The sequence below is a fragment of the Scyliorhinus canicula genome, chromosome 2 (genome assembly GCF_902713615.1).
Source record: "Scyliorhinus canicula chromosome 2, sScyCan1.1, whole genome shotgun sequence".
NCBI lineage: Eukaryota > Metazoa > Chordata > Chondrichthyes > Carcharhiniformes > Scyliorhinidae > Scyliorhinus > Scyliorhinus canicula.
This window is the reverse complement of record NC_052147.1, coordinates 279852617-279924705: the sequence shown is the minus strand read 5'-3', so window position 1 is coordinate 279924705 and position 72089 is coordinate 279852617.

Here is a 72089-nt window from a genome sequence, read left to right as displayed (position 1 = left end):
AATTGGGTCCCATCTCCTGTACCAGTGCTCCTACAAAAGAAAGAAAAAAATCAAGAAGGATTTCCATGAGTTAGCAATAATCTTTTATTGTCACAAGTAGGCTGACATTAACACTTCAAAAGCCCCTAGTCACCACATTCCGGCTCCTGTTCGGGTACACAGAGGGGGAATTCAGAATTCTCAGCTGGTACGGGAATTGAACCTGCGCTGCTGGCCTTGTTCTGCATCACAAGCCAGCTGTCTAGCCCACTGAGCTAAACCTTCCCCGAGTTAAAGCAGCATCAAAGAGCCACAACAAAAGAATGCTTTTCACAAGAGCATGCTGCATTTTATAATGCCGGGAGCATGACGGTTTGTACATACAGCAACATCTTCCATTTATGTAGCACCTGTAATATAATACTGTACTGTATCCCTGGCTATTCAGGAGCAATTATCCCACAGAATTTGATGCATGAGATTTTAGGACGGGCGACAAACGTTAGGCCAGAGTGGGGGTGAGGTCTGGATGGAGAGTGGGGGTGGGGTCTGGATGGAGAGTGGGGGTGGGGTCTGGATGGGGAGTGGGGGTGGTGTCCGGGTGGAGAGTGGGGGTGGGGTCTGGATGGAGAGTGGGGGTGGGGTCTGGATGGAGAGTGGGGGTTGGGTCTGGATGGGGAGTGGGGGTGGGGTCTGGGTGGAGAGTGGGGGTGAGGTCAGGATGGGGAGTGGGGGTGGGGTCAGGATGGGGAGTGGGGGTGAGGTCTGGAGGGAGAGTGGGGATGGGGTCTGGATGGGGAGTGGGGGTGGGGTCTGGATGGAGAGTGGGGGTGGGGTCTGGATGGAGAGTGGGGTGAGGTCTGGATGGAGAGTGGGGGTGGTGTCTGGATGGAGAGTGGGGGTGGGGTCTGGAGGGAGAGTGGGGATGGGGTCTGGATGGGGAGTGGGGGTGGGGTCTGGATGGAGAGTGGGGATGGGGTCTGGATGGAGAGTGGGGGTGGGGTCTGGATGGAGAGTGGGGGTGGGGTCTGGATGGAGAGTGGGGGTGGGGTCTGGATGGAGAGTGGGGGTGGGGTCTGGATGGAGAGTGGGGGTGGGGTCAGGATGGAAAGTGGGGGTGGGGTCTGGATGGAGAGTGGGGGTGGGGTCTGGATGGGGAGTGGGGTGGGGCCTGGATGGAGAGTGGGGGTGGGGTCTGGATGGAGAGTGGGGATGGGGTCTGGATGGAGAGTGGGGGTGGGGTCTGCCTGGGGAGTGAGGGAGGGGTCAGGATGGAGAGTGGGGTCAGGATGGAGAGTGGGGGTGGGATCTGGATGGAGAGTGAGGTCAGGATGGAGAGTGGGGTCAGGATGGAGAGTGGGGGTGGGGTCAGGATGGAGAGTGGGGGTGGGGTCTGCATGGGGAGTGAGGGTGGGGTCCGGGTGGAGAGTGGGGTCAGGGTGGTGAGTGGGGGTGGGGTCTGGATGGGGAGTGAGGGTGTGGTGTGGATGGAGAGTGGGGGTGGGGTCTGGGTGGAGAGTGGGGGTGGGGCCAGGATGGAGAGTGAGGATGGGGTCTGCATGGGGAGTGAGGGTGGGGTCTGGGTGGAGAGTGAGGGTGGGGTCTGCATGGGGAGTGAGGGTGGGGTCTGGGTGGAGAGTGGGGTCAGGGTGGAGAGTGGGGGTGGGGTCTGGATGGAGAGTGGGAATGAGGTCTGGATGGAGAGTGGGGGTGGGGTCTGCATGGGGAGTGAGGGAGGGGTCCGGGTGGAGTGTGGGGTCAGGATGGAGAGTGGGGGTGGGGTCTGGATGGAGAGTGAGGGTGCGGTCAGGATGGAGAGTGGCTGTGGGGTCTGGATGGGGAGTGAGGGTGTGGTGTGGATGGAGAGTGGGGGTGGGGTCTTTACATCAGTATTCGCCAAAGAGGAGGAATTGGTGGATGTTGAGTCTGGAGAAGGGTGTGTAGATAGCCTGGGTCACATTGAGATCCAAAAAGACGAGTTGTTGGGCGTCTTGAAAAATATTAAGGTGGATAAGTCCCCCAGGGCCTGATGGAATCTACCCCAGAATACCGAAGGAGGCTAGAGAGGAAATTGCTGAGGCCTTGACAGAAATCTTTGGATCCTCACTGTCTTCAGGTGATGTCCCGGAGGACTGGAGAATAGCCAATGTTGTTCCTTTGTTTAAGAAGGGTAGCAAGGATAATCCAGGGAACTACAGGCCGGTGAGCCTTACGTCAGTGGTAGGGAAATTACTGGATAGAGTTTTTCGAGACAGGATCTACTCCCATTTGGAAGCAAATGGACGTATTATTGAGAGGCAGCATGGTTTTGTGAAGGGGAGGTCGTGTCTCACTAACTTGATAGAGTTTTTCAAAGAGGTCACAAAAATGATTGATGCAGGGAGGGCAGTGGATGTTGTCTATAAGGACTTCAGTAAGGCCTTTGACAAGGTCCCTCATAGCAGACTGATACAAAAGGTGTAGTCACATGGGATCAGGGGTGAGCTGGCAAGGTGGATACAGAACTGGCTAGGTCATAGAAGGCAGAGAGCAGCAATGGAAGGGTGCTTTTCTGAATGGAGAGCTGTGATGAGTGGCATTCCGCAGGGATCAGTGCTGGGACCTTTGCTGTTCGTAGTATATATAAATGATTTGGAGGAAAATGTAACTGGTCTGATTAGTAAGTTTGCAGACGACACAAAGGTTGGTGGAATTGCGGATAGTGATGAGGACTGTCAGAGGATACAGCAGGATTTAGATCGTTTGGAGACTTGGGCGGAGAGATGGCAGATGCAGTTTAATACGGACGAATGTGAGGTAATGCATTTTGGAAGGTCTAATGCAGGTAGAGAACATACAGTGAATGGTAGAACCCTCAAGAATATTAAAAGTCAGACAGATCTAGGTGTACAGGTCCACAGCTCACTGAAAGGGGCAACACAGGTGGAGAAGGTAGTCAAGAAGGCATATGGCATGCTTGCATTCATTTGCCGGGGCATTGAGTATAAGAATTGGCAAGTCATGTTGCAGCTGTATAGAACCTTAGTTAGGCCACACTTGGAGTATAGTGTTCAGTTCTGGTCGCCACACTGCCAGAAGGATGTGGAGGCTTTAGAGAGGGTGCAGAAGAGATTTACCAGGATGTTGCCTGGTATGGAGGGCATTAGCTATGAGGAGAGGTTGAATAAACTCGGTTTGTTCTCACTGGAACAACGGAGGTTGAAGGGCGACCTGATGGAGGTCTACAAAATTATGAGGGGCATAGACAGAGTGGATAGTCAAAGGGTAGAGGTAGATAGTCCCAGGGTTGAGGGGTCAATTACTAGGGGGCATAGATTTGAAGTGCGAGGGGCAAGGTTTAGAGTGGATGTACGAAGTGGTTTGCGCCCCGCCGGTTGGCGTGGAAGGACTTTGGCGCCACGCCAGCCGGGGCCGCTGACGTCACTGCCGACGCATGCGCGATGTGGGATTCTCTTCCGCTTCCGCCATGGCGGAGGCCGTGGCGGCCGCGGAAGAACATAGTGCACCCAGGGCACTGGCCCGGACTCTGAGCGGGGGGCCCCGATCGTGGGCCAGGCCACCGTGGGGGCACCCCCCGGGGTTCGATCGCCCCCCCGCCCCCCCAGGACCCCGGGGCCCGCTCACGCCGCTGAGCCCGCCGTTCCAGAGGTGGTTTAAACCTCGGCGGCGGGAGAGGCCTCCCAGCGGCGGGACTTCGGACCATCCGGGCCGGAGAATCACCGCAGGGGCCTCTCCGATCGGAGTGGCGAGATTCCGCCGCCGCCACTTCCCGGGTGGCAGAGAATCTCTGCCATGGCGGGGCGGGATTTTAGGCGCCCCAGGCAATTCTCCGACCCTGCTGGGGGTCGGAGAATTTCGCCCCTTTTACGGCAGGAAAACTGCCGTCAAAAGGCCACAGATTCCCTGTTTTGCAGGGGGCTAGCAGGCAGCTGTCATAGAGCTCACAGCTCCAGCTGCCGATACGGCCCCCCCCACACTTCCGGGTCAGAGGCTGCGCACGCACACGGCAGCTGCCTCCAGTGGCCACGCCGTGCTCCATGGCGGACTCAGCCCGCGGACTCGGACCGGCAAAATAGTGCCCCATGTCGGCCGCTCGCCTGACCTGGACCGCCCGCACACATTGCCCCCAGCCCCGAGTGAAGCCCCCCTGCCCTGCCCTCCGATCGGTCCTCCCCCGACTGTGGCAGCCTTGGACTGAGTCCGTAGCCGCCACGCGAGGTTCCCGAACGGCGGGACCAGGTTAGAACCACGCCGTTGAGGATTCGGCTGGTCGGGGACGGAGAATAGCGCGGCGGGATCAGTCCGGGGGACGGAGAAGAGTGGAACTGGCGCCGGTCCCGATTTCCATCGGGGAAACGGATTCTCCGCCCCGTCGCCAAACTCGTTTTCAGCGTCGGGGTGCGGAGAATCCAGCCCCTGATGTGAACTGAGGCTGGCGTTATTGGGGTGGTGATGTGTTGGTGAGAGATGGGGTTAAGGCCAGCTTTGGAGAGTAAACATTCTCAGCGATCTTTCTGATGAAATCAAACTGCTGCTCACAATTGCTGCAGACAATTCCGCAAAACGTTTCTGTAAGAAAGTGTTTGTCCGATACATTGACGGCCAGAATTGGAAAACATTGATGAAAGCAAAAGACTGCAAGGTTTCACACTGATTGGTGGTAGATGCAGATGTACGGCCACATGACTGCTATTACAGTTAGTGAATGTGGCTAAAGGTGTGTATATAGGTGTGACAGGTTGGAACAGTGGTTAGCACTGCTGCCTCACAGCACCAGGGACCTGGGTTCAATTCCCGCCTCGGGTGACTGTGTGGAGTTTCCACGTTCTCCCCGTGTCGGCGTGGGTTTCCTCTAGGAACCCCTCCCCACTCTCCACCCAGACCCCACTCTCACTCTCCATCCAGACCCCACCCTCACTCTCCATCCAGACCCCACCCCCACTCTCCATCCAGACCCCACCCCCAAACTCCATCCAGACCCAACTCCCACTCTGCATTCAGACCCCACCCCCACTCCCCATCCAGACCCCACCCCCACTCCCCATCCAGACCCCACCCCCACTCTCCATCCAGACCTCACCCCCACTCTCCATCCAGACCTCACCCCCAAACTCCATCCAGACCCCACCCCCAAACTCCATCCAGACCCCACCCCCACTCTCCACCCAGACCCCCCTCACACCCCATCCAGAACCCACCCCCACTCTCCATCCAGACCTCACCCCCAAACTCCATCCAGACCCCACTCCCACCCTCACACGCCATGCAGACCCCACCCCCGCTCTCCATCCAGACCTTACCCCCACTCCCCATCCAGACCCCACCCCCACTCTCCATCCAGACCTCACCCCCACTCTCCATCCAGACCCCACCCCCAAACTCCATCCAGACCCCACCCCCAAACTCCATCCAGACCCAACCCCCACTCTCCATCCAGACCCCACCCCCAAACTCCATCCAGACCCCACCCCCACTCTCCACCCAGACCCCCCTCACACCCCATCCAGACCCCACCCCCACTCTCCATCCAGACCTCACCCCCAAACTCCATCCAGACCCCACTCCCACCCTCACACCCCATGCAGACCCCACCCCCGCTCTCCATCCAGACCTCACCCCCACTCCCCATCCAGACCCCACCCCTAAACTCCATCCAGACCCCACCCCCATTCTCCATCCAGACCCCACCCCCACTCTCCATCCAGACTCCACCCTACTCTCCATCCAGACCCCACCCCCACTCCCCATCAGGACCCCACTCCCACCCTCCATCCAGACCCCACTCCCCACCCAGACCCCACTCTCACCCTCACACCCCATCCAGACCTCACCCCCACTCTCCATCCAGACCTCACCCCCACTCTCCATCCAGACCCCACCCCCACTCCCCATCAGGACCCCACTCCCACTCTCCATCCAGACCCCACCCCCACTCTCCATCCGGACCCCACCCCCCTCTACACCCTGACCCCACCCCACTCTCCATCCAGTCCTCACCCCCACTCTCCATCCAGACCCCACCCACACTCTCCATCCAGACCTCACCCCCACTCTCCATCCAGACCCCACCTCACTCCCCATCCGGACCCCACCCCCACTCTCCATCCAGACCTCACCCCCTCACTCCCCATCCGGACCCCACCCTCACTCCCCATCCAGACCCCACCCACACTCTCCATCCAGAACCGCCAACCTTTACCACCTACAGGAACATGGGCAGCAGAAGACACATGGTCTTGGCTTCGGACAAAGCTCGGCACAACATCGAAGGCCGAAGGGCCTGTTCTGTGCTGTCCTGTTCTATATTCTGTGGTGCCACCACCATATGAAGGTTCCCCTCCAACCCACACAACATCCAGGGGCTGGTTTAGCACAGTCGGCTCAATAGCTGGCTTTTAAAGCAGACCAAGCAGGCCAGCAGCATGGGTTCAATTCCTGTACTAGCCTCCCCGGACAGGCGCCGGAATGTGACGCAGTAACTTCATTTGAAGCCTACTCGTGACAATAAGCGATTATTATTTTCATCCTGGAAAAATATCAGCCGTTTCTTCACTGCCGCTGGGTCAAAAACCTGGAACTCCCTCCCTAGCAGCACTGTGGGTGTACCTACACCTCAGGGACTGCGGCGGCTCAAGGTGGCAACTCATCACCACCTTCTCAAGGACAATTAGAGATGGGCAACAAATTCTGGCCCAGTCAACGATATCCCAAGGGCGAAGAGAGAAAAGAGTTCTCAGAGGGTTGTAGGGCTGGACAATATCTGAGAGGTCGGTAGATAGGGAGTGGCAGGCCACGGAAGGATATGAACGTGAGGATGAGAATTTTAATTATGAGGTTGGAGTGGGGAGCCAGTGTTTTTGAAATTTCCAAGGGAAATAAATTGTTAATTGCCGATGACGAATGTGGAGCCTGTTGAGTGGGAGGACAGCAAAGCGCTGTCCTTGTGGAGATAATCCTAGCTGATTAGCAAGTTTATGCTCGTAGTAAAGGGCTGAAGATGAGCTATGGGTTGTCCTGATCAGGCTCCTAAATTGAAAAGATTAATCAGTAGATTGGTTTCACAAGACGCACCAGAGCAAAGCTTGTGAGAGACAAGCACATCATTGGCGTATTCATGTAATGAAAACTGCGGAATGTAATGTTTATTTAGAAGATATCGCACGGTGGCCTTCATCACAGACAAGGTCATTGTTAATGCCAATGGAAATTCAACATCTCAAGCTGATGAATCTTTAATTGTAACATGAGCTTTAATTGTAAGTGTAAGATGGCCCACTTGGGAGAATGAAATTGTCTATTTCAGGAGCCAATGTCTTGGGCAACATTTGTGCTAACTTACCTGGGCATCGCAGAGGTTGGACTGAAGAAGCAATTGCAGAGTTTGGTTTCGTTTACACATAAGGAATCATTTTTTAAAAAGTTTATTTATAAATTTAGAGTACCCAATTCATTTTTTTTCCAATTAAGGGGCAATTTAGAATGTTCAATCCACCTATCCTGCACATCTTTGAGTTGTGGGGGTGAAACCCACGTAAACACGGGGAGAATGTGCAAACTCCACACAGACAGTGACCCAGAGCTGGGATCGAACCCGGGACCTCGGCACCGTGGCTAACCCACTGCGCCACCGTGCTGCCTCACATAAGGAATAATAAGGACCACTTGGAAAGTGTCTTTGGGATAATATAGTAATGATCTTTATTGTCACAAGTAGGCTTACATTAACACTGCAACGAAGCTATTGTGAAAATCCCCTAGTCACCACATTTCGGTGCCTGTTCGGGTACACAGAGGGAGAATTCAAAATGTCCAAATTATTTAACAGCACGTCTTTCAGGTTTTGTGGGAGGAAACTGGAGCATCCGGAGGAAACCCACTCAGACACAGGGAGAACGTGCAGACTCCGCACAGGCGGTGACCCAAGCCTGGAATCGAACCTGGGACCCTGGAGGTGTGAAACAACAGTGCTAACCACTGTGCTACCATGCAGCTTTGAATCTGACTGAATTATAGACACTATACACCTGCGAGTGAGTTGCAGGTTGGAATCTAATCAAAGGGTTTTGGATGGCTTAGAGAATAATGGAATCCAGTTACAGGCTGAGATTTAATCAAGGGGTTTGTGCGGTTTATATATAGGATAATGCATGCACAGAGTGAGTTACAGGTTGGAATCTACAGAGGGATTCAGATGTCTTATATATAGAGTAATGGATGTGCAGGAGTGATTACAGGTTGGAATCTCATCAATGCTTTCCGATGGCTTATGTATAGAAAAACATACGTGCGAGTGAATATAATCGAGAGATTTGGATTCATACTTAGAAAAGTGATTTTGAGGGCAGCACGGTGGCCTAGTGGTTAGCACAACCGCCTCACGGCGCTGAGGTCCCAGGTTCGATCACGGCTCTGGGTCACTGTCCGTGTGGAGTTTACACATTCTCCCCTTGTCTGCGTGGGTTTCGCCCCCACAACCCAAAAATGTGCAGAGTAGGTGGATTGGCCATGCTAAATTGCCCCTTAATAGAAAAAATAATTGGGTAATCTAAATTTATTAAAAAAAAAGAAAAGTGATTTTCCTACTTATGGTGAGTTAGGAAAATACTCAGGCGGAATTCTCCGGTGCCCAAATCGCATTCAGCGATCGGCCGTAGAATCCCCATTTGCGCTGAAATCGGGGGCGATGCTCTGCCCCCCCCCCCAAGATGGTGTACTCGCTGAGCACAGCGCACGCCATATGGACGGCCCCAAGACGTCACCTGAAGCCCTCCCCCGATGCTCTGCCCCCCCCCCCCCCCCCCATTGGGCCGAGCTCCCGACGGCGTGGGCTACTCATTCTATTATTATTCGGGAACCTGGCGTGGCGGCTGCGGACTCAGTCCAGTGCCCCCACAGACGGGGCTTTGGTGGGGGGTGGTCCAGGGGGTGGCGAGCCTGGCCAAAGGGGGGTCACTATTTGGCAGGCCGGGTCCGCGGGTGGCTGGCGCCAAGTTGCACAGCGCGGCTGCTGCTGGCTGCCGCCATGCGCTTCCACGGCCGCCATGCGCTCCCTCAGCCGCAGACCCGGCACTTCTCTTGCCGTATTCGCAGCGAAGACTGGGGGCTTTATGCTGCGTGCCTGCTAGGCCCCCCCCCCCCCCACCAGACAGAGGATCGGTGCAACTTTTTACCGGGTGTAAAACGTCACTAGCCCCACACCGGCGTCAGCACTTAGTCTTCAAATCGGAGACTCCAGCCCCTTGTTTTTTGGTATTGTTTAAAAAATCAGACATGGGCTTTGCTGCCTGTGGCAGCATTCATTATCCATTCCTAATTACCCTGGAATTGGGTGGCTTGTGTGAGGCAATTCAGAGGTTCGTGGAATGGAATCAAAGAATCCCTACAGTGCAGAAGGAGGCCATTCGGCCCATCAGGTCTGCACCGACCCTCTGAAAGAGCACTGTACCTAGGCCCACTCCCCCGCACACCCGCTCTATCCCCATAACACCACCTAACCTGCACATTTTTAGACACTAAGGGGCAATTTATCACGGCCAATCCACCTAACCCGCACATCTTTAGACTGTGGGAGGAAACCGGAGCATCCGGAGTAAACCCACTCAGGGACAGGGAGAAAGTTCAGACTCCACGCAGTCAGCCGAGGCTGGAATCGAACCCTGGTGTTGTGAGGCAGCAGTGCTAACCACTGTGCCATCATGCCCATTTAGGAGTCAACCACATTGCTGTGGATCTGGAGTCACATGTAGGCCAGACCAGGTAAGGACGGCAGATTTCCCTCCCGAAAGGACTTTCGTGAACCAGATGGGGTTTTACAACAATCGACAATGGTTTCAAGGTCATCATTAGACTTTCAATTCCCGAGGTGGGAGTCTCGGTCCTGCCACACCGGTTTTCTGGTGCACGTCCCTCTGTAAATATCTGGCAACACCCTCACCATAACACCAGCGGAGTCATCCATTCGAAAGTAATCATGTGACCAATTATGGAGTCAATTTGACAGCAAATTTGGGCAGTTTATCAAAGATCAAGTGGAAGGCTCAGATTGTTTTATTGCGAGGGCATTGCCAGATGTTTACACTTGGGAAAATGCTACCAACTCCACATCGAGACCCGACGTCTTCTAAAACCTAGAAAAGTGTTCTCAAGGTTAAGTTGTGAAGAGTTGGGGCTGTTTAGCACACTGGGCTAAATCGCTGGCTTTGAAAGCAGACCAAGGCAGGCCAGCAGCACGGTTCAATTCCCTGAACAGGCGCCGGAATGTGGCGACTAGGGGCTTTTCTCAGTAACTTCATTTGAAGCCTACTTGTGACAACAAGTGATTTTCATTTCATTTCAGTTGCTAATGTCAGCTTTGTTTCTGAGATTAAAGGACCCTTACGGCAGCGAGAGCTGATTTGCAATTGTACTTAAATTTTTGAAAATTCATTCAAGGAATGTGGCCTTTGTTGGCAAAGCCAACATCTATTACCCATCCTTAATCTCCCAAAGCTAATGTGTTGCCATTGCCATGGGAAAGGGGGTCGAGGAAGCCATTTCGAAAAATGCTTATTGTCACGAGTAGGCTTCAATGAAGTTACTGTGAAAAGATCCTAGTCACCACATTCCAGTGCCTGTTCGGGGAGGCTGGTATGGAATTGAACCGTGCTGCTGGCCTGCCTTGGTCTGCTTTAAAAGCCAGCGATTTAGCCCAGTGTGCTAAACCAGATCAGGTTACAGGTTTCACCATAAATCCAATTGTGTGGTCTCCCGCTGACTGGGAAGTGGGGGTCGGTGGGGGTCGGGGGGGGGGGTGAACAAGATTGATTCTAGACAGGGCGGCACCTTCGGCAGAGAAAATGCTGATTCTCCCATTCACCAAAGTGGAATACGAGTGGACAGTTTGAAAACCAAGGTCGCGAGGAGTTAAAACAAGGCTGGAGGATTTACCTAGCTGGAGCAAAAGGGAAAAATCCCAGGGAAATTCTCATGGTGGAAAATACTATGGGGAAAGGAAAATAGCAGAAATAAACCCTTGGGAGCTGCAAAACACTTTGGATTGATCCAGGGGAATGGACGTGTACATAAGAGAATGTATAAATTGACAAAATTGGGTTTTTCTGTTCTCATTAAAAGTGGAAAGAGACAAACTCTGTTCGGTGGTTTTGAGTACAAGTTTCCCATGAGACGTTATTTAGTTAATATCATTTGTCTTTGATACAATAAAGGTACTCTTAAAGCGTGAAACCCTCCCTAGGCCCACTCCCCAACCTTATCTCAGTAACCGCACCTAACCTGCACATCTTTGGACACTAAGAGGCAATTGATTATGGCCAATCCACCTAACCTGCACATCTTTGGACTGTGGGAGGACACCGGAGCACCGGGCGGAAACCCACACAGACAAGGAGAAAGTTCAAACTCCACACAGTCCCCCGAGGTCAGAATTGAACCCGGGTCCCTGGCGACGGGAGGCAGCAGTGTATTTACTTGCTGACCTGTGGGACTGTTCAATTTTAATCCTGGTATCTGTCCAGTTCAACACTCAGTGGGAAATAAGTGTTTCTGAATTAGTTCTCGTTTCCATTTCATACAGCACCAGCAGCAACTTTGCCCGAAATCACGTAGTCGAGGTCTCAGAGAGGGGAAGGGAGACATTCAGTCTGACATTTTGGACAAATTGGTTACAGGTAAACCTTTCTGCCGTGCGTAGAATTGAAAGAAAGAAACTATCACCTCTCCGAACCTCAGCATGCGCCAAGTGCTGCAGAATAAATGAAGCATATTTGAAGTGTTGTCCATCGCGGTATCGTCACTGGGCTAGTAATTCCAAAACCCAGGCTAATGCTCTGGGGACTGAGTTCAAATCCCGCCACATCAAAGAGAAAAATCTGAACTCAACAAACATCTGGAAGGTCTAATAATAACCATCTGGCAGGAGCCCATCTGGTTCAGGATTGCCCCTTTGGGAAGGGAATCTGCTGTCCTTACCTGGTCTGGCCTACCTGTGACTGCAGACCCACAGCAATGTGGTCAACTTTCAAATGGCCCAACAAGCCATTCAGTTGACGGGAGTGCTGGCCTTTGCCAGTGACGGCCACATCCCATGAGTGATTTTTTTAAAAACTTGGGACCCATGACAAATAGCAACGCGACAATAACCAGATCACCTTTTCTTAAAGTTGAAGCTGGCCTGGACACCAGGGAGAAGAACCCTTGAACTCTTTATTTGAAGTACCGGCCATGGAATCTTCCACACCCACCCTGTGAGAACAGGCATCCCATCTGACAAAACAGCATCTGCAACAGATGTGTGAGAAGGGGTCTGGATCAGCTAGACTTTAAATCTCTGGAATGGGGCTTGACCCTCTGACCCTCTGGTACAGGAGCAGGAGAGAGCGACCCCGCTCAGCTGCGACTGACAGCTCCAGTCAGTGTAGTTTTCCTTGGGCCAAGTTCACCCAACTTAAATCCGGCACCTGGGACGGTTGAGCAGGCTGCGCAGTGGGGGGGGGGGGGGGGGGGGGGGGCTTGTCAAACCTAAACACAATCACAGTGGCTGGTGACAGCTCAGCTATTGTGTCTCCTCGGGGAATGGGGTGGGGGGAGGGGGGGTGAGGGGAGAGTGGTGGACAGGGATTCGGGCAGTCGGGGGGTCAATAAGGGTTGCCAATGAATTACTTCTGTTGAATGAATTCGCTGAATTGAATGCTTCCTAAACAGTTAAGGGTGACGACATATGGAAGTGCCTGTTTAATTAAACTGATGAAATGAAGACATTAGCACAAAGAGGGCAACGAGGGCCTTTGAAAGACTCCCATCTGAACAGGTCAGCTCACAACAATAGGAGCATCAGTGTTAGATTAATGTCGGGGAGTGTTCAGTCATGTTTAGGGTTAGTTTGCGCTTTCATTGTATCCAACAATTTTATTATACTGACACTCTCTGAAAGACCAATGGGGGGCTGTTAGCTCCTCTTTATTCCTTCCCTAACAACAGAGGACCCGTTGTTCTCAACAACAAGAATAGACCAGAAGAACCATCTGTAAAATCTGGGACAGAACTGAAACATAAACCAACCTGGCCTTTTCAGCGTGAATCCAGCGTTTTCCAAATCTTTTTGTTTCGAATTTCTGGCACCCTTACAGAAATCAGGCAGCACGGCAGCACAGTGGTTAGCGCTGTGGCGCTAACACAGCGCCAGGGTCCCAGGTTCGATTCCCAGCTTGGGTGACTGTGCGGAGTCTGCACGTTCTCCCCGTGGCTGCGTGGGCTTCCTCCCATAGTCCAAAGACGTGCAGGTTAGGTGGATTGACTGTGCTAAATTGCCCTGAGTGTCCAAAAAGGTTAGGAGGGGTTATTGGGTTAAGGGGATAGGGTTGAAGTGAGGGCTTAAGTGGGTCATGCAGACTCGATGGGCCGAATGGCCTCCTTCTGCACTGTGTTTCGGCTGGTTTAGCACACTGGGCTAAATCGCTGGCTTTTAAAGCGGACCAAGGCAGGCCAGCAGCACGGTTCAATTCCCGTACCAGCCTCCCCGAACAGGCGCCGGAATGTGGCGACTAGGGGCTTTTCACAGTAACTTTGTTGAAGCCTACTCGTGACAATAAGCGATTTTCATTTCATTTAATTACATTCATGTTCTATGTTCTAATGCAGACGGACACCGTTCACCCCAGAATACCCGTGCCTGTCCTTTGAAAGAATTATCCAATTAAAACATGCTTCACAGCGAAGGAAGTCGTTTTGAAGTGTCGCCATTATGTTGTACGGCTGCCTGTTTGGGTGGGTTTCGCCTCCACAACCCAAAAGATGTGCAGGGTAGGTGAGCTGGCCACGCTAAATTGCCCCTTCATTGGAAAAAACGAATTGGGTGCTCTAAATTTTTTTTCACAAATAAAAAGAAAATGTTGTACGAATGCCAACGGGTAAAGTGGACACCGCAGGTTGCTACAAACTGCAGCGTGATAATGACCAGCGTCGTAAACCCCCCCCCCCCCTCCACAAGGACCACGGGGAAACAATCATTGATCTCGCCGTGAGGCCCGTGGAGAACGAGCTCCCCAGTTTGGGGCCCGAGGCCTACCTGCCTGGGGCTCATTATGACCCAAGAGCCTGACTCAGGGCCTGGTGTACAAATCCTCCCAGCTCGCATTGCGCTGGGAGCGGGATGCTGCATTACGCAGACTATTGTAAATATGGAAATAAATCCTTCTTCGCTTACAACAGCTTTCCTCTGAGTTATTAGAATCACGTTTTAACCTATTCTTTTCCAGTAATTCACTGAGGGATAAACATTGATGATAACACCAGGGATAACTCGCCTGTGCTTTTCTCAAAAGAACTCCGTCGTACTGTGAGATCGTCCACATTCACCTGGGAGAGAACTCACTTTAACATCGGCACCCAATAGGCAGCACCACAAACAGTGCAGCACCCTTTCAATGCTGGCCCCGGGAGTGTTTATCTAGCTTTTTGTACTCTAGACGTGGTGAAACGCCCCCAGCTAAGAGGAGGCCCCATGGCGGGGGAAGGGACAGGGGGTGTTTCCCAATGTGGAGGATCCCCCCCCCCCCCAGCCTTCTAAGCTCCAACAAGTACAGGCCCAGAGTCCTCAACCGTTCCTCATACGACAAGCTCTTCATTCCAGGGATCATTCTTGTGAATCTCCTCTGGACCCTTTCCAAGGCCAGCACATCCTTACATAGATACGGGGCCCAAAACTGCTCACAATACTCCAAATGGGGTCTAACCAGAACTTCATACTGCCTCAGAATAGTTAGGCCACACTTGGAGTATAGTGTTCAGAGTATAGCACAGTGGTTAGCACTGTTGCTTCACAGATCCAGGGTCCCAAGTTCGATTCCCGCCTCGGGTCACTGTGTGTGCGGAGTCTGCACTTTCTCCCTGCGTCTGCGTGGGTTTCCTCCGGGTGCTCTGGTTTCCTCCCACAAGTCCCGAAAGACGTGTGTGGTGGTATGGATGTGAGCACGGCCATTGGCGCAGAGCATGGGTTTCCCATTGGCTTTGGCTGGTCATGTGCCTCTCATCCGATTGGCTGGGACTAGTCATGTGACTGCTCTCCAATTGGCCTCCGAGGCGGGGTATAAGTACCCAGAGTTCCCGGCGGTCGGCCTTTCTCTGCAGTCGACCACCGGACTAACAACTAGCTGATTAAAGCTACAGTTTGGATCTTAATCGTGTCTCGAGTCAAATTGATGGTATATCAACGTGCTGTCAGGTAATTTGGACATTCTGATGTATTCCATCTGCCATGTCTTTGCCCACTCACCTAGCTTGTCCAAGTTTTTCTGTAGCCCCCTTGCTTTCTCAATACTACCTGTCCCTCTACAGATCTTTGTATCATCTGCAAATTTAGCAACAGTGCCTTCAGTACCTTCTTCCAGATTATTAACCAGGACAGATTGTTGATGATGTGCCCACCTAGGAATTTGAAGCTTTCAACCATCTCCACCTCGGCACCATTGATACAGACAGGAGTGTGTACAACACTTCGCTTCCTGAAGTCAATGACCAGCTCCTTAGTTTTGCTACGAGAGATTGCTGTCACAGGAACACAGAATTTAGGACACAGAATAATGGGTTAATGAGTCATTAATGGTTTGACAAGATGTAACGAGTGGTGAGCCATAGGGATCTGTGTTTACAATCTACATCAATGATTTGGGCGATGGGATTGTATGGTTGTTAAATTTGCTGATGAAACAAATATAGGTAGAACAGTCAATTTTGTTTAATATTCATTCATTGGATTATGGACTTTGCTGACTAGGTCAGCATTTATTGCCCATCCCTATGCCTTGAAAAATGAAATGAAAATGAAATGAAAATCGCTTATTGTCACGAGTAGGCTTCAAATGAAGTTACTGTGAAAAGCCCCTAGTCGCCACATTCCGGCGCCTGTTCGGGGAGGCTGTTACGAGAAGGTGGTGGTGAGCTGTCTTCTTCCCGTAACAGCCTCCCCGAACAGGCGCCGGAATGTGGCGACTAGGGGCTTTTCACAGTAACTTCATTTGAAGCCTACTCATGACAATAAGCAATTTTCATTTCATTTCTTGAACCGCTGCAGTCCACGTGGTGTAGGTACTCCCACAGTGCTGTTAGGGAGAGGGAGTTCCAAGTTGTGATGAGGACAGAAGGAATCTGCAAAGAGATATGGATAGATTGAGCGAGTGGACAAAAATTTGGCGGATGGATTATAATGAGGAAAAAAATGTGAACGTGTCCACTTTGGCAGGAAGAATAAAGAAACAGCGAATCATTGAAATGGAAAGAGTTTTCAAAACTCTGAGGGACAGAAGGATCTGGGTGTCCAGGCGCATGAATCACAAAACGGTGCAGCAAGTGAAGGGAAGGCAAATGGAATGTCTGGGGGGGTGGGGGCTCCCTATTAAGGGGATCCGGGAGGTGGGGGCTCAGTGTTCGGCAGGTGCCTGGTTTATGAGGGGTGGGCAGGTAGGGGAGGGTGGCCGTCAGATGGACTTTGGGGGCATCTCGGATGGGAATAGAGGGATACGGACCCCGGAAGTGTGGAAGATTTTAGTTTAGACGGGCAGCATGGTCGACACAGGCTTGGTGGGCCGAAGGGCCTGTTCCTGTGCTGTACTTTCTTTGTTCTTTATTTCCCAATCTGATGGAACGTTTCTAGAAACTAGAGAATTTTGGAAAAACAAATCCAATACAGCCCACATGCAAAAAGCATCTTCTGTAATTTCCCTTCCAAGCCAATCCACACTTGGGCATATATCGCTGTTCCTTCAATGCTAATAATCTTTATTAGTGTCACAAGTAGGCTTACATTAACACTGCAATGAAGTTACTGTGAAAAGCCCAGAGTCGCCACATTCCGGCGCCTGTTCAGGTACACTGAGGGAGAATTCAGAATGTCCAATTCACCTAACAGGCACGTCTTTCAGGATTTGTGGGAGGAAAACCGGAGGAAACCCACACAGACACGGGAAGAATGTGCAGACTCCGCACAGACAGTGGCCCAAGCCGGGAATCGAACCTGGGTCCCTGGCGTAGTGAAGCAACAGTGTTAACCACTGTGCGACCGCGCCACCCAAGACTGTCGCTGGGTCAAAATCCTGGAATACCCTCCCTAACAGCACTGTGGGTGTACCTACACCACATGGACTGCAGCCGTTCACGAAGGCAGCTCACCACCACCTTCTCAAGGGCAGTTCGGGATGGGCAACAAATGTTGGTTTAACGAATGATGCCATGAACAAATTTTTGAAAAAAAGCAGCAATCAAAATGCACCCAGAACGCGGGCAGGATTCCGGGCCACCTGATTTTTGAAGCTGTTTTGAATTGCAGGAATTTCTGGAGCCTCCACTCTTCCTCTTCCCACTCACCCAAACCCCAAAATTCCAATAAAAGATTTTTAAAAGTACAGGTTGGATTCTCCCCACCCTGACGACGAAATCGCGTCCGGCACCGGGGCGGAGAATCCAGTTTCGCGTACGGAATCGGGATCGCCGCTGGTTCCTCGATTCTCTGGGCGCCAAAAAGCAGCGTACCCGGGAAGTACGCCGCGCCACGTATCACCCACCTGCGCCTATTGCCAGAGGCCCACCCTGCTATCCTCCGTCCCCGACCGATCGAAGTCCCAATAGCGTGTTTTTTCTTTTAAAAATAAATTTGGAGTACCCAAATACCTTTTTTCTAATGAAGGGGCAATTTAGCGTGGCCAATCCACCTACCCGGCGTATCTTTGGGTTGTGCGGGCGAAACCCACGCAGACACGGGGAGAATGTGCAAACTCCACACGGACAGTGACCCAGAGCCGGGATCGAACCTGGGACCTCAGCGCCGTGAGGCAGCAGGGCTAACCCACTGCGTAACGTGCTGCCCTCTGATAGCGTATTTCTAACGTGGTCCTGCCGTTCCGGATACTCGCGTGGGCGGCTGTGGACTCAGTACGCTGCCGCCATGGTCGGGGGGCGGGGTGATCGGAGGGCAGGGTGGGCCTCATACGGGACTGGGGTATTTTCAAGCGGGGGGTCCAGATAGGGCGTGCGGCCGATCGGAGGGCACTATCTAGGAGATCCAGCTCCGCGGTCTGAGTCCGCCATGGAGCACGGCACGGCCGCTGGAGGCCACCGCCATGCGCGGCCTCTGACCCGGAAGTGCGGGGGACCGTATCTGTAGCTAAAGCTGCGGGATTCACGACGGTTCCCTGCTAGCCCCCTGCAGGGCTGTGATTATGGGGCCTTTTGATGCCAGCTTTTCTGGCGTGAAAGGCCACTGGTTTTACGACGGCGTGGGGACAGAGGCCTTGAAATGGAGAATCCAGCCCCAAGTCTTTGTTTTTTTGAATGATATAAGTATGTGAGGAATGTCCCATCCCCAACTTAGTGTCTGCCACCCTCATGTCAGTCACCCGTTGTGCACAGGCGATGATCCTTATTGATGATGAGCATTTGGAAAATATAGGCCCTTCTTCGGTTTCTGTGTCCCAGCCCCTGCTTCACTCCCATCCCAAAGCATTTAAGTTTCCACGGTGATTGAATGACTAGGTTAAAGCAGATGCAGCCCTGAGTCAGCCTGTTAGGGTGAATGTGCAATGGAAGGAGGTGGAAGTCTCCTGGGTGGCCTCCAGAGTGTGTGTGAGTGTGTGTGTGAGTGTGTGTGTGGGCATATGGAGGTCACTTTTGACGTGGTGCAGCGAAGCAGATGTGGGGTGAGAAGCACTGAATAACAAGCTGACAGAGTGGCCCCGGGTCAGGCAAAGTCGGCTGAATACATCTTTACTGGCCCTCTGTTAGAGCAGACGTTTGCAGAAACTTCTATATGATCACAAAGGAGATACAGCTCCTGTCTAATTGTTGCCGCATCCACTTATAGGGGCTGCAAGTGGGCGACAAAGCTCCAAGAACTAAGCAAGAGAGAGTTGGCCGATGAGTTAGCGACCAGCCACATCTGGCTACTTGGCAATCCCGACGTGGCTACAGTAATTGTATTTTATGACTGAAATGTGTCATTGCTATTGAATCTGTGATCTCAATACTCATTTATACACAGTGAGCATTGTAAACTTCAATCTTTCTGTGCATTCGTTGATAAAGTGGTAAGACCCAGAATAGAGGGTGTCACCGCTCTTTAATAATTGGCAAATCAACATCATAGAATTTACAGTGCAGAAGGAGGCCATTCGGCCCATCGAGTCTGCACCGGCTCTTGGAACGAGCACCCTACCCAAGGTCAACACCTCCACCCTATCCCCGTAACCCAGTAACCCCACTCAACACTAAGGGCAATTTTGGACACTAAGGGCAATTTAGCATGGCCAATCCACCTAACCTGCACATCTTTGGGCTGTGGGAGGAAACCGGAGCACCCGGGGGAAACCCACGCACACACGGGGAGGATGTGCAGACTCCGCACAGACAGTGACCCAAGCCGGGAATCGAACCTGGGAGCCTGGAGCTGTGAAGCAATTGTGCTGTCCACAATGCTACCGTGCTGTCCCTGAACATGGTAAGAATTCACTGAAGAACAGCAACAACCTAGATTTATGATTGCCTTTAAGGTTATGAACTGTCTAGGAGCTCCACAGAAGCATTATAAAACAGAAACAGAAAATACTGGACAATCTCAATAGGTCTGACAGCATCTATGGAGAGAGAAGGGAGCGAACGGTTTGGGTCTGGAAACTCCATGTTACTGGTCGCGGGTCCTGTGGGTTCTTGCAGGGCCGATGAGCCGGATCATGGAGCCACATCTTTGACCACACATTTGGCAGGTGTTTCGGGAGGTGGGATCGGTCCTTGGACTCAAGTTCGCTGGCATGCTTTTCCCAGGCTCCTTTTCCGGGCCTCCTCTTGCCGTCGGGTGTCCTCGAAGAATTATGTCCCTTCAATCAAGAGGTTCCTCCAAGTAGATCTGTCTCTTTTGAGAAAGGTTCCGCCAGGCATTGACATTACATTTGAAATATCTCACAGGCTCTGGCTCATAACGTTACCTTACATAATTACCGATATCTCAAGAGTTGTGGGGCTGGAGGAGATCACAGAGGCTGGGAGAGGTCAGGCCTTGGAGGAATTTGAATACAAGGATGAGAACCTGAAAGTGAAGACGCTGTTTGAGTGGGAGACTGAGTCAGTGAGCACTGGGGCAATTGCAGAATAGGATTTGTTGTTAGTTAAGACATGGGCAGATGACCTCAAGTGGGGAGAATGTGGGAGACTCCATCCAAGTCCCACCAGCCTTTTGGACAGATTCACTGGACAGGTGTTGACAGCCAGTACCCTGGCTACACCCCTTCCCCCCCATCTCTGCCACTCTGAAGCCCCTCTCCTTTTTTTTTTATTTTTTTATTTTTTTTTTTTTTTTTATTTTATTTTTTTTTAAATTTAGATTAGCCAATTATTTTTTCCAATTAAGGGGCAATTTTAGCGTGGCCAATCCACCTACTCTGCACATTTTTGGGTTGTGGGGGCGAAACCCACGCAGACACGGGGAGAACGTGCAAGAAGCCCCTCTCCTAACCCCCCCCATTTACCAAAATATATTGAGCCCAACTAGAATATTGTTAGAACCTGTTAGAATTCTTTGAGGAGGTGACAAGTAGGTTAGACCAGGGAAACCCAGTGGATGTGGTCTATCTGGATTTCCAAAAGGCCTTTGATAAGGTGCCACACAGGAGGCTGCTGAGTAAGGTGAGGGCCCATGGTGTTCGAGGTGAGCTACTGGCATGGGTTGAGGATTGGCTGTCTGACAGAAGGCAGAGAGTTGGGATAAAAGGTTCTTTTTCGGAATGGCAGCCGGTGACCAGCGGTGTCCCACAGGGTTCAGTGTTGGGGCTGCAGCTGTTCACCATATATATTAATGATCTGGATGAAGGGACTGGGGGCATTCTAGCGAAGCTTGCCGATGATACAAAGTTAGGTGGTCAGGCAGGTAGTGCTGAGGAAGTGGGGAGGCTGCAGAAGGATCTAGACAGTTTGGGAGAGTGGTGCAGGAAATGGCTGATGCAATTCAACGTGAGAAAATGTGAGGTCTTGCACTTTGGAAAAAAGAATCCAAGCATAGACTACTTTCTAAACGGTGAGAAAATTCATAATGCCAAAGTACAAAGGGATCTGGGAGTGCTAGTCGAGGATTCCCTAAAGGTAAACATGCAGGTTGAATCTGTGATTAAGAAAGCGAATGCAATGTTGTCATTTATCTCAAGAGGGTTGGAATATAAAAGCAGCGATGTGCTACTGAGCCTTTATAAGGCTCTGGTTAGGCCCCATTTGGAGTACTGTGTCCAGTTTTGGGCCCCACATCTCAGGAAGGACATACTGGCACTGGAGCGTGTCCAGCGGAGATTCACACGGATGATCCCTGGAATGGCGGGTCTAACATATGATGAACGGCTGAGGATCCTGGGATTGTATTCATTGGAGTTTAGAAGGTTAAGGGGAGATCTAATAGAAACTTACAAGATAATACATGGCTTAGAAAGGGTGGACGCAAAGAAACTGTTTCCGTTAGGCGAGGAGACGAGGACCCGTGGGCACAGCCTTAGAATTAGAGGGGGTAAATTCAGAACAGAAATGCGGAGACATTTCTTCAGCCAGAGAGTGGTGGGCCTGTGGAATTCATTGCCGCGGAGTGCAGTGGAGGCCGGGACGCTAAATGGCTTCAAGGCAGAGATAGATAAATTCTTGATGTCGCGAGGAATTAAGGGCTACGGGGAGAATGCTGGTAGGTGGAGTTGAAATGCCCATCAGCCATGATTGAATGGCGGAGTGGACTCGATGGGCCAAATGGCCTTACCTCCACTCCTATGTCTTATGGTCTTATAATATTCCTGCAATCAGGAAACCCGATATGGAGAGGAGATGGACCCTGACACCTCCTTGAGTATATCTAATTCAATCTTGATAGCTAGAGGAGACAGTGGCTTAGTAGTATTGTCACTGGACTAATAATCCAGAGACCCCGAGTCATGCTCTGAGGACCCTGGTTCGATTCTTGCCATGGCAGATGATGAAATTTGAATTCAATAAAAAAAATCTGAATTAAAAGTGTAAAGATGATCATGAAACCATTGTCGATTGTTGTATAAACCCATCTGGTTCACTAATGTCCTTTAGGGAAGGAAATCTGCTGTCCTTAACTGGTCTGGCCTACATGTGACTCCAGATCCACAGCAATGTGGTTGACTCTTAAATGCTCTCAGGGATGGGCAATAAATGCGAGACCCAGTCCCACATCGCATGAACAAATAAAAAAATGTGACAAGGAAAAGTTACACAGACTAGGCTTGTACTCCCATCATAGTTGAAAATGAAGTGTTAATTCAATGGAAGCGTTACTTCTTCTTCACCAGTCTCTTCGATCGAGGCTCTAACATGGCTGATAAGCCCAATCTGTGATCTGCAAACATGTGGGGCCGGGGATGTTGGAGGGATGGGTGGAAGGGTTGTTTGCAGGTTTGTGTCCTCACTCTGACTCCTGTTCTCTGTGTTCAGTGCCTTCCCGAGTGAGCCTTCTCCGGTTTGCTCGGCTACGAGCCAGGGTCTCCTGTCAGTTGGTGAGAACGTGTGCCCACTTGAGGGAATGCTATGCTATGCTAAGTGTTCCCGTGATCCTCCTGGGAGCCTCGTGTCATGACTGTTTTCCGGGTGGGGTGGTAGCTCCGGGAGTCAGGCACACGGGGAACATGCCCGGTCCAGCAGAGCCGGCTTTGACTGATTAGCGTCTCGATGCTGGACAAGGTGGCTTGGTGGAAGATGCTGTTGTTGAACCCCCCCACCCCACTTGATTAAATCTATCCCTATCTCCCTATCTCTGTAACTTCCTCCAGCTCTCTGAGGTCACTGACCTCCTCCAGTTCTTGTCTCTTCACTGAAAGGGGGTGGAAATCTGGAATTCTGGAGGCTGAGGGGCCTATTCAATGTTTCAAAACTGAGATTGATACACTTTTGTTAGGCAAGGGTGTTAGGGATCATGGGGCATGGTTTCATACAGTTGTGTAGAAGGATCAGCCTTCCGCAGTGACAGTATTGTAGCTAATGAGGTTTAACCAAGACGCGATTATTGCTTATTGAAAACCTGAGCGGCGCAGTAGCGGAGTGGTTAGCACGGTTGCTTCACAGCTCCAGGGTTTCAGGTTCGATTCCTGCCTTGGGTCACTGTCTGTGCGGAGTCCGCACTTTTCCCCCGTGTCTGCGAGGGTTTCCTCCGGATGCTCCGGTTTCCTCCCACAAGTTCCCAAAAACGTGGTTGTTAGGTGGCATTCTGAATTCTCCCTCTGTGTACCCAAACAGTGTGGCGACTGGAGGCTTTACATTGCAGTGTTAATGTAAGTCTACTTGTGACACTAATAAAGATTATTATTAGATCCCGAACATTAGCTCTGTTACTCTCTCCACAGATGCAGCCAGACCTGATAAGTTTATCCAGCATTTTCTGTTTTTGTATGGAACAAGGAAGCTCGCTGACGTTAAGATACCAACCACGATCTATTCCAATTGGATGACGCAACAGGCTCGAGGGGCTGAGGGCAATCTCCTCCCCCTCCCCACCTGGCCCCCGCAATCCTGTCCTTAAAGTTGCACCCTGCTACATCCTGGTCGCCTAAATGATCTGGCCACATTTACCATCTGGTTCACATTCTGTGGGGATCGATTGAACAAGCAAAGGTGTTTCTTTGCCAGAATATCCAGTGAGTGAATCGGTCCGTATTGAGCTACCCAATCACTCGGGCAATGAGCTGCTTCATCCTTGGCCAGTTGTAGTTCGTCGCTCGTTTTAAAACGAGCTTTCGCTTGAGATCAGATTGGCCGTTGGCTGGATAATGGGGGCAGTGTGAAGATATCCGACTGCTGCATAGCCAGGCCTCTTGTCCGCACTGAGCAGTATTGGTCCCTGAGACAATATAAAGCAGCATATTATTAATAGTTTAGCAGGAGGAATGCTATCAGGACTGTCATTAATAACACAGTAAACAGGGCGAGACTCCTCATTAACGATTAGTTTTGTAAATAGTACAGGGGGGATGTTAATTGATTTTCCTTTAACGTTATCTTCTTCTGGCCACATCAAGTCCAGCCGCTGTTAAGAAAGACAAACACAGGCCTGCCTGCAGTTCATTAACTCAGGACAAAACAGGTCATTGCCAAGTAGTAAGAGATCCAGTCCGATGAGGAGTGAATCACTCCCAGGACGTTAAGCACTGTTGATACATTGCCTGCTCAATTCATTTCCCTCTATCACTAACAGCAGTGTTGCTGTGGTAGTGTGCCCCTTTTAGGGCCCTCTTAGGGGGAGGGTTCTCGGAGGGGCCATCATTAAAGATGAGATCGCGGAGTACTTGGAAGTGCACGATAAAATAGGACTGAGTCAGCACAGCTTCATCAAGGGGGAGTCATGTCTGACAAGGAAGTGAGACACAGGAGAACCAGTGGACGTGACTTACTTAGATTTTCAGAAGGCCTTTGACAAGGTGCTGCCGAGGAGACGGTGAAATAAGTTAAGAGCCCATGGTGTTCAGGGCTCCCATGGTGTTAGGGGTAAGATCTTGGCATGGATAGAGGATTGGCTGACTGGCAGAAGGCAGAGAGTGGGGGTTAAGGGGTCAGGATGGCAGCCGGTGACTAATGGTGTGCCTCAGGGGTCGGTGCTGGGATCACAACTCTTCACAATATACATTAATGATCTGGAAGAAGGAACTGAAGGCACTTATTGTCTCATGGGTCATGTTACCCATTCGGCCAATCGAGCTGGAGAGTGTGTATCCCTCCTGGGGCTGAGCGCGGGATTTTCCTGGCCAGTTTGGGGTTGTGCAGTACAGCAGCCTTTATCTCACTCTCTGTAAATAGTTACTCACCTCAATAAGCTGTTTATTCGTTAGTCCACTTTGTAGTCGTCAGTTCTTCATGATACTACACTTGCCATTCAGACACACGGCTATAGAGAAACCACAATGGTGCTTGCAGTCTCGGATCGACGTGATGTAGCTTCTGCACTTCCCAATTGATAGAAATTGGCTTTCCAGCTAGCTATAGATGATACAGGTAAAAGGTTTAATTGAGAACTCATTAAGAGTAATTAACTAAATCATATTAACCATGAGAGAGGAAAGCTGAATAGCTGGGAACATTTTGCAAGTTGCTTGAGACTTGCTTAAGATTAGAAGGACAGCGACGTCAAATAGCTAAAAGACACCATTGTGTTGTAAAGAACTAGGCTGACGTTCCAGTCCCGTTTCTATGGTAACAACCAGTCTAGGGTGATAAGTCCGAGTGAAGAATGTGTTTTTCTCAAGCGATGGAATGGGAAATTCACACCAACATATCTCTCTTAAATTCACGGACAGACAGTTTGGCCGAATTAAGTGAATTATAAATTAGTTAAAGGCAATCACAGCTGTAAAGAAGGTGAAATCTTAAGAAATGAAAAAATGAAAATCACTTATTGTCACGAGTAGGCTTCAGTGAAGTTACTGTGAAAAGCCCCTAGTCGCCACATTCCGGCGCCTGTCTGGGGAGGCTGGTACGGGAATCGAACCGTGCTGCTGGCCTGCTTGGTCTGCTTCAAAAGCCAGTGAGCTAAACCAGCCCCTGATAATAATCTTTTTAAGTATCACTTGTCGGGATGGAAAAAATCCATTCCAGAATCAATCTATCTTTTTCTAAAACCTATTTCCTTGCTGCGTTTGCTAAATCTGCATTTTTCTTTTGTTTAATTCCCGACGGAGTCCCTGGGCGAGCACTCAGAGCCTGCGCAGACGAGCCGGCGAGTGTATTCGCAGATATCTTCACCACCTCACTCCTCCGCTCTGAGATCCCCAACTCCTTCAAGAAGACCACCATAATACCAGTAACAAAGAAGAACAAGGTAGTCTGTCTCAATGACTACCGACCGGTGGCCCTAACGTCTGTTATCATGAAATATTTCGAGCGGCTAGCCATGAGACGGATCAACACCAGCCTCCCAGACGGTCTTGATCCATTGCAGTTTGCCTATCACAGCAACCGGTCCACAGCAGACGCTATCTCTCTGGCTCTGCAATCAACACTCAAACACCTCGCCAACAAGGACACCTATGTAAGACTGCTGTTCATAGACTACAGCTCCGCCTTCATAAGAACATTAGAACTAGGAGCAGGAGTAGGCCATCTGGCCTATATATTTGTAGAAACTTTTACTATCTGTTTTTATATTCTGAGCAAGTTTACTCTCATAATCTATCTTACTCTTCTTTATAGTTTTTTAGTAGCTTTCTGTTGCCCCCTAAATATTTCCCAGTCCTCTAATCTCCCAGCAATCTTTGCCACTTTATATGCTTTTTCCTTCAATTTGATACTCTCCCTTATTTCCTTAGATATCCACGGTCGATTTTCCCTCTTTCTACCATCCTTCCTTTTTGTTGGTATGCTTTGCTGAGCACTGTGAAAAATCGCTTGGAAGGTTCTCCACTGTTCCTCAACTGTTCCACCATAAAGTCTTTACTCCCAGTCTACCTTAGCTAGTTCTTCCCTCATCCCATTGTAATCTCCTTTGTTTAAACACAAAACACTAGTATTTGATTTTACTTTCTCACCCTCCATCTGTATTTTAAATTCTACCATATTGTGATCGCTCCTTCCGAGAGGATCCCTAACTATGAGATCATGAATCAATCCTGCCTCATTACACAGGAAAGATCTAGGACCGCTTGTTCCCTCGTAGGTTCAATTACATACTGTTCTATGAAACTATCGGGGATACATTCTATAAACTCCTCCTTAAGGCTGCCTTGACCGACCTGGTTAAACCAATCGACATGTAGATTAAAATCCCCCATGATAACTGCTGTACCATTTCTACATGCATCAGTTATTTCTTTGTTTATTGTCTGCCCCACCATAACATTACTATTTGGTAGCCTATAGACTACTCCTATCAGTGACTTTTTCGCCTTACTATTCTTGATTTCCACCTAAATGGATTCAACCTTATCCTCCATAGCACCGATGTCATCCCTTACTATTGCCCAGATGTCATCCTTAAATAACAGAGCAACACCACCTCCCTTACCATCCACTCTGTCCTTCCGAATAGTTTGATACCCTCGGATATTTAACTCCCAGTCGTGACCATCCTTTAACCATGTTTCAGTAATGGCCACTAAATCATAGTCATTCATGATGATTTGCGCCATCAACTTATTTACTTTATTCCGAATACTATGAGCATTCAGGTAAAGAACACTTATTATGGCTTTTTTTAACCTCTGTTTTGAATCTTAACATCTCGATCAGTAACCTTTCCCAAGTTATATTTCCTCTTAACTTTTAGTATTACTGGGCCTATTCACTGAGCTCCCCTCAGTCACTGTACCTTGTACTGTCGCCCTTTTTGATTTTTTACAGTGGCTTCTCTGCCTTACACTTTCCCCCTTACTTCCTTTTGCTTCTGTCCCTGTTTTACTACCTTCCAACTTCCTGCATCGGTTCCCATCCCCCTGCCACATTAGTTTAAACCCTCCCCTTCAACACCATTATCCCAACAAGACTAATAGCCAAACTCTACAATCTTGGGCTTGACCCCTCCCTGTGCAGCTGGATCCTCGACTTCCTTACCAACAGACCTCAATTTGTCAGGATAGGCAACAACACCTCCTCCACAATAGTCCTCAACACCGGAGCCCCACAAGGATGTGTGCTCAGTCCTCTACTGTACTCCCTATACACACACGACTGTGTGGTAAGATTTAACTCCAACTCAATCTATAAGTTTGCGGGTGATACGTCTATGGTGGGCCATATCTCAAACAACGGCAAATCAGACCGACGACAGGAGGGAGATAAATCACTTGGTTGCATGGTGTACCGAAAACAACCTCTCTTTAAATGTTGGAAAGACCAAGGAACTGATCATTGACTTCAGGAAGCGCAGCACGACACACACTCCCGTCTGCATCAATGGCTCCGAAGTGGAGATGGTCGATAGCTTTAAGTTCCTGAGGGTCACCATCACCAACAGTCTGTCCTGGTCCACTCACGTTGATGCAACAGTCAAGAAAGCCCAACAACGTCTCTACTTCCTACAGTAAGAAGTCTTACAACACCAGGTTAAAGTCCAACAGGTTTGTTTCAAACACGAGCTTTCGGAGCACGGCTCCTTCTTCAGGTGAATGGAAAGGCTTGTTCCAGAAATGTTTATATAGACACAGTCAGAGATGCCCCGGAATGCGAGCACCTGCAGGCAATCAAATCATCAAAGATGCAGAGAGAGAGGTAACTCCAGGTTAAAGAGGTGTGAATTGTCCCAAGCCAGTTCAGTCGGTAGGCCTCTGCAAGTCCAGGCTTGTTGGTGGGGGCCGAATGTAATGCGACATGAGTCAGTTTCTACAAAGATGCAAAAAAGCAGACATTCAGTTTCTCTACTTCCTACGGAAGCTAAAGAAATTCAGCATGTCTGCATCGACTCTCACAAACGTCTACAGATGTGCGATAGAGAGCATCCTATCCGGCTGCATCACAGCTCGGTATGGCAACTGCTCAGTCCATGATCGCAAGAAACTGCAGACTGTGGTGAACTCAGCCCAACGCATCACACAAACTTGCCATCCACACATTGATTCTATCTACACCTCCCGCTGCCTCAGGAAGGCAGACAGCATTATCAGAGATCCCTCCCACCCAGGCATTGCCTTCTTCCAGACCCTTCCATCAGGCAGAAGGTGCAGAAGTCTGAAGTTCAAACACCCAGACATAGAAACAGCTTCTTCCCCACAGCTACAAGACTCCTCAACGCCTCCCCCTCGGACTGATCTGTTCCCTGTAAGAACACTATTCACGATGCCCTATGCTGCTCTTGCTCATGTATTTGCTTTGTTTGGCCCCTTGTTCCGCACTGTAACCAATCACTGTTTGTCGATGTACCATTTGTCAATGTTCTCTGTCGATTATTCTTTTGTCTACTATGTACGTACTGTGTACGTTCCCTTGGCCGCAGAAAAATACTTTTCACTGTACTTCGGTACATGTGACAATAAATCAAATCAAAATCAAAAATCAAATAAATCACTTGGTTATGTTATTCTGTGTATTATGATTTGAAGAATTACCACAATCTGTATTTTAAAACTCAACCACTGTACTCGCTAAAGACAATCAATCTGACTAGCTTGCTAAAGGGCTGGTCGGAATTCTATTAATGTTGTATTGAAAATAAAGTTACCAGTGGGCACTACAGCTGACTAATAAAGTTCCAGTGGACTTTGCCAAAAAGCACAGACATCACCTCTGTTATTTGGGAACTGAGAAGGGGTAACGGATATCCAGGGTTCCGAATAGACACAGAGATCCATCAACAATGCTCCCTGCCCCAACCTGTACCCCTCCATCAATTCAAAACCTCGGGGTGTGCTATTCATATTGAGGAGGGGGCATAGGAGCAGAACGAGGCCATTCAGCCCCCCAAGCCTCCTCCACCATTCAATAAGAACATGATCTGTTTTTCAAATAACACATTCCCATCTAACCCCCAGTAGCCTTTTATCCCCTCGCCCAACACCAATCCATCTGCCTGTCTCTTAAAAATATTCAGTGACTCGGCCTCCACCGTCTCCTGAGGCAAAGAGTTCCAACGTCGCAGAACCCTCAGAGAGAAAATATGATTCCCCATCTCTGCCATAGAACTATAGAATTCCTACAGTGTAGGATGAGGCTATTCGGGCCATCGAGTCAGCACCGGCCCTCTGGAAGAGTACCCTACCTAGGTCCATTCGCCTAACTTGTACATCTTTGGACTACGAGGAAAGTGGAGCACCCGGAGGAAACCCACGCAGACACAGGGAGAAATTGAAAACTCCACACAGACACCCGAGGCCAGAATTGATTCTGGGTCCCTGGAGCTGTGAGGCAACAGTGCTAACCACTGTGCCACCCATCCTAAAAGGGTGACCCCTAATTTAGAAACAGTGTCCCCTAGTTCTGGACTCACCAACACGAGGAAGCATCCTTTCCACTTCCACCTTGTCGAGGCCGTTCAGGACTTTATAAACTTCAGTCAAGTCACCCCTTCACTCTTCTAAATTCCAGTGGAAATAAGCCTCACCTCGAAGGGCAGAGCACCCCCTGGGCCCGGTCCTCGATACTGGCAGCCTGCCATCTGGGCACCTTGACACCGCCAGCGTGGCACCCTGGCAGAGCCTCTGCCACAGTGCCGAGTGGCACCGCCAGAGTGCCCGGGTGGCACTGCCAAGATGCCAGGCTGGCAGTGCCAAGGTGCATGGGTGGCAATAGGAGTGCCAGGGTACCACTTTGCCCAGAGCTTGACCACCCGGGAGACTCCAAAAGCCAGAAAAGTTTTGTTGGATTGAGGGTGTTAAATTTAATTGGATTAACCCCCCCCCCCCCCCCCCCCCGGCAGGTACCGTTACACCTGGTTCACATTTGTAAGACCAATGCTAAATGGCGCCATGGTGAAGTCTCCTGGGAGCGGCCATTCATTCCCGGGTCTTGGAATAATCGGGTGTGGACATATTTAAATGAGCATAAAGGCATATTTAAATATGTTCATTCGGATCTCACCCAGCGAAGGCGAGATCCAGATCACGACGTCTCGTGAGAACTTGTTCGTTCTGAGCGTTGCAAATCTCGCAAAATTTAACAGCTTTGCCACATTGTCGGGTCAGGCATGATGAGGGGATTCGACTGCGTCCCATATGTTCAGGGGATTTATTAACCTTCAACCTTCAATAACTTTTCAAGTACTACCTCTGTTCTCATGTTCATTTCTTTCACTGCCTCAGTTTGACAAGTGGCTTGGTTGCGAATATTACTGGGAGATTTTCTGCACCTCCTTCCATGAAGACAGATGCGAAGTATTAAAAACATAGAAACTAGGAAGAGGAGTAAATCAGCCAATCGACCGTTCAAGCCTGCTCCTCCATTCCAATTTGATCATAACTTTTTTTTTTTAAAGGCATTTTAATCCAAACACATGTAACAACAACAAAATATAAAATACACAGCCCATAAAATCACAGTCCACGGTTTGTACAATTTCCCCTTTTTATCCCCTCCCCTCCCCCTCCTTCACCTCCCCCACTGATGAACAACTCCTCAAACAGCATTATGAACAACCCCCACCCCAACTCGAAGCCCACCTCTGACCCCCTCAACTCAAACTTAAACTTCTCCAACCCGAGAAAGTCATCCAACTACCCCGGCGATGTGTCTGGCCTCCAATTTAACAGGATTCTTCGCCGGGCAATTAGAGAGGCGGAGGCCACAACATCGGCCCCCTTTCCCTCCAGAAGCTCCAGCACTCCCGATGTCCCAAAAATCGCCACCAGAGGGTCTGGCTTGACCTCCACCCCCACCATCTTAGAAAGCATCCCAAACACCACCTCCCAGCTCCTCGCAGTCCCTGAACATGTGAGCATGATTCACCAGCCGCCGCCCACACTTCCCGCACCCATTGGCCACCCCGGGAAGAACTCATCCTCGCCCAAGCCACGTGTGCCCTGTGCACCACCCTGAACTGAACCTCATCCTGGTGCAGGAGGAGGTTGAGTTCACCGACCGCATCGCTTCGCACCACAGGCCCTCAACCTATTTCGCCCCCCCCCCCCCAACTCCTCCTCCCATTTACTCTTGATCCTCAAACCCCCCGCCCCCACCCTGCACCCCAACCATCCGTATATATCGCCAATCCTGCCCTCCCCAACTCATTCAGGAGCAGCAGTTGCTCCAACAGTGAGTACTCCGGCAGCTTGGGAAACGCCCTCTGCTCTTTCTGTGTAAAGTCCCACACCTGCTTGTACCTAAACTCACTGCCCTCGCCAACTCAAACCTCTCCCGCAGCTCGTCCGGACCCACAAACTTCCCTTCCGAGAACAAGACCCTAACCCAGTCCATGCCCGCCTCCCTCCATTTCCCATACATCCCGTCTATCTCCACCGGCTTGAACCTGTTGTTCCCGCAAAGTGGCGTCAACACCGACATCCTCTCCCAACCTAAAATGCCTCCTCAGCTGGTTCCACACCCGAACCATCGATTGCACCACCGGGCTCCCCGTATACTTTCCTGGAGCTAACAGGAGTAGAGCCATCATCATTGCTTTCAGACTGGATCCCCTCTCGGCCTCCTCTTCCAACCTAACCCACTCCACCCCTTTGGCCCCACCCCACCTCCTCTACTGTCCTCCCCCACCCCCGACCATCGCCTCACCTTCTCTACATTTGCCGCCCAATAATAATGCAGCAGGCGCGGGAGCAGCCAACCCTTCTTGTTGCCTCGGCCCAGCAGGGCTCCTCCAATACCTGCCTCTTCTCTTCCTCCGACTTCGGGAATTCCATAAACCATCCCATATCCCCAGCTCGGCCTAATACAGCTTCACGTAATACCCAAAGATGTGCAGGTTAGGTGGATTGACCACGCTAAATGGCCCTTAGTGTCCCAAAAAAAGGTTAGGTGGGGTTACTGGGTTTGGGGGATAGGGTGGAGGTGTGGGCTTAGGTAGGGTGCCCTTTCCAAGGGCCGGTGCAGATTCAATGGGTCGAATGACCTCCAGCATTTCTATGAAATCTAAGAAACCCCCTGAACACCTCGTTTATCCTCTCTGTCTCCAACACCACCTCCCCATTTTCTGCCCGCAACCTTAGAATTTACCGAGACGACCCCTGCCGCCACATGTGGCTTGCCTTCTCTCCGTACTTCACCCCCCCTCGCCCTCCGTAACTGTCCCACCGCCTTTCCCGTCGTCAGCCTGTCAAACTGCCCCTGCAACCTCTTCCTTTCCACCAACAACTCCTCAGTAGGTGCCCCTGAGTATACCGTGTCCACCTCGACTATCTAGTCCAGTGCTCCTCCCTCCACCTCCTGTCCCAGTGCGCCTTGAACGGGTTAATCTCCCCCCCGAACCACCGCCTTCAACGTGGCCTCCGACATCTCTCCGTTCTGATTAAGCTCCACATAATTCCCAATCACCAGTCTCACCTTTTCACAAAATGCCTCCATTCCCCTCTACCGTGCGCCATCATGACGCGCCAGTTCTGCCTCACTTAATCCCGCCCTGAACCGGGCCCATCCAAGATGGCCTCCCTCTCCGCTCATGACCATGCTCAGCCTCCAGTCTCACCCAAAGGACCCCGTCATACACACCCCTTACATGAGAAAGGAAGCACCCAAATTCACAAATCATCTCCTCCCAAAATATACAATACATGGTGGTGGTGGGGGGGGGGGGGGGGGGGGGGGGGGGGGGGGGAGCCTGAGGAAGAGAACATCAATGCCAGGTCCATCAAGAGACATGCCAGGGATCCTAGGGATGATCTCAGATACACGATAATTGTCCAAGGTTAAGGGATCTACCTGATCATTGATCAAAGAACAAAGAAAAGTACAGCACAGGAACAGGATTGCCCCACCCTACAAGCATTCAACTCCCTAAAACATTCCCACCCTACGGCAACACAGAACAGCAATAATACCCAACTTTTGGCTGTTTAGCACACTGGGCTAAATCGCTGGCTTTGAAAGCAGACCAAGCAGGCCAGCAGCACGGTTCGATTCCCGTAACAGCCTCCCCGAACAGGCGCCGGAATGCGGCGACTAGGGGCTTTTCACAGTAACTTCATTGAAGTCTACTCGTGACAATAAGCGATTTTCATTTCATTTTGCAGAGTTGACCCCTCTATCCCACACCACCCCTTAGTTCTCCCACAGCCTATGGTCCCTCCTCTGGCATCTCCCGGCCGTCTAATGTAACCCAATGCCTTGCCGGATACAGCACCCCAAAAAGGAATCTTCGGTCGATACAACACAGCTTCGGTCCTGTTGAAACCCTAGTGCTTCTTAACCAGCTCCGCGCCAATGTCCTGGTACATCCGGACTCGTTTACCCTCCCATTCGCAGTGTCGCTTCACTCTGGTCCACCTGAGAATCTTCTCCTTCTCCACGAACTTGTGCAACCGTACAAACACCGCCCGCAGCGGCTCCCTGTTCACGCCTTCTGCCTCAGGGACCTGTGGCCTGATTCACCTCTGGAGCCTTGTCCAGCACCTTCTCCTCCACCAACCCGGCCAGAATCCTCAAAACGCACTTGGTGGCGCTCATTTCCTCCACACCTTCCGGCAGCCCCATAATCCATTCTGTCTGAACCTGTTCTCCTGCTCCTCCACCTTCACCCGCAGCGACTTCCATAGATTCCCCCAGGGTCCCCACCTCTGTCTCCAAAGACACAATCCGGTCACTCTGGTCAGACACCACCTTGTCCACCTCATGTATCGTCTCCCCTTGTGCCTCGAGGCACTTCTCCAGCCCAGTCCAATGACCTTCACAGAGGTGCCACTGCTCCCTCAATCACCTTCGACCAGTCACCGTGCATCTCCTGATGAAATTCCTCCTTGAAGAAGCTCATCAACCACTCCATCTGAAGTTTCCCCACCGATGGTGAGCCTTCCCCCGCAGCATTCCCGAATGTGGTGCTGGGCCACAGGTCTCCTCCAACTCCTGAGCCAGGTCCTTAACTGTCATCTGCCAGGTCTGATAAACAATGGACATGCCAATCCTGGGGAGAACTTCTTTTCCTCCACCCTCTGCATCACTTTTCTGCGGAAACTACCCCAATAACGGGTAAAAAGTGGCCAAACCAACGCCTTCGAACCGGAGCTGCCCTTTGTGCGACCCCTCACTCCATGGCCAACACCTGAAGTCCAAAATCATCATAACTGATCTTCTATCTCAATGCCATATTCCAGCTTTCTCCCCATATAATAATCTTTATTGCCACAAGTAGGCTTACTTTTAAAAAAATATTTTTATTCTCCTTTTTCACATTTTCTCCCAAATTTACACCTATCAACAATAAACAATAATCAATACCAAGTATGTCAATAACAACGATCCCATCCTCCCACCAACCCCCAAACATTAGCCCGCATGTTCACACAAACAAATGACAAAAAGGAATCAGGAATCACCCACAGTCGCTAGTGGCACACACAGCTCCCCTCCCCCCAACCCTCCCACCCACCCCTCCCCAATGTTCGATGTTATCCAGTTCTTGAAAGTGAATAATAAATAATGCCCATGAATTGCAGAACCCCTCCGTCCTTCCCCTCAGTTCAAACTTAACCTTCTCAAGGGTCAAGTATTCCAACAGGTCCCCCCCGCCACGCCACGTCAGGGCACAGGGTAGAGAGGCTGCTCTCCATCCCAACAGGATCCGCCTTCGGGCGATCAACGAGGCGAAGGCTACAACATCTACCTCCACACCCGATTCCAACCCTGGCTGGTCCGACACCCCGAACATGGCCTCCCGGGGGTCCGGGTCCAGTTTCACGTGGACCACTTTAGAGATTATCCTAAACACCTCCTTCTAGTAATCCTCCAGCTTTGGACAGGACCAAAACATATGAACATGATTAGCGGGGCCCCACCTGCAACGTTCACACACATCTTCTACTCCTTCAAAGAATCGGCTCATCCTCGCCCTCGTAAGGTGTGCTCTGTACACCACCTTCAGCTGTGTCAGCCCCAACCCAAACCGACCCCTAAGAAACAAATATTTTAGTGTCTTAATCCCCTTCTCCTCCCATTTCTGAAAATTTCCATCCCACCTCCCTGGCTCAAATCTTTGTTTCTCCCGAATCGGCATTTCCCTTGACCCTGCCCCCAACCCGAGGTGTTGGCGAAACTGCCTCCAAATTCTCAATGAAGCTATTATTACCGGACTCCCTGAGTATTTCCCCGGGGCTATCGGGAGCGACGCTGTTGCTAGTGCTTTCAGTCCCGACCCCCTGCACAAACTCTCTCCACTCTGACCCACTGGGAATCAACCCCTCTGACCCAGCTCCACATCTTCTCCACATTCGCCGCCCAGTAGTAATACATCAGGTTCGGAAGACCCAAACCCCCTGCCTGCCTTCCCCTCTGTAGCAGCACCTTTCTAACTCTGGCCACCTTCCCTCCCCATATGAACAAAGTAATCCTTCCCTCAATCTCCCTGAAAAAAGCCTTTGGCAGGAAAATCAGCAGGCATTGGCAAATAAACAGAAATCGCAGCAACGCATTCATTTTAACCGCCTGTACCCGACCCACCAGTGACAGAGGGAGACCATCCCACCTCGCCAGATCAGCTTTCACTCTCCCCACTAAACTAGAAATGTTGTACCTGCGGAGCCCCCGCACCCCCCACTCCCAGGCAACCTGCACCCCCAGGTACCTAAAGTGAGTCCCTGCCCTACGGAATGGCAGCCCCCCCACCTCTGCCCCCGCCCCCGACCGAGACACCACAAAATACTCACTCTTGTCTAGATTTAGTTTGTACCCCGAGAAAGACCCAAACACCCAAAGAACCTCCAATATTCCCCCAGTCGACACACTCGGTTCCGACACGTAAAACAGCAAGTCATCGGCATATAAAGACACCCTATGCTCTATTCCCCCCCCGCAGTATATCCTTTCCATACCCCCGAACTTCTTAATGTGATGGCCAGTGGCTCAATCGCGAGTGCAAACAGCAAGGGGGAAATAGGACATCCCTGCCTAGTCCCACAGTGGAGAGAAAAGTATCTCGAGCTGATGTTGTTTGTGCGGACACTCGCCCTCGGCTCCTTATATACCAGAGGGGCTGGTTTAGCTCACTCAGCTAAATCGCTGGCTTTTAAAGCAGACCAAGCAGGCCAGCAGCACGGTTCGATTCCCGGACAGGCACCGGAATGTGGCGACTAGGGGCTTTTCACAGTAACTTCATTGAAGCCTACTCGTGACAATAAGCGATTTTCATTTTCATTATATAGTAACTTTACCCAGTTCACAAATCTTGGTCCAATCCCAGCACTGCCATCAAGTACCCCCATTCTACCCGGTCGAACGTTTTATCGGCGTCCAGTGCCAGAACCGCCTCTGTTTCCTTCCCCTCCGCCGGTGCCATAACCACGTTCAATACCCATCTAACCTTTGAAAAGAGCTGCCTTCCTCTCACGAACCCCATCCGATCTTCACCTATCACCTTCGGAAGGCACTCCTTCAGCCTACCCGCCAGTACCTTCGCCAATACTTTTGCGTCCACATTCAAAAGTGATATGGGCCTATACAACCCACACTCCCCCGGGTTCTTATCTCTTTTTAGCAACAGGAAAATCGATGCCTGCCCCAAAGTTTGTGGTAACACCCCCTTCCCTATCGTCTCTTCATACATCCCCACCATCAGGGGTACCAGCGTATCCTTGAATTTTTTGTAATATTCCACTGGAAACCCATTCGGCCCTGCCACCTTCCCCGACTGCATCCTTCCAATCGCATCCTTTATCTCCTGCTTCACTATCACTCCTTCTAATGTAGCCCTGTCCCCCCCCCGCTAACCTCGGGTACTCCAACCCATCTATAAATTACTGCATCTCCCGGTCTCCCCCAGGTGGCTCTGACCTGTACAACCTCTCATAAAATTCCTCAAATGCCTTGTTAATCAGATCCGGAGCCACCACCAACTTCCCTGCCCTGTCCTGCACCTGGACAATTTACAAGTAGGCTTACATTAACACTGCAATGAAGTTATTGTGAAAAGCCCCTAGTCGCCACATTCTGGCGCCTGTTCGGGTACACTGAGGGAGAATTCAGAATGTCCAAATTACTTAACACGTCTTTCAGGACTTGTGGGAGGAAACCGGAGCACCTGGAGGAAACCCACGCAGACACTTTTGGAGAACGTGCAAACTCCGATGCCCGGCAGATTGATAGGATATAAATGAGTCAAATTCACTCATTTACACCTTCCACTGGGCGTTGATGTGTTGGACATGCTGGGTCTATGTGGACTGCACTTGATGCAGTGTAGCGAGAGACAGACTTCCAACACTTGATGAAATGCAACACGATTTTATTTAACATCCAACTATTTTACATGTTTAACTGTGGGTTGACACTATGCTGACTTGACTGGAGACCTGAGGCTAGCCTGACCAGACTAACTGACTACCACATGGTGTTTGCACTGGCTGCTGTTCACGAGCTCTGACTGTCTCAGAGGCTGGATCCCGAGAGAGCGGGAAAACTGGTGCCCTCTGGCTTTATAATGGTCGTGTCATGTCTGGTGATTGGCTGCTGTGTCCTGTGTGCTCACTGGTCATCCTGTGTGTCAATCACTGCCTGCCTGCACTCCATCATATACATGATGTTGATGGAACCATCAATTCACCAGACGTGTGTTTCAGATATGAATCTAGGCTTTAATTGACTTACTTCGGAGCCAGCCTGTTACCCGTTGATGAACTCTTAGTGAACTCAGGCTGACTCTGGACAAGGGCATTTATACAGCTGCACTAGGAGGAGGAGTCATGGGCCGAGCCAAGGGTGGAGCCCAGTACAGGTTCCTGAGTACTCTCAGAGCTACTCCCCCTAGTGGTAGGATAGTGCTACTGCGCTTACAAAGACAGTGTGAATTATCATATATATATATACATATTACATTCACCACAGATGTATATTATGACAGGCGTGGGGTGTGAGCCTCAATGCGACCACCAGCGGGCAGCCAGAGCATCAGAACGGGTTAGGCACCCGTTTGCCTTATGCTGGGTTCTCCACCACATGGGGAACTCTGCTACCAGTGGCAGGCATCGGATCCAGCCCAGTATTGGTAAGAAAATGGTGCTGAGGCAATTAATGGGATTAACGGCTGACATATCACCAGGGCCCGATAATCTACATCCCAGAGTATTACAGGAAGTGGCCCTGAAAATATTGGATACATTGCTGGCCATCTACCCAAATTCTACAGACTCCAGAGCAGTTCCTACAGATTGGAGGGTGGCAAGTGTAACCCCACCATTTAAAAAGGGAGGGAGGGGTAAAAGGGAGATTTACAGACCAGTTAACCGGACATCAACCATGGGGGAGATGCTGAGTCTATTACAAAAGACGTCATAACAGAACAGTTGGGATTGGATAAAGCCAGCATGCAGTCAGATTGGAGTGCGTTTAATTCTGCTTTTCCAGTATTATTCTCTATTCTCACCCTAGTTGTTGTTATCATCTTGTGTTGGGAATTGGCACACGCAAGGCCCTCAATGACCCTTTATAAGACATAGAAGCAGAATTAGGCCACTCGGCCCATCGAGTCTGCTCCACCATTCAATCATGGCTGATAATCATTGATGCAAAAGGACGGAAAGATGCCAGACCTCAGATTCTAGCCCTCCTGACTCATGGTGCCAATTTCACCCTGTGGACTGTTTAAAGAGACTGTCAAAGGGAAATACTCCACGTGACTGCACAGTTATTGGACAAAGATCCAGGAACTGGCTAATAAACCTGCCTCTCTGAGGAAGAGGAGATGAACTGAAATCCTGAACAGGAGGGTGTAGGCATGAGATATATAGTTAGAGAAGCAAAGCTTTTTACGAATATCGACATTGTGCGCACATATTAAACCGTGTTGGTGATCGCCATGGCTCAGTGACTAGCAAAACACTCGGCATAGAATCCAGGCTGACACACTTCCATTGCAGTACTGAGGGAGTGCTGCACTGTCTGAGGGGCCATCAATCAGATTCAATTAGACCCTATCTGCCCTCCCAGGGTGAACATAAAAAAAATCCCACAACATAGGGGCGGCACGCGGCGCAGTGGTTAGCACTGGGACTGCGGCGCTTAGGGCCCGGGGTCGAATCCTGGCCCTGGGTCACTGACCGTGTGGAGTTTGCACATTCTCTCCGTGTCTGTGTGGGTTTCACCCCCACGACCCAAAGATGTGCAGGTTAGGTGGATTGGCCACGCTAAATTGCCCTTAGTGTCCAGAATTGCCCTTAGTGTTGGGTGGGGTTACTGGGTTATGGGGATAGGGTGGAGGTGTTGACCTTGGGTAGGGTGCTCTTTCCAGGAGCCGGTGCAGACTCGATGGGCCGAATGGCCTCCTTCTGCACTGTAAATTCTATGATAATCTATGTGCAGGGTAGGTGGATTGGCCACGCTAAATTGCCCCTTAATTAGAAAAAAAAATTGGGTACTCTAAATTTATATTAAAAAAAAGATCCCACAACATTATTTCATAGCAGGTCAGCAGAGTTCTCTCTGGTGTCATTTGACAATATTTGATCGTCAGCCAATGTTAATAATAATAATCTTTATTGTCACAAGTAGGCTTACATTAACACTGCAATGAAGTTACTGTGAAAAACCCCTAGTCGCCACATTCCGGCGTCTGTTCGGGTGCACGGAGGGAGAATTCAGAATGGCCAATTCACCTAACAGCACGTCTTTCGGGACTCGTGGGAGGAAACCGGGGCACCCGGAGGACACCCACACAGACACGGGGAGAACGTGCAGACTCCGCACAGAATATCACCCAAGCCGAGAATCGAACCTGGGACCCTGGCGCTGTGAAGCAGCAGTGCTAACCACAGTGCTACCGTGCCGCCCATCAAAAGTACTCCATTGATTGTAAAGCACTTTGAGATGTCCGGAGGTCATGAAAGGTGCTACGTAAATGCAAGTTCTTTCTTTATCGGGAGTGCAATGTACAATGCGTCCTAGCAACCTATGCTATTGGAGTTGAAAATACATTTTCCTAACCTTTTCCCAGTCGAAATCTCATACACACGAAACTCTGATACACGATCTCGGAGGGCGTGGTTCCCCACCAGAATCACAAAATGAAAACTGGCCCTAGCCCCCTGACCCCCTCCCCCCACCCATCCACCCACCCCACCACCCCCCACCACCCCCCCACCAACCCCCCCCCCCAACATAAGAAGCCATCATTGCGTAAAGCATTATCTCTAAGGACACGGGCGCAGATTAACATGGAACAATTTATGGCCAAATAAATTGCCCTGGGTGGTCCCGATGGGTTGAATGTCCTTTACTGAGAGAGGAATGCTGAAAATAATCTACGCCTGCCCCTCCCCAGCCTCCTCTCCGCTGGCACCGCCAACTTGCTTGTTCCTCTGCCACGTCACATGTCTAACCCCGTTCCCAGAGCTCTCTCGGCTACAATAGAGCCCCATTGTTCTCCAATTCCAAAAGTTGGCTCCATGTCAACTCATTCAAGCTCCCGCTGAAGCCTTTTCTGAGGGAAATGGGTGGGGCCGGGAGCGACTACCAGTTTAAAATAAATGAATGGTTTTGAGTAAATAGTGCAAAACTTTCCAGTGGCGGAAGCTCAATAAACAGAGGGACGAGGATGATGATAACTAGGAAAAGAACCAAGGTGGGGTGGGGAAGGGAGGAGAAGTAATAGATTTAACTGGGCGATCTGTGACAATCAGATTCAAGACTGACTTTCAAAGGAGGAATTGAATAAATACTGGTAAATACCGGGGCCACGGTGGTTAGCACTGCTGCCTCATAGTGCCAGGGACCTGGGTTTCCTCCGGGTGCTCCGGATTCCTCCCACAGTCCAAAGATGTGCAGGTTAGGTGGTGTTACGGGGATAGGGCAGGGGAGTGGGCCTAGGTAGGGTGCTGTGTCAGAGGGTTGGTGCAGGCTCAATGGGCCGAATGGCTTCCTTCTGCCCTCTGATTCCATTATTCATGAAGGAAAAATAATCGTAGGCGATCAGGATCAGGGGATGAGGACTGATTGGAAACTCCACCTCCTCCTGCGCAAGGCTCAGCCTAATGCAGCTCAAAGTGGTGCACAGAGCCCACCCGACCAGAACCCGAGTGAACAGGTTCTTCCCGGAAGTGGAGGACAAATGTGAGCGGTGCCAGAGGGGCCCGGCCAATCACACCCAAATGTCTGGGCTTGCCCCAAGCTTGCTGGGTTCTGGACAGCCTCCTCCGAGACAATGTCAACGTTGTGGGGGTGAGGGTGAAGCCATGCCCAATAGAACATAGAACATAGAACAGTACAGCACAGAACAGGCCCTTCGGCCCTCGATGTTGTGCCGAACAATGATCACCCCACTTAAACCCACGTAACCCGTATACCCGTAACCCAACAATCCCCCCATTAACCTTACACTACGGGCAATTTAGCATGGCCAATCCACCTAACCCGCACATCTTTGGACTGTGGGAGGAAACCGGAGCACCCGGAGGAAACCCACGCACACACGGGGAGGACGTGCAGACTCCACACAGACAGTGACCCAGCCGGGAATCGAACCTGGGACCCTGGAGCTGTGAAGCATTGATGCTAACCACCATGCTACCGTGAGGCCCCGAGTGGCAATCTTCGGGGTATCGGAGCAGCCAGAGCTACACATGGGGAAGGGGGCTAACGCCCTAGCTTTCGCTTCCCTAATCGCACGCCGGAGAATTCTGCTCGGCTGGCGATCGGCAGCACCACGCAAAGCTGCAGACTGGCTCGCTGACCTCTCGGAATCTCTCCACCTGGAGAAGATTAAGTTCACCATCCGAGGGTCGGAGGAAGGCTTCCTAGATGCATGGGGGCTGTTCCAAAACCTGCTCGAGGCCAGCAACGAGGAGTAAGATAGGAAAACGGGAGAGAGAGGAAGAAAAAAGAGGAAGGACAAGGAGAAAACAAAGACAGAGGGGAAACTAAAGGGTCGCGCAACCCGGCGGGGGGGGGGGGGGGGGGGGGGGAATAGGAGAAAGAGCAAAGGCTGGATAGTCACAAAAAAGGAACATCGTGGGAATGTTGGGCGGGGGGCCCGCCCCGATCACAAGGCAACACAGCAGAAGTCCACGGGGGTGGGGGGGGGGGGAAGAAAAGGGAGGGGGGGAAGGAAAAGGGAGGACACAATGGGAGGGGTGGGGGGGCAGGGAGGGGTGGGGGGGGAGGATGTGTCAGAGGCCGGTGAAATGTATGTAAAGTAAATTAAGGAAAGGACAGGATAAACCTTTCTGTAAAATACAAAACATTAACACGGCAAAAAATGTATCGAACTTTTGATAAATGTGGATAATGCCAATATAAAAAGATTTTTTTTAAAAATGACTGATTGGATAGCTGTTCCAAAGAGCCGGCACAGAAATGATGGACAAAGTGGCCTCCTTTTGCACTGTACCATCCTCTGATTCTATTTTAAGGTAAGACGGTAGGCTCCACATTCCTCAACCTGCCGGCCATTTTGTCACACAATTACATCTTCAGAACCTCGCTTAGACCCTGTCCTTAATTAGACTAATTCTCTTGCATTTAGAGCAGGGAAATAAATCAAAGTGTTGCAAAGTAACCTTACCACGCTAATTAATGTCACTTCATTAATGCAATAATAGTAATTTATTATTCCAGTTCTTATTCCCCCCCTCATCTTCCACTGCTATGTCGCAGACTGACTGTGTAATATTTAAACCTTGAGCTGACATGGTGTGGTTACTGGTGGTGGCGTGGGGGGGGGGGGGGGGGGGGGGGGGGGGGGGGGGGGGTGGAAAGGGGGAAGAAGATCATCGAAGCCAAATGTACTCCAAGAGCCATTCCATATCACCCCCACAATACAGAAACCAGTAGTCAATTCTCATAATTAATGATCATTATTAAATATCTTCCACTAACTCATGATACTCTACTAACTCACAATCTTTCACTAACTCTCAATCTTTCACTAACTCTCAATCATTCACTAACTCACAATCTTTCACTAACTCACAATCTTTCGCTAACTCTCAATCGTTCACTAACTCACAATCTTTCACTTACAATCTTTCACTAACTCACAATCCTCTACTAACTCACAATCTTTCACTAACTCACAATCCTCTACTAACTCACAATCTTTCACTTACAATCTTTCACTAACTCACAATCCTCTGCTAACTCTCAATCTTTCACTAACTCACAATCTTTCACTAACTCACAATCCTCTACTAACTCTCAATCTTTCACTAACTCACATTCCTCTACTAACTCTCAATCTTTCACTAACTCACAATCTTTCACTAACTCACAATCCTCTACTAACTCACAATCTTTCACTAACTCTCAATCTTTCACTAACTCACAATCTTTCACTAACTCACATTCCTCTACTAACTCTCAATCTTTCACTAACTCTCAATCTTTCACTAACTCACAATCCTCTACTAACTCACAATCTTTCACTAACTCTCAATCTTTCACTAACTCACATTCCTCTACTAACTCACAATCTTTCACTAACTCTCAATCTTTCACTAACTCACAATCTTTCACTAACTCACAATCCTCTACTAACTCTCAATCTTTCGCTAACTCTCAATCTTTCACTAATTCACAATCCTCTACTAACTCACAATCTTTCACTAACTCTCAATCTTTCACTAATTCACAATCTTTCACTAACTCACAATCTTTCACAAACACACAGGGCGAAATTCTCCCCCCCCCACGACGGGTGGGAGAATAGCGGGAGGGCCTTCCCGACTTTTTTGACGCCCTCCCGCTATTCTCCCCCCCCCCCGCCGAAATCCCGACACGAATCGCTGCCGCCGTTTTTTTACGGCCGGCAGCGATTCACAGCTGTTAGAAGGGCCGAAGTCCCAGCCCTTTACGACCTTTTTACGAACGGCAAACACACCTGGTCCTGCCATTCGTAAAAACGTCGTGACCACCTGGAAAAAATAACCATGGCACCGATTGGCACGGCAGTACCACGGCCGTGCCAAGGGTGCCATGGGCCCGCGATCGGTGCCCACCGATCGCGGGCAGCGGGCCCGATGCCCGCGCACTATTTGTCCTTCCGCCGCCCCGCAGTATCAATACGCGGGGCGGCTGAGGGGCAACCCGGACCGCGCATGCGCGGGTTTCGCGCAAAAACGCGATGACGTCACCCGCGCATGCGCGGGTGGAGTCTTCCCACCTGCGCATGCGCGGCTGACGTCATATGACGCGTCAGCCGGCGCTAAGTCCGACAAGCGGGCTTAACGATTTTCGTTAAGCCCGACTTGTCGGGGCCTCCGACGTCGGGCTGCTAGCCCCGACGGGGGACCAGAATCGGTCCCCCGTCGGGAAGGGGCGCGATGCCGTAAAACCCGCCCGGGTTTTACGGCAGTTTGACGATTTCTCCCGTTTTGGGAGAATTTCGCCCCTAATCTTTCACTAACACACAATCTTTCACGAACTCACAATCCTCAACAAACTCTCAATCTTTCACTAACTCTCAATCGTTCACTAACTCACAATCTTTCAGTAACTCACAATCTTTCATTAACTCTCAATTGTTCACTAACTCACAATCTTTCACTAATTCACAATCTTTCAGTAACTCATGGTCTTCTACTAACTCACAATTTTCACTAACTCACAATCTTTCACTAACTCACAATCTTTCACTAACTCACAATCTTTCACTAACTTGTGATCCTCTAACTCCCAATCTTTCACTAACTCACATTCCTCTACTAACATGCAATCTTTCAGTAACTCATGGTCTTCTACTAACTCACAATCTTTCACTAACTCACAATCTTTCACTAACTCACAATCTTTCACTAACTCGTGATCCTCTAACTCCCAATCTTTCACTAACTCACATTCCTCTACTAACATGCAATCTTTCAGTAACTCATGGCCTTCTACTAACTCGCAATCTTTTACTAACTCACAATCTTTCACTAACTCACAATCTTTCACTAACTCGTGATCCTCTAACTCCCAATCTTTCACTAACTCACATTCCTCTACTAACATGCAATCTTTCAGTAACTCATGGTCTTCTACTAACTCACAACCTTTCACTAACTCACAATCTTTCACTAACTTGTGATCCTCTAACTCCCAATCTTTCACTAACTCACATTTCTCTACTAACATGCAATCTTTCAGTAACTCATGGTCTTCTACTAACTCACAATCTTTCACTAACTCACAATCTTAAACTAATTCACAATCTTTCACTAACTCACAATCTTTCACTAACTCACAATCTTAAACTAATTCACAATCTTTCACTAACTCACAATCTTTCACTAACTCACAATATTAAACTAACTCACAATCTTTCACTAACTCAAAATCTTTCACTAACTCATGGGCTTCTACTAACTCACAATCATTCACTAACTCACAATCTTAAACAAATTCACAACCTTTCACAAACTCCCAATCTTTCACCAACCCACAATCTTTCACGAACTCCCTATCTTTCGCTAACTCTCAATCATTCACTAACCCCCAATCGTTCACTAACTTGCAATTCTCTACTAACTCACAATCTTTCACAAACTCACAATCTTTTACTAACTCACAATTATTCACTAACTGAAAATCTTTCACTAACTCATGACCTCCAGTAACTCACAATCTTTCACTAACTCACAAACTTTCATTAACTTACAATCCTCTACTAACCCTCAAATTTTCACTAACTCACAATCAAGAAAAATGACAATTAAATGAAAATGACTTATTGTCACAAGTACGCTTCAGGTGAAGTTACTGTGAAAAGCCCCTAGTCGCCACATTCTGGCACCTGTTCGGGGAGGCTGGTACGGGAATTGAACCGTGCTGCTGGCCTGCCTTAAAAGCCAGCTCTTTATCCCAGTGTGCTAAACCAGCCCCTTCATTCACTAACCATTCACTAACTGACAATCTTTCACAAACTCCCAATCCTCTACTAACCTTCAATCTTTCACTAACTGACAAATTTTACTAAATTGCAAACCTGTACTAACCCTCAATCTTTCACTAACTCACGATCATTCACTAACTCTCAATCTTTCACTAACTCTCAATCTTTCACTAACTCACAATCTAACTTCTCAAGTATTTTGGGACTTGTGGGAGGAAACCCACACAGACACGGGGAGAACGTGCTGATTCTGTACAGATAATGACCCAAGCCGGGAACTGAATTTGGGACCCGGGCGTTGTGAAGCAACAGTGCTACCCACTGTGTTACCGTGCCGTAGAGGATTGTGAGTTAGTGAAAGATTGAGGGTTTAAGACCATAAGACCATAAGACCATAAGACATAGGAGTGGAAGTAAGGCCATTCGGCCCATCGAGTCCACTCCGGCATTTCAACTCCACCTACCAGCATTCTCCCCGTAGCCCTTAATTCCTCGCGACATCAAGAATTTATCTATCTCTGCCTTGAAGCCATTTAGCGTCCCGGCCTCCACTGCACTCCGCGGCAATGAATTCCACAGGCCCACCACTCTCTGGCTGAAGAAATGTCTCCGCATTTCTGTTCTGAATTTACCCCCTCTAATTCTAAGGCTGTGCCCACGGGTCCTCGTCTCCTCGCCTAACGGAAACAGTTTCTTTGCGTCCACCAAAGTTTGTGGAGGATTGTGAGTTAGTGAAATATTGAGAGTTAGTCGAGGATTGTGAGTTAGTGAAAGATTGTGAGTTAGTGAACAATTGTGAGTTAGTGAAATATTGTGAGTTAGAGGATTGTTAGTTAGTGCAAGATTGTGATGATAGGTGAATTGGACAATCTGAATTCTCCCTCAGCGTACTCGAACTTGCGCCAGAATGTGGAAACTAGGGGCTTTTCACAGTAATTAGATTTTGGTGTTATTTTATTCTTTTTAAAATAAATTTAGAGTACCCAATTCATTTTTTCCAATAAATTGGGAAATTTAGTGTGGCCAATCCACCTGCCCTGCACATCTTTGGGTTGTGGGGGTGCACTCCCATGCTGCCCCTAAACTTCATTGCAGTGTTAATGTACGACATGCAACAATAAAAGATTATTATTATTACTAACTCACAATCTTCCACTAACTCACAATCTTTCACTAACTCACAATCCTCTACTAACTCATAATCCTTCACTAATTCACAATCTTTCACTTACTCACAATCTTTCACTAATTCACAATCTTTCACTTACTCACAATCGTTCACTAACTCACAATCATCTACTAACTCACAATCTTTCATTAACTCACAATCGTTCACTAACTCACAATCATCTACTAACTCACAATCTTTCATTAACTCACAATCGTTCACTAACTCACGATCATCTACTAACTCACAATCTTTCACTAACTCACAATCCTCTACTAACTCGCAATCGTTCACTAACTCACAATCCTCTGCTAACTCACGATCATCTACTAACTCACAATCTTTCACTAACTCACAATCCTCTGCTAACTCGCAATCATTCACTAACTCTCTATCAGGACTGGTTTAGCTCACTCAGCTAAATCACTGGCTTTTGAAGCAGACCAAGGCAGGCCAGCAGTGCATGTTCAATTCCTGTACCAGCCTCCCCGGACAGATGCTGGAATGTGGCGACTAGGGGCTTTTCACAGTAACTTCATTTGAAGCCTACTTGTGACAATAAGCGATTTTCATTATCATTTCATTTTTCATTTCATAAAGGCAAGTGTCCCATTTGCCTTTTTCACCACCCTATTAACCTGCTCTCCCACCTTCAGAGATCTATGGACAAACACGCCAAGGCCCCTTTGTTCCTGGGAACTTCCCAGTGTCAGGCCATTCATTGAATACTTCCTTGTCACATTACTCCTTCCAAAGTGTATCAGCTCACACTTTAAATTCAGGCTGCCACTTATCCGGCCATTTGACCATCCTGTCTATACCTTCCTGTAACCCAAGCCACTCAGCCTCACTGTTAACCAGCCGGCCAATCTTTGTGTCATCCGCAAACTTACTGATCCCACCTTCTCTTTATTTTCTTGCCTTCCCTTTTATGTTTTTAACGTAATAGGCCCTAACGACCCTCTTATTTGATTTTAGCTTGTTTCAATCTTCTTTACCTGTCCACCACATTGTGAAACTTGAATTCATTCCCCTCTCGTGGGTCCAGCTGTTGATCCACGGTCCCGTTTGCCCTATTGTCCTCCCTCCTCATCTCCTCCGTCTGAATCCTGAACCTTTGAAAAATGGCCCGATTACAAAATGGCTGCCCTTGATTCGATACAACTTTCCCATTCTGCTGACACCTTATTGCCATTATTGTATCCGAGGTGTCCACCCACATTCATTTCAGAGGAATTTGGCGAATGGGAAAGTTGCATTTGCATAGCACCTCTCATGGCCTCAGATTATTCTAAAGTGCTTTGCCGACAATAAAGTTCTTTTAATGAGCAGCCCCTTGGCTAATGGAGGAAAAGTGGCACCTAATTTGTGCACAGCAAGATCCCTCAAGCAGCAGTATTATAATGGCCGGATATCTGTTTTAGCAATAAACTCCCGAGTCGTCTTTGTTAGTCTTTCAACAATAAGCTAGCAAGTTAAAGTTCATCGGTAATGACCAAAACTACCATTAAATGAATAAACAACGGTTTTTATCTGTTTATTACTCAGATTATAGTTCACTAATATCTTTGGAATGACTGAAGTGAGGTGACTCACCACCATTAATGTGAACCAACCCCATTGCAAGTTCACATCGCCCAATACCGTGTGCTGTTGCTACGATTCAGAGAGCTTCACGGTTTATTTAAATGGTGTCTAACTTTGGCTCTTAGAGCCTCGTTTGAAAATTCCAGGGGTGGAGTATGACAAGGTAGGGATCAGGCACCCATTAAACATCTTCCTGATTTTTCTCTTATTTGTGGAACGTGCCCAACAAAGAGAACATCGGAAGCCTAAATCTGTCATTTAAAAAAAAGGGAAGAGTTTGCATTTGTCGAGCAACTTTCTTCCCCTCAAAGTGCTTTGCGCCCAATTAAATACTTTTTTGGAGCATGGTCGCCGTTATGATGTAGGAAGCGAGGCAACCGTTTTGTGCATGGCAAGATCCCATAAACAACAATGAGAGGATCGATTGTGTTGGTGGGTTGAGGGATAAATATTAGACACCAGAGAGAATGCCGCCAATTTTAGTCAAAATAGTGTTCTGGAATCTTTTACACCCACTAGAGAGAGCTGGAGGGTCACCTTCACTTGAAAGACCACAGTTCCATCAATGCTGCCTTGGAGTGTCAGCCTCGATTATGTGCTTAAGAGTGGTACTCAGAGGGCAGCACGGTGGCACAGTGGATTAGCCCTGCAGCCTCACGGCGCCGAGGTCCCAAGTTCGATTCTGGGTCACTGTCCGTGTGGAGTTTGCACATTCTCCCCGTGTTCGCGTGGGTTTCACCCCCACAACCCAAAGATGTGCAGGGTAGGTGGATTGGCCACGCTAAATTGCCCCTTAATTGGGAAAAATGAATTGGGAACGCAAAATTTAACAAAAAAGAGTGATTCTCAGAGTACCCAGAGTGATGCTTGAACCGATGAGATTCTGATCCTGATTGGGTGGCATGGTGGCACAGTGGTTAGCACTGCTGCCCCACAGCACCAGGGACCCGGGTTCAATTCCGACCTTGGGTGACTGTGTGGCATCTGCACGTTTTCCCAGTGTGCGCATGGGTTTCTTCCGGGTGCTCCGGTTTCCTCCCACAGTCCCAAAATATGCAGGTTGGGTGGATTGGCCATGCTAATTTGTCCCTTTGTGTCCAAAAAGGTTAGTAGGATTACGAGGATAGGGCACTCTTTCGGAAGGTCGGTGCAGACTTGATGGGCTGAATGGCCTCCTTCTGCACTGTAGGGATTCTATGGTTCTATGAAACAGAAGAGTGTGACCCAGAGCCTTAACTAACACCACCAAGAATAAATTGTCAACCTTGCTCAGAGAATAAGAACGTAATAGAAGAAATGGGGCAGGAGAAGGCCATTCAGCCCTTCAAGCCTGCTCAGCCATTCAGTGAAGTTATGGCTAATCTTGTGCTTCGACCCCATTTTCCTTCACTATCCTTGTATCCTTTAATTTGTAGAAATCTGTCGCTCTCAGTCTTCAACGTCCTCGACAGTCTAGAAGATGACCACACGGTAGCACAGTGGTTAGCACTGTTGCTTCACAGTGCCAGTGTGCCAGGTTCGAGTCGTGGCTTGGGTCAAGTCTGTGTGGAGTCTGCACGTTCGTCCCGTGTCTGCGTGGGTTTCCTCCGGGTGCTCTGGTTTCCTCCCAGAAGTCCCGAAAGACGTGCTGTTAGGTAATTTGGACATTCTGAATTCTCCCTCTGTGTACCCGAACAGGCACCGGAATGTGGCGACTAGGGGCTCTTCACAGTAACTTCATTGCAGTGTTAATGTAAGCCTACTTGTGACAATAAAGATATAAAGATTATTATTCTGAAGGGATAAGAATGTGTGACCACATCTTCAATACAACATGCAGAAATGATTCGTAATTCAGCCTGATTGCAGAATGCTGTGAGCAGACGGAGTGTCAGAGCTGAAGGGTTAAAATATTTTGCATCATTTGGTCTAATTCAGCTGACTAACACACGGAGCCCTTATCTGTGTGAAAGTCTGGGAATGCCCAGATGCAAGGTGGGAGAATAAACAAGCAAGTGACATTGAAATGATTAGTGGCAAGTTAAAAGCGCTTAAAATGACTAATTATTGAAAAAAATCTAATTAACAAGATCAACACTGCCTTGATTATATCTTTAATGGGCAATCATTTTTTATGTTTTCTAACTGATTCGGTTAAAAGAACACTGAAGACTTTATTAGCACTGGATTAAATGATAATGCATTCTGAGCAAGGGAATTTAAAGCAAGTGATGCAATAGGTTCCTTGACTGAGCCTGTGAAAGATAACAGAAAATGTGTGGGAAGGTTTACCCTGTCGCGCACATTGCAACAGGTGCCAATTAAAGTGAATGGATAAACACCTCGACTGAACTGTCCCAATGTTCCCTTCACTGGTCTCCCAACGTTCACCTTCCATCAGCATGAACTCAGCCAAAACTCTGCACTCTGAACTCTAAAAGGTACATGAAGAGAAAAGGATCAGTGAAGACAAATGTAGGTCCCTTACACTCAGAAACAAGGGAATTTAAAAAAAATCAATTTAGAGTAGCCAATTATTTATTTATTTTTTCCAATTCAGGGTCAATTTTGCGTGGCCAAACTACCTACTCTGCACATCTTTGGGTTGTGGGGGTGAAACCCACACAGATTAGGGCAGAATGTGCAAACTCCACACGGACAGTGACCCAGGGCCGGGATTTGAACCTGGGTCCTCAGCGCCGCAGTCCCAGTGCTAACCACTGCGCCACGAGCCGCCCACAGAAACAGGGGAACTTATGAAATGAAACTGAAAATCGCTTATTGTCACGAGTAGGCTTCAATGAAGTTACTGTGAAAAGCCCCTAGTCACCACATTCCAGCACCTGTTCAGGGAGGCTGCTACGGGAATTCAACCGTGCTGCTGGCCTGCCTTGGTCTGCTTTAATAGCCAGCGATTTAGCCCAGTGTGCTAAACCAGCCCTATAATGAAGAGCACATAAATGGCTGACCGACTAAATACATACTTTAGTTCTGTCTTCATGAAAGGAGGACACCAATAAAGTGCCAGAAATATTGGGGAACACAGGGAGACGGAGGAACTGAAGGGAATCCATGTTAGTATGGAAATGGTATTCGGGAAATCAATGGGATTGAAGGCAGATAAATCCACAGGGCCTGATAATTACATCCCAGAGTGCTTCAGGATATGGCCCGAGAAATAAGTGATGCTTTAGGGATCATCTTCCAAGATTCTCTGGACTCTGGAACAGTTCCTACAGATTGGAGAGCAGCTAATGTCATCCCACTATTTAAAAAGGGAGGATGAGAGAAAACAGGGAATTATGAATGAAATGAAAATCGCTTATTGTCACATGTAGACTTCAATGAAGTTACTGTGAAAAGCCCCTCTAGTCGCCACATTCCGGCACCTGTCCGGGGAGGCTGGAACGGGAATCAAACTGTGCTGTTGGCCTGCTTGGTCAGCTTTAAAAGCCAGCGATTTAGCTCAGTGAGCTAAACCAGCCCGCCAGCCTATCGTCTGTAGTGGGGAAAATGCTAGAGTCCATTATAAAATTAATATCAGTCCCTTTGGGACAGTGGCAGGAATGGACAGTCAGTGTGGATTTACAAAAGGGAAATCATGCTTGACAAATCTACTGGAATTCTTCAAGGATGTAACAAGTAGAGTTGACGAGGGGGAGCCAGTGGATATGGTTTATTTAGACTTTCAGAAGGCTTTCAACAAAGACCCAAATAAAAGATCGTTGTGTAAAATTAAAGCGCATGTGATGGGGGGGGGGGGGGGGTGTATTGGGATGGAAAGAAAACTGGTTGGCAGATGGGACACAGAGTAGGAATAAATGGGTGTTTTTCTAAAATGCAGGCAGTGGCGAGTGGGGTAACCGCATGGATCGGTGCTGGGACCCCAGCTATTCACAATATAAATTCATGATTTAGATGAGGGAACTGAATGTATTATCTGCAGATTTGCAGGTGACATGAGGTTGGGTGAGAGGATGCAGAGATCTTGCAGTGTGATTTGAACAAGTTGAGCGAGTGGACAAATGTATGGCAGGTTCAGATTAACGTGGATGAATGTGAGGTTATCCACTTTGGTAACAAAAACAGGAAGGCAAATTATTACCTAAATGGCTATAGATTGAGGGAGGGGCTGGTTTAGCTCACTCGGCTAAATCGCTGGCTTTGAAAGCAGACCAAGCAGGCCAGCAGCACGGTTCGATTCCCGTACCAGCCTCCCTGGACAGGTGCCGGAATGTGGCGACTAGGGGCTTTTCACAGTAACTTCATTGAAGCCTACTTGTGACAATAAGCGATTTTCATTTTTCATTTCATGTGCAACTAGGCCTGGGTGTCCTCATACACCAGTCGCTGAAGGTCAGCCTGCAGGTGCACAGACAAAGAAGGAAAATGGGATCTTGGCCTTCATAGCGAGAGGTTTTGAGTACAGGAGCAGGGATGTCTTGCTGCAATTATACAGGGTCTTGGTGAGGCCACACCTGGAGTATTGTGTGCAGTTTTAGTCTCCTTATCTGAGGAACAAAGAACAAAGAAAATTACAGCACAGGAACAGGCCCTTCGGCCCTCCCAGCCTGCGCCGATCCAGATCCTTTATCTAAACCTGTTGCCTATTTTCCAAGGATCTACTTCCCTCTGTTCCCCGCCCGTTCATATATCTGTCTAGATGCATCTTAAATGATGCTATCATGCCCGCCTCTACCACCTCCGCTGGCAAAGCGTTCCAGGCACCTTTGCGTAAAAATCTTTCCACGCACATCTCCCTTCAACTTTCCCCCTCTCACCTTGAAATTGTGACCCCTTGTAATTGACACCCCCACTCTTGGGAAAAGCTTGTTGCTATCCACCCTGTCTAGGGTCACCAAACCATCTACACTGCACCTCTTTGGGTTGTCGGGGTGAGACCCACACAGACATGGGAAGAATGTGCAAACTCCACATAGACAGTGACCCAGGGCTGGGATCGAACCCAGGTCTTCAGCGCCGTGAGGCAGCAGTGCTAGCCACTGCGCCACTGTGCTGCCCCACCGTTCCAGTATTCCTAATCGTCCGAAAATACAAGACTAAATTTTCTTTGCTGCAATTCCTGGAGCCAAATTTCTGCTCCAAGCGATAAGTGTTATCAAAGCAAAGGGTGCACACAATCCAGAACACAGCAGCCAATTGACTTTTTTGCTTCAAACAAAACCAGACATTGTACATTTAAAGGGTTATTCTTCCTGAAAGTAGATTTTGATTTTAGATATATGGCTGCATTCTGTCATGGGGAGTAAATTATTGATGTTATTGAGTCACGGTAGACAATGGATATTCGTGCGTCAAACTAGTCCCTGTGTCCTTGGCTTGTCGTTCGTAATTTTTCAACGTCTGACTTCAGGTCGATTGCTGTGACCTGTACCTAGGGAATTGGTTGCTCAATCTTCCCTTTTTCCCACAAGAACGCTGAAGCCCAACAAGGTTCGCATTCCTGTACCTTTCGGTTATCATTGCTGGGGCCTGTATCCAAGGAGCAGAATGAATAACCTTCCAGCTGGAACTTAAAGAATAGACAGGTTATAATAATAATAATAATAATCTTTATTGTCACAAGTAGGCTTACATTAAGACTGCAATGAAGTTACTGTGAAAAGCCCCTAGTCGCCACACTCCGGCGCCTGTTCGGGTACACAGAGGGAGAATTCAGAATGTCCAATTCACCTAACAGCACGTCTTTCGGGACTTGTGGGAGGAAACCGGAGCACCCGGAGGAAACCCACGCAGACACGGGGAGAACGTGCAGACTCCACACAGACAGCGACCCAAACCGGGAATCGAACCAGAGACCCCGGCCCAGCTCCAGGTTCGATTCCCGGTTTGGGTCACTGTCTGTGTGGAGTCTGCACGTTCTCCCCGTGTCTGCGTGGGTTTCCTCCGGGTGCTCCAGTTTCCTCCCACAAGCCCCGAAAGACGTGCTTGTTAGGTGAATTGGACATTCTGAATTCTCCCTCTGTGTACCCGAACAGGTGCTGGAATGTGGCGACTAGGGGCTTTTCTCAGTAACATCACTGCAGTGTTAATGTAAGCCTACTTGTGACATTGACAATACTTTTCTTCTTACGAGGTGATCGACTTCAAACACATGAATTTCTTCAGGGCAAATGCTGAAAAAAAAGTGGACTTTGGCTGGGGAATCGAGAACACGGGGTCTTACTCTCAGAATAAGGGGTCAGACATTCGGCACCGAGATGAGGAGAACTTCCTTCATTCAGAGGGTTGTGAATATTTGGAAATCTCCACCACAGAGGAGTGTGGATGCTCCATCGTTGAATATATTCTAGACCGGATTCAATGGATTCTTGGGTTCTATGGGGTTTAAAGGATTTGGGAATAATGCAGGATGGAGACATTGAGGTAGAAGCTCAGACATGGGGCGAAATTCTCCGCTACCCGGCGGGGCGGGGGGTCCCGGCGTAGCGGAGTGGCGCCAACCACTCCGGCGTCGGGCCTCCCCAAAGGTGTGGAATTCTCCGCACCTTTAGGGGCTAGGCCCATGCCGGAGTGGCTCCCGCTCCGCCGACTGCCGCCAACGGCCTTTGGTGCTATGCCGGCTGGCGTCAACGGCCTTTGGCGCTACGCCGGCTGGCGTTGGGCTGGCTGAAAGGCCTTCGCCGGTCGGCATGAGTCCGCGCATGCACCGGAGCATCAGCAGCCGCTGACGTCACCACCAGCGCATGCGCGGTGGAGGGGGTCTCTTCCGCCCCCGCCGTGGTGGCGGCGGATGTAAAAGAGTGCCCCCACGGCACTGGCCCGCCCGCCAATCGGTGGGCCCCGATCGCGGGCCTGGCCACCGTGGGGGCACCCCCCCGGGGTCCGATCGCCCAGCGCCCCCTCCCGCCCCAGGACCCCGGGGCCCGCTCGCGCCGCCAATCCCGCCGGCACAGAGGTGGCTTAAACCACGTCGGCGGGATTGGCCTGTCAGCGGCGGGACTTCGGCCCATCGCAGGCCGGAGAATCGCCGTGGGGGGCACGCCGCTCGGCGGGGAGTGATTCCCCCTCCCGCCGATTCCCGGGTGGCGGAGAATTCCGGCCACGCCGGGAGCGGGATTTACGCCGGCCCCGGGCAATTCCCCGCCCTTGCGGGGGGTCGGAGAATTCCTCCCATGATCTTATTGAATCGTTCAACAAATAGTCTCCTCCAGCTCCTATTTCTTATGGTCTTACATTTCTGATAGTAAATAATCTGAGAAACAAATGGGATTCAGCATCTTAATTGTAATCAAAATCCACCAAATTACCATTGCAATACTACCAGCATATTACTGCAATAATAATAATAATCATCTTTATTAGTGTCACTAGTAGGCTTACATTAACACTGCAATGAAGTTACTGTGAAAAGTCCCTAGTCGCCACATTCCGGCATCTGTTCGGGTACACAGAGGGAGAATTCAGAATTTCCTAACCTGGGACCCTGGTGCTGTGAAGCAACAGTGCTAACCACTGTGCTAATAAATAGTGCAAGACCTGGACAGCACCTACCAGACCCACAATCTCTATCAGCTGGAAAGACAAAGGCAGCAGACACATGAAAACACCACCACCTGCAAGTTAGCCTCAAAGCCACTCACCATCCTGGTCAAAATCCCGGGAGTTCCTCCCTAACAGCACGGTGGGTGAGCCTACACCACGTGGAGCGCAGCGGCCCGAGAAGGTGGCTCACTGTCACCTTCTCAAGGGCAGTTAGGGATGGGCAATAAATGTCGGTCTGGCCAACGATGCCCAAAACGCATGAAAGTTCTTTTTTAAACTTTAAGTTTGAAGTTACTTCTGAGGAAAGTAGTGCTGAAGCGGGGGCTTTATTAAGGGGGTTTGGTGCTGAGGGTGCGCTTTGTCGGCTATCACCGGAGTTGGGGAGAGCTGGTTTGCGTGAGAAGGGCCATGGATAGGCCCAAGTAAGTGACAGGATTGACCAATGGAACAGCTTCAAGAGGAAGCTGTTTTTGGATGTCCTATTTCTTTTTAGCCGTATTTACTGCAGAGATCCAGACTCCGCCGGGTTCACCTGTAACATTAGCAACATCAAGAGTCAAAGGCTAAAGGTACAAAGCTGGCACAATATGTGGAGGGAGTTGTTGTTTACTTCGAGCAAAAAGCTTGTGGAAACTCCTGCAACTGACTAGGCCCGAGGTGTGCAGGTTTCCCTTTTATCTCTGGGCATTTGCCTATGAGGTTGAGACGGGGGAGGGGTTCTGATGCTCGGCAAGTCTGCATCTCCTAAAACCATGCCTAGGCTACACAGCTACACTACGTACGCCACCTCTGGTCTTAATTGACAATTGGCCCATTGTAAAGTGTGAAAAACTCCTGCACACACACACACAGCTGTTAAACAACACAGTCCCAGGTGTGTGCAGAATGTGGAGACAATGTGCCTTATCTCTGTCCCGTAATCCAGGCCCTCATTGACCGCTGACCCCCTAACCACAAGAAACCTTGACTGGTTGACCTGGTATTTCACACCTGACTTGTGATAATACCTTTGCCAACAGAGCGACATCTTTAAGTTGTGCGGATTTGTGAGCTGGATTTGATCCTTCGACAGGAAGAAGCTTGCAAAGCAGTCAAGGATTTGGGCTCAGTGAATCTTGGAATTCTGTGGGCTCTGATTTGATCAGTCAACCTTCCCCCCCCGCCCCCCCCCTCCCTTATTTTCATGCATTTTGCAGCCTACGCACCAACGTGTGGATGTCAACCATGGCTCATTGGCAGCACTTTCACCTTTCAGTCAGCAGGCTCTGGTGTCAAGCCCTACTCTGCAGGTTCAGCACATTCCCGAGGGCAGAGGTGCTGCACTGTTATGGGTGCCTTCTTTAAGAGGAGATGCTAAGAGCCTGTCTTTCATTCTCATTTACAGGATGTGGGCATCGCAGCCAGGCCAGCATTTAATGCCCATCCCTAGTTGCCCTTTGAGAAGGCGATGGTGAGCTGCCTTCTCGAACCGCTGCAATCCCTGAGATGTAGGTACACCCACCGTGCCGATAGGGAGGGAGTTCCAGATTTGACCCAGCGACAGTGAAGGATCGACAATACATTTCCAAGTCAAGGTGGTGAATGGCTTGGAGGGGAATCTCCAGGCGGTGGTGTGTCTCAGGTATCTGCACTTGTCCTTCTAGATGGTAGTGGTCGTGGGTTTGGAAGGTGTCGTCTAAGGAACATTGGTGAGTTCCTGCAGTGCCCCTTGTAGATGTTACACACGGCTGCCATTGTGCATTGTGGAGGGAGTGAGTGTTTGTGGGTGGGGTGCCAATCAAGTGGGCAGTTTTGTCCTGGATGGTGTTAACCTTCTTGAGTGTTGTTGGAGCTGCACTCATCCAGGCAAGTGGAGAGTATTCCATTACACTCCTGACTTGTGCCTTGTAGATGGTGGACAGGCTTTTAAAAAAAAACAACTTGTTTATTTACAAAAACACAGATGCAAGAATGGAGTAATTTTCACACGAGTTTGAGTTAATACAGTTAGTGTTCCTCTACTTCCCATCCACTGTTTGCCTCCATGTCCAAAGTCCTGGCTGTTCTGAGGGAGAGAGAGGAGGTGGGACATGATCCCAGAGGCGCGACCGTGGGCAGCCGGTCCTGCTGTTGGCATGGCTGGCTGGGAGGGGGGGGGATATCTGCCAGGGCCAGGGGGGAGGGAGTAGCGAGGGCTGACCAGGGAATGTGCCGTGGAACCTGGGTGACCCCTGGGACAAGGGTGGTGTCCAGGCATGGCCCGCCATTGCCACAGCCTGCAAGGCAGCCATCTTGCTGTGCACCCAGACTACCCACCATGGCCTGTGGTCGCACCGAGTAACGCCGCCTGGCTGCACCGTCCTCACATACCCAACCCCTCCCTCCACCCCGCCAACCCCCCCCCCCCCCCCCCACCCCCCACAACACTCACAGCCTAATGCCACCCGCCAACGAGACATCACGCAGCCCACCCAAGGCAGCCGCCCATGGTAGCCCCTACATGAGGGTGGGAGACGGGGGGGCCGGGGAGCCTACCGCCAGCCACCGGCACCCCTGCTGGCAGGGACGGTTCTGGGACCAGAAGGCCTCACGGTGTCGGGCACCGACGGGGCCAGGGGTGAGGTGAGGAGGGCAGAGTGCCGGGGGGTACGGCCTGGGGTGGGTGTGGGAATTGGGGAAGGGGGGGGGCGGGGACATGCGGGGCAGGAGCTGCAGTACAGGCCGGGGCCACCGTAAAGCCCATTGGACCTGGTTGGGTACAGGCGTACGCACCATGCTAACACGTCTGTCTTCCACCCCGTGCAGACAACAGATTTTGGAATCCAACCAGGAATGGTTGCCATCATCCTGGTTTAGCTCACTGAGATAAATCCCTGGCTTTTAAAGCAGACCAAGCAGGCCAGCAGCATGGTTCGATTCCCGTACCAGCCTCCCCGAACAGGCGCCGGAATGTGGCGACTAGGGGCTTTTCACAGCAACTTCATTGAAGCCTACTCGTGACAATAAGCGATTTTCATTTTTCATTTCATTTCATCTGCGTGCGTGAGCATGAGCTGCACATCATGCACGTCTGTGCCCGATACCCCGGCAGTGTGCGCGCCGCCTTCATCCTGGCGCACTCGACGGTTCCTGACACCTTTGAGGAGGATCCCCGGCTGAGGGGTTAGCTCCTGGGCGATGGGTTATCTGCTGCGGTCATGGCCCACACGGTCTGGAGCCCACAGACCAACGCTTGGACCCACTACAATGACGCCCAGGCAGCCACCAGGGGTGTGATCGGGCGGTGCATCAGCATCCTGAAGATGCGGTCCAGATACCTGGCCTCGTCCGACAAGGGGGTAGCGGGGAAGGGCATAGGGCCCGGGCAGGCACAGGAGGCCACACAAGGTGTGCGCTGGGCTAGCGCGCATGGGAAACTCTAATCACATCCAGGTTTGTTGACTCGGGGGCCTGGCGACGGCATGAACGTCCCATCCCACTCCCCCCCCCTCCCCCCCCCCCCCCCCCCCCCCCCCCCCGCCCTTCGGCCGACCACCTCCTCCCATGACCACCCTCCCTGCACCCCCCCCCCCTCCGGATTCCTACCTGCCTCAGTGCGGGCTGCAGGCCCTGGGTTGGCAGCAACAGCGGCTCCCGTCCATGGGATGGAGGGTGATGACCACCTGCTCCGTAATGAGCTCTGGCGCTCTGCATCGTTCGACAATGTCTGACTCCTGTCCACAGCTGCACTGTCCACCACATCCACCTGGGTGATCCCTGCATATGAACTGGCCATTCCATCACACAGTCCCCACCCAAACCTTGGGGTGTGGGTGGAGACGGGGGGGTTGGAGGAGGGGTGGGGGGTGGTGGTTGGGGTGGTGGGGGATCAGAGTGGGGACGGGAGGTTGGAGGAGGTGGGGGGTGGGGGAGATGTTCGGGCAGGGGGGTGGTGGTTGGGGTGGTGGGGGATCAGAGTGGAGACGGGAGGTTGGAGGAGGTGGGGGGGGAGAGGTTCGGGCAGGGGGGTGGTGGTTGGGGTGGTGGGGGATCAGAGTGGGGACGGGAGGTTGGAGGAGGTGGGGGGGGAGAGGTTCAGGCAGGGGGGTGGTGGTTGGGGTGGTGGGGGATCAGAGTGGAGACGGGAGGTTGGAGGAGGTGGGGGGGGGAGAGGTTCGGGCAGGGGGGTGGTTGGGGTGGTGGGGGGGTCAGAGTGGTGACGGGTACCTGGGCAGTGAGCGGTGGCTGAACTGGGGACCCTGGCCCGTGCCCACTACAATGGCCGCCCATCTCACCCCTCCTACCCCACCCAGCCCCCACTCACCCTCTGCAGCCAACCCAGCCCAGCCCATTCCTCTCACCTTTTTGACAGAGCACCAAGCCAGATTGAAACACAGGTGTTTATTGTGAAAAGGTGAACATTTATCCACACATCTGAGCCCCAGTTTAGTGTTTTTCAAACTTTATTTTCCTGGGGACCCATTTTTACCAACCGGCCAACCTTCGGCTGGCGTGGGTCTGCGCGACCCACGCCAGCCGACCTTCGCAACCCACGCCGGCCAACCTGCGTGACTCACGCCGGCCGACCTTCGCGACCCACGCCGGCCAACCTGCGCGACCCACGCCGGCCGACCTTCGCGACCCAAGCCGGCCGACCTGCGCGACCCACGCCGGCCGACCTGCGCGACCCACCATTTTCTCTTACCGTTTGTTGCTGACAAAAATGGAGGAAATGGTTTTGGGTCCCTTTGGCCCCCCGAACTTGAAAAGAAAAGGCTGCGACAATATAATAACAAATGCAGCCGCACTGCGCATGCGCACCGATGATCGGGCACACCACTTGGGACACCTGAGCGGCCGTGCGGCCAAATGTTTTTTATCTGTTCCTGGCCATTTTGAAGGCCCCTCGCAGCCGGCATGATTAAAAGCTGGCTGCCGCGGCTGTTGCGCGCGGATTAGCCCGATCGGGAGCGCCACGATGAACAGCTCCACGGCCCTCCCGACACCCGCCCGTGACCCACCCACGGGTCGCTCTCCCGGGTTTGACAATGCCTGCCCTAGCCCCTAGCGCTATCCTGTGCGCTGCACCGGTGCCAACTTAACTGGTGTCTAACTTTCTGGCCTTACGGGCCCTAACGCTAGGTGGGTCCCTGTTGGTACATCTGCAATGTAGACAGACGGCTGCCACACCCACCCTGTGACATGGGTCCCCCTTGCCAGCCATCCTCTGTAGCGACCTGGCCTGGGCGGGCCCGGCAGCCGCTCAGGTGTCCCAAGTGGTGTGGTGCCACCCTGTTCTACCCGCTGCCCATTGGATGCGTCATAGACAGGAGGAGGGGGGAGGGAGTCTGAGGTGCTGTGGTGTCCCAGCACCTTCCCCGCGGGAGTCACCAGCATGAACCCCCTCACCTCCTTCTCCCTTGGGTACGTGGGATGGGGGCACGACTGGAGCAAACTCCTGGGGCTCACACGCCACCTGGTGCCGCAAGTCCCGGAGACCCACTCTCGTCTCGACCAGGGTCTCCATGCTCGAGGCCACGGAGCATTGGGACTGGGCCACCTCCCTCTGGGAGTGTGCCACATCACTCAGTGACTGTGCCACCTCTCTCCAGGACTGGCACAGGTCAGCCAGCGCCCGGGCAATGCCACTGGCGCTCTCAGCCATAACCCGTTGTGACTGGGCCAAGCCCTGGGGCGCCACTGCAATGTCCAGGTGGCCCTGGTACATAGCTGCCTGTGACAGGGCACCCCCTCATGTTGTCCCTGGCTCTGTGTCTGCATCTCCATGATTGATGGGACCACCCTCGCCAGAATCTCGAGACCCGTCTGCACGGCAGCAAGTCCCTGGGGACGGGCCACGCGCCAGGAAATGCCCTTGGAGCTTCTTCACCAAAGTGCCCAACCGAGGTGATTATGTCTGGGATGAGTGTTGGAGACTCTGTGACGGGAAGTCAGTGACGTTCCCCGGATTGCTGCTCCGGGATGTCTCGGGCTGGCGTTTGGGGGTTCTCGTCACTGTCTGTTGCCTCCTTGCCTGTTAATTCCCATGTACCTTATATTTACCATGAAAGTTTGCGTACAATATACATATTGTAAATTGTTGTTTCATTCTGTACAGAAAGGTTTATTTTTGCTTGTTCAAAACCCTGCGGAATCTTGTGGCTTTATATTCGGTAAATCATTGCCAAGGCCTCTGATATCTTTGCCCTCTGCCGGTAGCGCCAGGTGACCATTATGGTGCACGAGTGCAGTTGAGCGCGATGATGGCTGGAATGGGGTTAGAGCGTGAAGGCACAGCAGGATTTGTGCGATATTGTGACCGTTCACTTTCCTCGCCCACTGCGCCAGGCTGGAGTGGCCCAACGTGGCGATATCATGGTCCCCGCCTAACCCCTCGGCTATCCGTTACTCTGACTGTCAATGATAGTGAAGAATGAAGGGTAATTTCTCCTTTCATTTTCAATGCCTTCTCACGAGTCGAGGATGAAGCTAATCAGCACAGAGACACCTGAACTCATCGCCCGGCTGATTAACGATCCGCTGAAGTTGGATCTCATCTGCAAACCGACATATATCATCGACTCGCCCTTCCTCTCCATCTCCCTCCAATCGTCTCGTTGCTGTAGAACTTTCAGCCGCAGTTTAATCTAATCCTCCAGCTCAATCAGCCCCCTTGCACTGATTAACTAGCTTGTTCCTGTCAGCGCCCATCAATCACCGGCAAGAACACTCACTGCAGATTGTGAAAATTAATATAAAATTAGTCCTCCTTTTCCAGCGCCTCACTGACACACCAGCCCACAGAACTGCAGACCTGGAAGGATGACGGGTGCCGTGGAGTCCATCCAAGCAGACTTTTTGAAGCAGATTCCGCGTTACTGGCAGCGTTGAGCAGAATATTGTGGGCGTGTTGCCTTGATATTTTCTGATTTGCACATCCAACAGGCAAAGCTCCCCAGCCGCTCCCTGACAAATATCCCTGTTGATTGTCGGCAATGCCGCCATAAGTTGGCCTCCCTTCTTCCCACCCCTGCTCTAAATCCTCAGAACATAAAAAATAGCAGCAAGTGTGGTGAAATATGATCATTCGATCAGATCACGGCTCACCTGTGGTTTCAACTCCATTCTTTTGTTTTATAAATTTAGAGTACCCAATAGTTTTTTTTCCAATTAAGGGCCAATTTAGCGTGGCCTGCACATCTAACCTGCTCATCTAACAATAATAATCGCTTATTATCACAATTAGGCTTCAATGGAAGTGACTGTGAAAAGCCCCTAGTTGCCACATTCCGGTGCCTGTTCAGGGAGGCCGGTGTGGGAATTGAACCCGCGCTGCTGGCCTTGTTCTGCATTACAGGCCAACTGTTTAGTCCGCTGTGCTAAACCAGCCCCTTGGAGAATGTGCAATCTCCACACGGACAGTGACCCAGGGTTAGGATTCGGAATCCGGGTCCTCAGCGCCGTAGTCCCAGTGCCAACCATTGCGCCGGCATGCTGCCCTTTCGACTACATTCTTCCTGCCTGCGCCCCCACAGCCCATGGCTCTCGACAGTTTGAGAATCTGTCGATCTCAATCTTCAATTTATCCTACAATCCTACAATAGGTCACTGGGGTAGAGGATTCCAAACATTTGCCACCCTGTGAGAGAATACTATGTTCCTCCTGAAACTTCTATCCACATCCTTGTTATCTCGAGACTTGGCTTTCCAACAGTCTATGGCCTGGCCTCCTATCTTCCAGTCTCCATAGAGTTGATCCAAATCCCTGCAGTCTGTACCCGAACTGACACCAAATTCTCCTTGTCTATCACCCTCTGTGCTCGCTGATCTACATTGGGTCCCGGTTGAGCAGTCTCTCAATTTTTAAATCCTCATCCTTTGTTTTCAAATGCCTCCACGGTCTTACTATGTCTGTGACCGCCCTCCAACCCTACAACCTTCCAGGTTACCTTCACTCCTCCAATTCTGATCTCTCGAGCATCCACGCTGACTCCTATCCAGGCTCCATCCACTTGCCTTGACTCTATGTCCTTCGGCAGCACGGTAGCGTGGTGGTTAGCACAATTGCTTCACAGCTCCAGGGTCCCAGGTTCGATTCCCGGCTTGGGTTACTGTCTGTGCGGAGTCTGCACGTCCCCCCCCCCCCCCCACCCCCCCCCGTGTCTGCGTGGGTTTCCTCCGGGTGCTCCGGTTTCCTCCCTCAGTCCAAAGATGTGCGGGTTAGGTGCATTGGCCATGATAAATTGCCCTTAGTGTTGGGTGGGGTTACTGGGTTATGGGGATAGGGTGGAGGTGTGGACTTGGGTAGGGTGCTCTTTCCAAGAGCTGGTGCAGACTCGATGGGCCAAAGGGCCTCCTTCTGCACTGTAAATTCTATGAAACTATCTATAAACCATCTCAGGCACAGGGTATGGCTACAGGAGATACTTGTCTTATTCTTTCATGGGATGGATGGGGGGGGAGGGGTGTCGCTGGCAAGGCCAACATTTATTGCCTGTCCCTAATTGCCCTTGTGTCTTGCTCAGCAATTTGAGAGAGGGGCAGTTAAGAGTCAGCCAAAATTGCTGTGGGTCTGGAGTCACGTGTCAGCCAGAACGGGTAAGGACGGCAGATTTCCTTCCCTGAGTGAGCCAGATGGGTTTTTATAACAATCGACAATGGTGTCACGGTCATCATCACTGAGACTAGCTTTATATTCCAGATTTATTCATTGAATTTAAATTCTACCACATGTGGGGTTTGATCCCATGCTCCCAGAATATTAACCTGGGTGCCCGGTGCAATGAGGTTACTACTGCGCCACCGTCTCCCATCCCATAATTGAAGATGATTAAATAAGTTGAAAGTTTCTCTCTATAAACCTATTCTCTCTGGTTGGGGAGATCAGAACAAATGGCCTAACCTTAAATTTAGACCAAGGCCGTTAAGGAACGGTAACAGGACACTTCCTTGCATACAGGGCAGTGGAAATCTGATACTCTCTCACCCAAGAAAACAGCTGAAGAGGGGGTAGTGGGGGAAAGAGGAGTGGTGTCAAAAGATAATTTACAAACAGATTGATATAGAACACAGACAGATAGATTGGGTTCAGGTACTGATCAGCCATAAGCTCCTTGAATGGCAGAACAGACTCGATGGACTGAATGCCCTCTTCCCGTTCCCATGTTCCTAAATGTTAAGGTTGGTAGCCCCTCTGCCCCTTACAATCGAGGGGCTGGACTCTCCAATGCCCCAGGCCCCCCTGTTTCTCGGTGCCGTGCCGTTCGCTGGCGGCGGGATTCTCTATTCCCGCCTCTTGTCAACGGGATTTCCCATTGAAGCCACCGGGAAACCGACGGGCGGGATTGGGTTGCTGGCTGGAACCGGGAATCCCAACGGCCGGCGAATTCCGGCTGAGCTGATAAAGTGGGGCCCATTCTACCCTCTCAGACGGATACGAAATATCCCACAACAATATTGAAAGAAAAGCAGGGGAATTCTCCCCAGTGTCCCGGCCAATATTTATCCCTGAACCAACATCACTAAAACAGATGATTCGGTCACTTAGGTCATTGCCGTTTGTGGGAGCTTGCTGTGCATATTGGCTGCCACATTTCCAACATTTTTTTTTTAAATTTAAATTTCGATTACCCAATTATTTTTTCCAATTAAGGGGCAATTTAGCGTGGCCAATCCACCTACTCTGCACATTTTTGGGTTGTGGGGGCGAAACCCATGCAGACACGGGGAGAGCCACATTTCCAACATTGGGATTGTGCACATTCCCGCACTTGAATCACAAAACGCTGGCACACAAGTCAGTAGTTGGGAAGGCAAATAGAATGTTGGCCTTTATTACAAAGTAAGAAGTCTTACAACACCGGGTTAAAGTCCAACAGGTTTGTTTCAAACACTAGCTCTCGGAGCACTGCTCCTTCTTCAGGTGAATGAAGAGGTATGTTCCAAAAACATATATATAGACAAATTCAAAGATGCCAGACAATGCTTGGAATGCGAGCATTTGCAGGTAATTGAATCTTTACAGATCCAGAGATAGGGGTAACCCCAGGTTAAAGAGGTGTGAATTGTCTCAAGCCAGGACAGTTGCTAGGATTTTGCAAGCCCAGGCCAGATGGTGGGGGGTGAATGTAATGCGACATGAATCCCAGGTCCCGGTTGAGGCCGCACTCATGTGTGTGGAACGTGACTATAATATATATTTATTACAAAGGGAATGGTGTGTAAAAATAGGGAAGCCCTTCTAAAACTCTACAGGGCACTAGTTAGACTGCACCTGGAATACTGTGAACAGCATCAGTCCCCTTACCGGCATTGGAGGCAGCGCAGAGAAGGTTGACGAGGTTGATCCTGGGTATGGAGGGATTTTCTTATGAGGAGAGGTTGAGTAGGTGGGGCCTGTGCCCATTGGAGTTCAGAAGAATGGGTTAGGCACGCTACAGCCTTCCAGTCTCAACATCAAATTCAACAACTTCAGATGAGGGCAGCACGGTAGCATTGAGGGCAGCACGGTAGCATTGTGGATAGCACAATCGCTTCACAGCTCCAGGGTCGCAGGTTCGATTCCGGCTTGGGTCACTGTCTGTGCGGAGTCTGCACGTCCTCCCCGTGTGTGCGTGGGTTTCCTCCGGGTGCTCCGGTTTCCTCCCACAGTCCAAAGATGTGCGGGTTAGGTGGATTGGCCATGATAAATTGCCCTTAGTGTCCAAAATTGCCCTTAGTGTTGGGTGGGGTTACTGGGTTATGGGGATAAGGTGGAGGTGTTGACCTTGGGTAGGGTGCTCTTTCCAAGAGCCGGTGCAGGCTCGATGGGCCGAATGGCCTCCTTCTGCACTGTAAATTCTATGTAAATCTATGATTAGCTCTACCCCACCTCAACCTATTTGATTTCATTTTAACAGTCTTTTACAGTTTCCTTCTTTCTTGTCTTTTTTTATTTCCCCCCAGCCTTTGCCCCTACCTTATCCCCCCCCCCCTTTCCTTACCTTTTCTCCCCTTTGCTTCCCCCTGCCTACACTATATTTGTGACAGCTTACCCTCTGATGTTAATTTCTCTGATGTTTGGCCTTTCACTTCTTTTATACACTCCTTTCTGTGGCTATTAGCACTCTTATCCCTTGGTCTCTCTGGCTATGACTCATCTTACATTCTCTCACCCCACAGTATAAATATCTCCCACTTTCTATGTCTTCTAGCTTTGTCAAAGGGTCACCTGGACTCGAAACGTTGGCTCTTTTCTCTCCCTACAGATGCTGCCAGACCTGCTGAGATTTTCCAGCATTTTCTCTTCGGTTTGGAGAGGTGACCTTATTGAGGTTGTCGGATTCTCGGGGGGCCTGGCAGGGCAGATGCTGAGAGGCTGTTCCCACTTGTGGAAGATTCTAGGAGCAGAGGACATCATCGCAGAGTGTGGGGGTCTCCCATTTCAGACAGAGATGAGGAGGAATTTCTTCTCTCAGAGGGGAGTGAATCTGTGGAATTCTTTACCGCAGAGAGCTGTAGAGGCTGGGTCGTTGAGGATGTTCAAGGCCGAGATAGACAGATTTTGAATCACTAAGGGAATCGAGGGTTATGGCGGGAAAGTTGAGTTGAGGATTATATCAGATCAGCCATGATCTCATTGAATAGCAGAGCAGACTCGATGGGCCCAATGGCCTACTTCTGCTCCTACGTCTTATGGTCTTATGATCGGATTGCAATAGTGCGCACACTTTCAACTGTTTCATTATCTGTAAAGTGCTTTGGGACATCCTGAGGTGGTGAAAGGTGGCATATAAATGCAAGTCCTTTCTTAATTGTATCATATGAAAACACAAAACTGTTAATTCTTCATCTCTTTAAGCCAAGTCTTTATTTACTCTAATCTCCAATAAACCCTACTTTGCTTGTCACCTTTAAGGCGCATTGAAGCTTGTCCCTGAGCTAGTAGCAGATTGATGGCCCGCTTAATAATGTTTTGACAGCAATTCATTCCCGACATGAAAAATACTTCAATGCATTGGAATGAAATGAAATTGAAGTTCTCAACCAGCAGGTCTCGGATATTTGAATAACAGAGACTGACATGTGGGTAAGTGGTTCTTTTGATTAAATTTAATTTGTGCATTTCTGTCACACTCAATGACGGATTTACCAGCGAGGCTACTTAAATTACTTTTAAATCATAAAAGCTGGAGGTGAAATGTAAAAGCACTCGCCTTCTCCGCTCTGATTTCCCCAGAGCGAATTAGCTCTATATCATCCTGGGAGTGGGAGCTGTTCAGGGGATGGGACAAGATCTAATCTGCTTTATTGGGAGCTGGGGGAGACTCGCGGTATCCTCCGTGTACGGCCCACACCAGACCAGGACTCTCGGTTGGCTCAAAGCACCTGTTCCTCCAAAGTGCCATCATCTTCCTTCTCACCTTCGATATTTACACGAATACCACTGCCTTCCCTCTCCTCTCTGCACCTCCTCCCCCCCACAAACCCGTGCAAATGTCCATCCTGCTTCCCCCTGGTTCTGGCTGGGGGGGATAGTTTCATGGGTTTGGGCCACTCTTCAGCTCGCTGACTATCCCTCTGCGTATGAGCAGAGACGGAGGGAGGTGGGCTGGGAAGAGCAGAAGAGCTGAGCCTGGCTGCATAGTTAGTTGTAAAGCACTTTGGGATATCCTTTTGCATTTTCATTTTTCCATTGCATAGCCCAGGGATGTAGCGACCAATGATAGCCTGGTTGAAATTGGCTAACAATTTCAGCAGGGACCAGGGTCCAGACTTCGGACTTTGGACATGTGTTATGGGCCAGGGGTTTAGAGAATCCCATGAAGTTTACCTGACCCACAACTTTTACTAGATTGTGGTATGGGGAGCACACGGCCCACTCTACAGGTGTGGTACAGCAGAAATGGAAACATATTTTTAAAAGCAAAACAATGTTTATTCTATGAACTCAAGTTAACCTTTTTAAACCAAACAGTGAACATCTTAGCAACCATTAATTCAAATACAAACCCCCAAAGAATGCAACACTAAGTAATGCTTCCGCTGTCCTTTTAACAACCAGAAGACTTACAAAAAACATAACCTTTAACAGAAGCACATCAGGTTAAAGTCACGACTGAAAACATTTATAATTCTGAATTCACCACATGATCAAGAGATAGTCTTTTTATGGCAGAGAGAACAGCAGTACACCTGCTCTGTCTGGCTTCAGCTCCAACACTGAAAACAAAACTAAAACACACCCTGCTGCAAACAGCCTAAAATGAAAGTAAAAAGCTGACAGACAGCCCAGCTCCGCCCACAGTCTGATATCACTGATAACACCCATTTCTTAAAGTTACATTCTTAAACACCCATTTCGTAAAGGTACTCTCACATGACAGATGGTACCTTTCCACAGGACACCATTGACAGGGGGAGGGGGGAGAATAGCAATGGGATTGTGGCCACTAATCATGAGAATAGAGAGAAATTTGCATTTCTGTGGCGCCTTTCACCTTCTGAGATCCCAAAGCACTTTACAATCAGTGAAGAAGGAACATAGGAAATAGGATTGGGAGTAGGCCATTTGGCCCTTCGAGCCTGCTCTGTCATTCAGCTAGACCATGGCTGAACATCTATCTCCATGCCATCTTCCTGCACTATACCCCTATACCCCTGGTGTCATTGGTTTGTACATATCTAGCAACCTCTACTTTGAAGATACTCAGTGACTGAGCCTCTACAGGCCGCTGGGGTAAAGAATACCAAAGATTCACCACCTTCAAGAGTGAAGAAATTCCTCCTAACCTCAGTTCTCAGTTCTAAACAGGCTACCTCTTATTCTGAGACTGTAACCCCTGGTCCTAGACACCCCTACCAGAGGAAACATCCTTCCCGCATCCACCCTGTCAAGCCCTGTAAGAGTTCTGCACACTTCAATGCGATCATCTCTCATTCTTCTAAACTCTCAAGAATACAGGCCCGGTCTCCTCAATCTCTCCTCACTGGACAATCTTTTGATCACATGGAATCTTTCATTGCTCTTGGGAGCCATGGTTAGATCACTTTTATTGTTGGCTTTTTTGTGCCTCACATGAATGCACATATATTGCAAACCAGGCTGGTTTAGCTAGGGGCTGGTTTAGCTCATCAGGCTAAATCGCTGGCTTTTAAAGCAGACCAAGCTACCTCAGCCAACTTGCCCCACATACCTTTGTAATGTCTTTACTTCTAACATATTATGGTCACTCTTCCCTGAAGGCTCCTTTACCTTGAGGTTATTAATTAGCCCTTCCTCATTGCACAATACTAGATCAAAAATAGCCCATTTTGATCGGTTCCTCAATATATTTTCTATAAAAACATGGCATGCACACAGAAATTAGAAGCCCCCCCCCCCCTCCCCCCCCCCCCCCCCCCTCAACGATCCTAAGGGGTGTGACCGCCTCCTGGAATAAAGTTAAGTGTAACATTCTCCCTCCCTGATGAGTTGCGAAGTCTGCAGCTTGGCCTTCAGCTCGGTGCTCTGAGCTGTAGCTCCTCATGTCGCTGGCACTTACTCTATACCCGTTTGCCCTGGATCACACTGGCATCCAAGAGTTCCCACATCCTGCAGTCGCAACACATCACCTGTCTTGCCATCTTTATTATATCTTAAGTAAGTAACTAATTAGCTATTTTCTTAATCAGATTTGAATTAAATTAATACCACCTCTCGCTCCATTTTACTGCATTGATTTAAACATTAGTAATCCAATAAACGCTATTAGTTAAGAATAAACTAAATAATGGACTCATGTTTCCCTTCTGCAATTGCCTTCAAATTAATTACCAGATAGATTCTTAAAAAGTTCCCTTTTTTCTAAATTCCAGCTCTGTGCAGCAGTTATCCACCAAACAATTGACTTGCGCCTTTCTCGTGAGGTTACAGTTTGAAATGTTTTACTCTCAAACTCAGTGTGGGCTATAAGTGGAAACTGCTCCTCTGCAAGTCCCAAGCAGGCCTGCCTCTCCATCGCTGCCTCTCCCAGCTCCCTCTTCTCAGCAAAGTCACGCTCTTTACAGCCGCGCTCGCCTCACTGGAGTCTCGCTCTTTATATTTTCTTTTAAAATCAGGTCACCTTAATACAAATTCTTCACAGCACGGGAACACAGTCTTCTTCAGCCCAACAGCTGCTTACTGTCCACACAAGACTTCACAGAGCCCGTCTCATTATACCCATCAAGATATCTTTCCTCCCTAACCTGTTTAAGGGGCTGTTTAGCACAGGGCTAAATCGCTGGCTCTGAAAACAGACCAAGGCAGGCCAGCAGCACGGTTCAATTCCCGTACCAGCCTCCCCGAACAGGTGCTGGAATGTGGCGACTCGGGGCTTATCACAGTAACTTCATTGAAGCCTATTTGTGACAATAAGTGATTTTCATTTTGGGGCAGCACGGTAGCATTGTGGATAGCACAATTGCTTCACAGCTCCAGGGTCCCAGGTTCAATTCCGGCTTGGGTCACTGTCTGCGCAGAGTCTGCACATCCTCCCCGTGTGTGCGTGGGTTTCCTCCGGG